General features: G+C 43.3%; 1 protein-coding gene across 1 annotated transcript; it reads right to left on the bottom strand.

Annotated features, from left to right (window-relative positions):
• Positions 1-3,486: 3,486 nt before the first annotated feature.
• On the bottom strand, positions 3,487-18,279 carry LOC120061681 (guanine nucleotide-binding protein G(t) subunit alpha-2-like). The gene is made up of 8 exons (XM_039011574.1): positions 18,168-18,279; positions 13,000-13,042; positions 12,590-12,731; positions 11,965-12,125; positions 9,852-9,980; positions 4,712-4,841; positions 4,037-4,190; positions 3,487-3,674 (listed from the first exon to the last, which is right to left on the bottom strand). Exons 1-8 carry the CDS (start codon positions 18,277-18,279, stop codon positions 3,487-3,489), a joined length of 1,059 nt encoding a protein of 352 aa, XP_038867502.1.
• Positions 18,280-60,948: the final 42,669 nt, after the last annotated feature.

Here is a 60,948-nt window from a genome sequence, read left to right as displayed (position 1 = left end):
GGATAGTGTCGAGATGGGGAGGGAGGGACAGGGATAGTGTTGAGATGGGGAGGGAGGATACAGGGATAGTGTCGAGATGGGGAGGGAGAATACAGGGATGGTGTCAAGGGAGGGACCGGGATAGTGTCGAGATGGGGAGGGAGGGACAGGGATAGTGTCGGGGAAATGTTAGCGATATGATTCTCTTCATCCATCCTCCTCACCCTCAGCCGTCTGAACCATAGAAACTCAATTACTAGAAAGGACAAAGCTCTTCAGACCATGGTATGTCCATTCTAGTAATACATTTCTATGGTCTTACCTGACCGTGTAATATAAGTATAATAAGGCTGTAATAATTAGAACCATAAACTCAGCAAAAAAAGAAACATCCTCTCACTGTCAACTGTGTTTATTTTCGGCAAACTTAACATGTGTAAATATTTGTATGAAAATAAGATTCAACCATTGAGACATAAACTGAACAAGTTCCACAGACATGTGACTAACAGAAATTGAATAATGTGCCCCTGAACAAAAGTGGGGGGGGGTCAAAATCAAAAGTAACAGTCGGTATCTGGTGTGGCCACCAGCTGCATTAAGTACTGCAGTGCATCTCCTCCTCATAGACTGCACCAGATTTGCCAGTTCTTGCTGTGAGATGTTACCCCACTCTTCCACCAAGGCACCTGCAAGTTCCCGGACATTTCTGGGGGGAATTGCCCTAGCCCTCACCCTCCGATCCAACAGGTCCCAGACGTGCTCAATTGGATTGAGATCCGGGCTCTTCGCTGGCCATGGCAGAACACTGACATTCCTGTCTTGCAGGAAATCACACACAGAATGAGCAGTATGGCTGGTGGCATTGTCATGCTGGAGGGTCATGTCAGGATGAGCCTGCAGGAAGGGTACCACATGAGGGAGGAGGATGTCTTCCCTGTAACGCACAGCGTTGAGATTTCCTGCAATGACAACAAGCTCAGTCCGTTGATGCTGTGACACACCGCCCCAGACCATGACGGACCTTCCACCTCCAAATCCATCCCGCTCCAGAGTACAGGCCTCGGTGTAACCCTCCTTCATTCGGCGATAAACGCGAATCTGACCATCACCCCTGGTGAGACAACCGCGACTCGTCAGTGAAGTGCACGTTTTGCCAGTCCTGTCTGGTCCAGCGACGGTGGGTTTGTGCCCATAGGCAACGTTGTTGCCGGTGATGTCTGGTGAGGACCTGCCTTACAACAGGCCTACAAGCTCTCAGTCCAGCCTCTCAGCCTTTTGCGGACAGTCTGAACACTGATGGAGGTATTGTGCGTTCCTGGTGTAACTCGGGCAGTTGTTGTTGCCATCCTGTACCTGTCCCGCAGGTGTGATGTTCGGATGTACCGATCCTGTGCAGGTGTTGTTACACGTGGTCTGCCACTGCGAGGACAATCAGCTGTCCGTCCTGTCTCCCTGTAGCGCTGTCTTAGGCGTCTTACAGTACGGACATTGCAATTTATTGCCCTGGCCACATCTGCAGTCCTCATTCTTCCTTGCAGCATGCCAAAGGCACGTTCACACAGATGAGCAGGGACTCTGGGCATCTTTCTTTTGGTGTTTTTCAGAGTCAGTAGAAAGGCCTCTTTAGTGTCCTAAGTTTTCATAACTGTGACCTTAATTGCCTACCGTCTGTAAGCTGTTAGTGTCTTAACGACCGTTCCACAGGTGCATGTTCATTAATTGTTTATGGTTCATTGAACAAGCTTTGGAAACAGTGTTTAAACCCTTTACAATGAAGATCTGTGAAGTTATTTGAATTTTTACGAATTACCTTTGAAAGACAGGGTCCTGAAAAGGGGAAGTTTCTTTTTTTTTTGCTGAGTTTATGTCATTGAGGTATTATGTCAGACATAATACAACATGTCGTGTTTTAATTTAATTTAATTGCAGATGGTCTGTCCACAGCCGGGCCTTATTACAGTGTGTCAGCAGATGGTCTGTCCACAGCCGGGCCTTATTACAGCGTGTCAGCAGATGGTCTGTCCACAGCCAGGCCTTATTACACCGTGTCAGCAGATGGTCTGTCCACAGCCGGGCCTTATTACACCGTGTCAGCAGATGGTCTGTCCACAGCCGGGCCTTATTACAGCGTGTCAGCAGATGGTCTGTCCACAGCCGGGCCTTATTACAGCGTGTCAGCAGATGGTCTGTCCACAGCCAGGCCTTATTACAGTGCGTCAGCAGATGGTCTGTCCACAGCCAGGCCTTATTACAGTGTGTCAGCAGATGGTCTGTCCACAGCCGGGCCTTATTACAGCGTGTCAGCAGATGGTCTGTCCACAGCCAGGCCTTATTACAGTGCGTCAGCAGATGGTCTGTCCACAGCCAGGCCTTATTACACCGTGTCAGCAGATGGTCTGTCCACAGCCGGGCCTTATTACAGCGTGTCAGCAGATGGTCTGTCCACAGCCGGGCCTTATTACAGCGTGTCAGCAGATGGTCTGTCCACAGCCAGGCCTTATTACAGTGCGTCAGCAGATGGTCTGTCCACAGCCAGGCCTTATTACACCGTGTCAGCAGATGGTCTGTCCACAGCCGGGCCTTATTACAGCGTGTCAGCAGATGGTCTGTCCACAGCCGGGCCTTATTACAGCGTGTCAGCAGATGGTCTGTCCACAGCCAGGCCTTATTACAGCGTGTCAGCAGATGGTCTGTCCACAGCCGGGCCTTATTACAGCGTGTCAGCAGATGGTCTGTCCACAGCCAGGCCTTATTACAGTGCGTCAGCAGATGGTCTGTCCACAGCCAGGCCTTATTACAGTGCGTCAGCAGATGGTCTGTCCACAGCCAGGCCTTATTACAGTGTGTCAGCAGATGGTCTGTCCACAGCCAGGCCTTATTACAGTGTTTCAGCAGATGGTCTGTCCACAGCCGGGCCTTATTACAGTGTGTCAGCAGATGGTCTGTTCACAGCCAGGCCTTATTACAGTGTTTCAGCAGATGGTCTGTCCACAGCCAGGCCTTATTACAGTGTTTCAGTAGATGGTCTGTCCACAGCCAGGCCTTATTACAGCGTGTCAGCAGATGGTCTGTCCACAGCCAGGCCTTATTACAGTGTTTCAGTAGATGGTCTGTCCACAGCCAGGCCTTATTACAGTGTTTCAGTAGATGGTCTGTCCACAGCCAGGCCTTATTACAGCGTGTCAGCAGATGGTCTGTCCACAGCCAGGCCTTATTACATTTTTTTATTAGATGGTCTGTTCACAGCCGGGCCTTATTACAGTGTTTCAGTAGATGGTCTGTCCACAGCCAGGCCTTATTACAGTGTTTTAGTAGATGGTCTGTCCACAGCCGGGCCTTATTACAGCATGTCAGCAGATGGTCTGTTCACAGCCGGGCCTTGTTTCAGTGAGGCCACAGGACTAATGTCGGTCCTACATAGTGATTTCCTGTTCGGCACTGAGGTGTGTGCGTGTGTCAGGCAGTAATACAGGCCGTCATACTGTACCTTCAGTCAGGAGCTGCTCAGAACAGCCCGGTGTCTTTTAGGTTGGTTTTGATGACGTCTGTGATGGTGTTGAAGGCCTGGTTCACGTCCTGTGTGTCTACAGCGCAGGTGATGTGGGTGTAGATGGGTTTCTCCGCCTGCTTCAAGTTCAGAGACTCAAACTGCATCTTCACGTGGTTGCTGGCTTCTTCGTATGTGTTAGGCCCTATAGGGAGATAAGAAGAGAGCTGTAAAAACTGATCAGAGACAAGTTGCTGGCGTCTTCGTATGTGTTTGACAGAGGGAATAAGAGGGAGTTTCTTATTGTGTTTTTTAATTGAGTCAGAAAGATTATATATATCATTTTTTATTTATCCTTTATTTAACTAGGCAAGTCAGTTAAGAACAAATTATTATTTACAATGACAGCCAAACCCGGACGACGCTGGGCCAATTGTGCGCAGCCCTATGGGACGCCGGATGTGATGCAGCCTGGAGTCATTCATCACACACGGTGAATAAACTCAAAACGAAAGGTCAAAAGGTCATGGAAAACAACATGTTTGCCATTTGGGACTCAGGACTCACCATCGTAGTCGGGGAAGCAGACATTGAGGTGGACATTCTTGATCTTCTCTTGGAAGATGTCCTTCTTGTTGAGGAAGAGCACGTGGGTGGTGTCCTCGAAGAACCTGTGGTTGCAGATACTGTTGAACAGGTGGAGAGACTCGTGCATGCGGTTCTGAAAAGAGAAGAGGACAGAAGGATGGGGTCATCGTCATCGCCGGGCTACAAAAGGATCAAGCTCAACCTCCACCAACTAGCTGCGGTCACACTGGCTGGTGAGGTTTACAATATGGTTGAACGTTATCAGCGTCTCCTCCCTCTCATCTGTACCCTCCTTTTTTAGTTTACTTTAACTTTGAAGTGTGTGTGTGTGTGTGTGTGTGTGTGTGTGTGTGTGTGTGTGTGTGTGTGTGTGTGTGTGTGTGTGTGTGTGTGTGTGTGTGTGTGTGTGTGTGAAACTGTGTGTGTGTGAAACTGTGTGTGTGTGAAACTGTGTGTGTGTGAAACTGTGTGTGTGTGAAACTGTGTGTGTGTGAAACTGTGTGTGTGTGAAACTGTGTGTGTGTGAAACTGTGTGTGAGTGAAACTGTGTGTGTGTGTGTGTGAGTGAGTGAGTGAAACTGTGTGTGTGTGAGTGAGTGAGTGAGTGAAACTGTGTGTGTGTGTGAGTGAAACTGTGTGTGTGTGTATAATCACCATTTCCTCGTCCTCCAGCAGCACCAGGTCATACGCGCTGAGGGAACTACAGAACAGGATGCAATGGACGCCCTGGAAACAGTGGATCCACTTCTTCCTCTCTTCCCTTCTGCCGCTCATATCAAACATCCTGTCCGTCAGAGAGACACAACAATCAATCAATTAACCAATCAATCAATTATAAAACCCCTTTTTACAGGAGAGGAGCGGTCAGTAACTCCAGTACAGTATCATGAGCTCCTCCAGTGTGTGCTTTTTACACATAGTTGGTGTATATGGTGAGAGCGTGATACTTGTAATACAAAGATTGATGGTTCAACTCCAGCAGGAATCACATACAAATACTGAAAATACATGCACACTGTACTATACGTTGCTATGGTAAAGACACTACTACGTTGCTACGGTATAGACACTACTACGCTGCTACGGTATAGACATTACTACGTTGCTACGGTAAAGACAGTACTACGTTGCTACAGTATAGACAGTACTACGTTGCTACGGTATAGACACTACTACGTTGCTACGGTATAGACACTACTACATTGCTACGGTATAGACACTGCTATGTTGCTACGGTACAGACACTGCTACGTTGCTACGGTATAGACACTGCTACGTTGCTACGGTATAGACACTGCTACGTTGCTACGGTATAGACACTACTACGTTGCTACGGTATAGACACTGCTACGTTGCTACGGTACAGACACTACTACGTTGCTACGGTAAAGACACTACTATGTTGCTACGGTATAGACACTACTATGTTGCTACGGTATAGACACTACTACGTTGCTACGGTACAGACACTACTACGTTGCTACGGTACAGACACTACTACGTTGCTACGGTACAGACACTACTACGTTGCTACGGTACAGACACTACTACGTTGCTACGGTAAAGACACTACTACGTTGCTACGGTAAAGACACTACCACGTTGCTACGGTAAAGACACTACCACGTTGCTACGGTACAGACACTACCACGTTGCTACGGTATAGACACTGCTACGTTGCTACGGTATAGACACTACTACGTTGCTACGGTATAGACACTACTACGTTGCTACGGTATAGACACTACTACGTTGCCACGGTATAGACACTACTACGTTGCTACGGTACAGACACTACTACGTTGCTACGGTACAGACACTACTACGTTGCTACGGTACAGACACTACTACGTTGCTACGGTAAAGACAGTACTACGTTGCTACGGTAAAGACACTACTACGTTGCTACGGTATAGACACTACTACGTTGCTATGGTAAAGACACTACTACGTTGCTACGGTATAGACACTACTACGTTGCTACGGTATAGACACTACCACGTTGCTACGGTAAAGACACTACCACGTTGCTACGGTACAGACACTACCACGTTGCTACGGTATAGACACTGCTACGTTGCTACGGTATAGACACTACTACGTTGCTACGGTATAGACACTACTACGTTGCTACGGTATAGACACTACTACGTTGCCACGGTATAGACACTACTACGTTGCTACGGTACAGACACTACTACGTTGCTACGGTACAGACACTACTACGTTGCTACGGTACAGACACTACTACGTTGCTACGGTAAAGACAGTACTACGTTGCTACGGTAAAGACACTACTACGTTGCTACGGTATAGACACTACTACGTTGCTACGGTATAGACACTACTACGTTGCTACGGTACAGACACTACCACGTTGCTACGGTAAAGACACTACTATGTTGCTACGGTATAGACACTGCTACGTTGCTACGGTATAGACACTGCTACGTTGCTACGGTATAGACACTACTACGTTGCTACGGTATAGACACTGCTACGTTGCTACGGTACAGACACTACTACGTTGCTACGGTACAGACACTACTACGTTGCTACGGTATAGACACTACTACATTGCTACGTTAAAGACACTACCAAGTTGCTACGGTGAAGACACTACTACGTTGCTACGGTATAGACACTACTACGTTGCTACGGTATAGACACTACTACGTTGCTACGGTATAGACACTGCTACGTTGCTACGGTATAGACACTGCTACGTTGCTACGGTAAAGACACTACTACGTTGCTACGGTAAAGACACTGCTACGCTGCTACGGTATAGACACTGCTACGTTGCTACGGTATAGACACTACTACGTTGCTACGGTATAGACACTACTACGTTGCTACGGTATAGACACTGCTACATTGCTACGGTAAATATGGAAAAGGAGGACTGAGCATGCCCCCATTCTCATCGACGGGGCTGTAGTGGAGTTGGTTGAGAGCTTCAAGTTCCTTGGCGTCCACATCACCAATAAACGAACATAGTCCAAGCACACCAAGACAGTCGTGAAGAGGGCATGACAAAGCCTATTCCCCCTCAGGAGACTGAAAAGAATCGGCATGGGTCCTCAGATCCTCAAAATGTTCTACAGCTGCACCATCGAGCGCATCCTGACGGGTTGCATCACCGCCTGGTATGGCAACTTCTCGGCTTCTGACCGCAAGGTACAACAGAGGGTAGTGAGTACGGCCCAGTACATCACTGCGGCCAAGCTTCCTGCCATCCAGGATCTCTATACCAGGCGGTGTCAGAGGAAGGCCCTAAACATTTTCAAGGACTGCAGCCACCCCAGTCATAGACTGTTCTCTCTGCTACCGCACGGCAAGCGGTACCGGAGCACCAAAGTCTGGGACCAAAACGCTCCTTAACAGCCATAAGCCATAAGACTCCTGAACAGCTAGTCAAAGGGCTACCCAGACCCCACTTTTATGCTGCTACTAATCTCTGTTTATTATCTATGCATAGTCACTTTAACTCTACCTACATGTACATATTACCTCAATTACCTCGAACTAACTGGTGCCCCCGCACATTGACTCTACTGGTACCCCCTGTATATAGCCTCCACCTTGACTCTGTCCTGGTACCCCCTGTATATAGGCTCCACATTGACTCTGTACCGGTACCCCCTGTATATAGCCTCCACATTGACTCTGTACCGGTACCCCCTGTATATAGCCTCCACATTGACTCTATACCGGTACCCCCTGTATATAGCCTCCACATTGACTCTGTACCGGTACCCCCTGTATATAGCCTCCACATTGACTCTGTACCGGTACCCCCTGTATATAGCCTCCACATTGACTCTGTACCGGTACCCCCTGTATATAGCCTCCACTATGTCTCTGTACTGGTACCACCCTGTATATAGCCTCCACATTGGCTCTGTACCGGTACCCCCTGTATATAGCCTCCACACTGACTCTGTACCGGTACCCCCTGTATATAGCCTCCACATTGACTCTGTACCGGTACCTCCTGTATATAGCCTCCACATTGACTCTGTACCGGTACCCCCTGTATATAGCCTCCACATTGACTCTGTACCGGTACCCCCTGTATATAGCCTCCACATTGGCTCTGTACCGGTACCCCCTGTATATAGCCTCCACTATGTCTCTGTACTGGTACCCCCCTGTATATAGCCTCCACATTGGCTCTGTACCGGTACCCCCTGTATATAGCCCCTGTATATAGCCTCCACATTGGCTCTGTACCGGTACCCCCTGTATATAGCCCCTGTATATAGCCTCGCTATTGTTATTTTACTGCTGCTGTTTAATTATTTGTTACTTTTATTTTACATTTTTTACATCACACTTATTTTTCTTAACTTCTTAAGCATTGTTGGTTAAGGGCTTGTAAGTAAGTATTTCACTGTAAGGTCTACACCTGATGTATTCTGCACATGTGACAAATAACATTAGATTTGATTTAACACTGCTACTTTGCTACAGTAAAGCCATTACTTCAGCAGCCATGTCCCAACAGTCCTGTGACCAGGCAGCCAAGAATCACTCTCTCATTAAGATGTAGCCCTGCCTTAAGTTGGGCTGTGTTTACAGAGACAGACCAATTCTGATATTTTGCCCGGTTATTGGCAAAAGAACTGATCTGATTGGTCAAAAGACCAAGTAGTGAAAAATAATATCAGAATTGGGCTGTCTGTGTAAACACAGCCTTAGACTTGTAAGCCCAAATGCTGCTTTCAGATCACAAGGATTTTCTCTTGGTCTAATGCAGGGCTTTCAACCATGTTCCTGGAGAGCTACCGTCCTGTATTTTTTTCATTCCAATCCCAATCTAGTCCACCTGATTCTAATAATTAACTGGTTGATACACAGAATCAGGTTAGTTACAACTGGGGCTGGAGTGAAAACCTACAGGAGGGTATCTCTCCAGGAACAGGGTTGGAGTTAAAACCTACAGGAGGGTTTCTCTCCAGGAACAGGGTTGAAGTTAAAACCTACAGGAGGGTCTCTCTCCAGGAACAGGGCTGGAGTGAAAACCTACAGGAGGGTATCTCTCCAGGAACAGGGTTGGAGTGAAAACCTACAGGAGGGTATCTCTCCAGGAACAGGGTTGGAGTGAAAACCTACAGGAGGGTAGTTCTCCAGGAACAGGGTTGGAGTGAAAACCTACAGGAGGGTATCTCTCCAGGAACAGGGTTGGAGTGAAAACCTACAGGAGGGTATCTCTCCAGGAACAGGGTTGGAGTTAAAACCTACAGGAGGGTTTCTCTCCAGGAACAGGGTTGGAGTTAAAACCTACAGGAGGGTCTCTCTCCAGGAACAGGGTTGGAGTTAAAACCTACAGGAGGGTTTCTCTCCAGGAACAGAGTTGGAGTTAAAACCTACAGGAGGGTATCTCTCCAGGAACAGGGTTGGAGTTAAAACCTACAGGAGGGTAGTTCTCCAGGAACAGGGCTGGAGTGAAAACCTACAGGAGGGTATCTCTCCAGGAACAGGGTTGGAGTACCCTGGTCTAATGGTTAAGATGTTGGGTAAGAAGTCGCTGGTTCAATCGCACCAGTTACACTACCTCGCCTTCATTTGACATCTTTGCAGGTGAACTATAATGTACTGTGACAAAGGAGCCAGGTCGTTCGCTTTCTGTAGCTCACCTGAATTTGACATCTTTACAGGTGAACTATAATGTACTGTGACAAAGGAGCCAGGTTGTTAGCTTCTGTAGCTCACCTGAATTTGACGTCTTTGCAGGTGAACTATAATGTACTGTGACAAAGGAGCCAGGTCGTTAGCTTCTGTAGCTCACCTGAATTTGACATCTTTACAGATGAACCTCTCCTCATTGACCCCGCCGGTCTTGATCCTGCACCGAAGGATGTCCTGGTCGTTAGGGGTGAAGTCAGCATGGGTGATGCGCTCCAGGTCACTGAGGAAGCTGTGTGAGAGGCAGTCAATCAATTAATCAATCAAGATCAGATCACTGAGTTAGCTGTGGGAGAGAGGCAGAGTAAATCAATCAACTAATCAATCAAATGTATTTATAAAGCCTTTTTTAGATCAGCAGTTATCACAGAGTGCTTTACAGTAACTAGACCCCAAAGACAACAGCACTGTGTAGCACCCACAGAGGCCATAGACCAGGGATCCACAACTGGCGGCCCGCAGGCCAAACTTTGGCCCGTGATTGATTTTATTTGGCCCCTTAATTTTTCTGAACACCAAAAAAAACACTGAACAAAAATATAAATGCAACATGTTACATTTTCAAAGATTTTTACTGAGTTACAGTTCATATAAGCAAATCAGTTAATTTAAATATATGAATTAGGCCCTAATCTATTGATTTCACATGACTGGGAATACAGATATGCATCTGTTGGTCACAGATACCTTAAAAAAAAAAGGTAGGGGCGTGGATCAGAAAACCAGTCAGTATCTGGTGTGACCATCATTACCCTTATGCAGCGCAACATCTCCTTCACATAGAGTTGATCAGGCTGTTGATTCTGGCCTGTGGAATGTTGTCCATCTCCTCTTCAATGGCTGTGCGTAGTTGCTGGATATTGGCAGGAACTGGAACACGCTGTTGTACACATGCTCAATGGGTGTTCTGTTTGGTGAGTATGCAGGCCATGGAAGAACTGGGATATTTTTCAGCTTTCATGAATTGTGTACAGATCCTTGAGACGGGGCCATGCATTATCATGCCGAAAAGGTGATGACAGCTGATAAACGGTACAACAATTGGCCTCAGGATCTCATCACGATATCTCATTGTCATCCATAAAATGCAATTGTGTTCGTTGTCCGTGGCTTATGCCTGCCCATACCGTAACCCCACCGCCACCATGGGGCACTCTGTTCACAACGTTGACGTCAGCAAACCGCTGGCCTACACGACGGTACCCCGGGATTCATCCATGAAGAGCACACTTCTCCAGTGTGCCAGTGGCCATTGAAGGTGAGCATTTGCCCACTGAAGTCGGTTACAACGCCGAACTGCAGTCAGGTCAAGATCCTGGTGAGGACAACGAGCACGCAAATGAGCTTCCCTGAGACGATTTCTGAACATTTCTACAGAAATTCTTCCATTGTGCAAACCCACAGTTTCATCAGATGTCCGGGTGGCTCGTCTCAGACGATCCCGCATGGGAAGAAGCCGGATGTGGATGTCCTGGGCTGGCGTGGTCGCACGTGGTCTACGGTTGTGTAGGCCGGTTGGGCGTTCTGCCAAATTCTCTAAAACGGCAATGGAGACGGCTTATGGTAGAGAAATTAACATTCAATACTCTGGTGGACATTCCTGCAGTCAGCATGCCAATTGCACACTCCCCTCAACGTGAGACAGCTGTGGCATTGTGTTGTGTGACAAAACTGCACATTTTAGTGGCCTTTTATTGTCCCCAGTACAAGGTGCACCTGTGTAATGATCATGCTGTTTAATCAGCTTCTTGATATGCCACACCTGTAAAGTGGCTGGATTATCTTGGCAAATGAGAAATGCTCACTAACAGGGATGTAAACAAATCTGAGCACTAAATTAGATAGAAAACCTTTTTGTGCGTATGGACAATTTCTGGGATCTTTTATTTCAGCTCATGAAACATGGAACCAACACTTTACATGTTGCGTTTATATTTTTGTTCAGTATAAAAGACTGTAAAAACACCAGAAAAGTTTTTTAATTTTGGAAATCTGTTCCAAAGTATTCCCATGCATAACAGATGGATATATGTGATCGTATACAAATGTCAGAAAGATTTGAAATGGTCTTTTAGTCAAATATATCTGTTTATGCTTCTTGCTGTCAATTTGCAGTCTACAAATTATTTGTAATTACGTTCCGCCGGCCCCCTGACCATCCGATCAACAACAAAAACGGCTTGTGCTTGAATCTGGTTATTGATCCGTAAACTCACTAGTGAGCGGAGTCGAGGAGATGATAGCCCTCAGCTGCTGACTCGAAACACTCCTGGATGCCAGGGTCCATCCACAGCTTCTTGATGCACTCAGCCAGCTCAGGAGACATGGTTCCCTCCTCAGTAGAGTTGGATAGGTTCTCCAGCTTCGTGCCTTCATCCTGGACACACAGAGAACAACACCCATACATGCATCAGTATAGTATAACGTAGTATAACATAGTATAACATAGTATAACGTAACATAACCAGGCAGAAAAGAAACGCCTGAAGATCCATCTACATTCTGACGAGAATACAAAAACAAACTGTGGGGGGAGGTTCTCTTCTGCACCAGTCAACCAATCAAAGTGAATGTGGAGGAGGAGTTAAGATAAAGTCTCACCGCCTTAACGTCCAAAAAAGAGGAAGTCACGTCACAGGCTTTCATTCCATTTCCCCTGACAACCGGAACTTCCGGTTGTAGTATAAACTCCGCAGTAGTATAAAATGTCTACAGTATAGTATAACATGTCTATACAGTATATTAAAGTATAACATGTCTATATAGTACAGTATATTATTATATGTTGTAGTATAGTTTTACACACATCACACACACAAACACCCAGCCTGCAGTACCCACCTCCGCGGCCGGTGATCCGTACTTGATCCCCAGGATGCTCATGCCTCTGACGATGGACAGAGCTGACTGCAGGACGTTACCAAAGATCACCCCTCTGGACGTCACCTTCTCCTCCTTATTAAAACCACCCAGGTGGAGGATTCTGTGAAGAAGTATTTCGTTAGTATTGAGTAATTCCACTTTAAAAAAATAATAATTGTTTAACGTAGTCTTTGTGCATAGAGTTGTATGGTTTGTGACATCTGAGTCTCAGTATCACTCTGTTAATTAACGTGGAATTTCCCTGTGGCTCAATTATCCAAACTGCCACCTAGTGGTGCTTTTGTGGCAATGCAGCTCACTTCTCTGCTGCCCCATATTAACAGCGAGAGAGAACCTAAAAGCGTACTTAATTTGTAACTTAAACTTACTTCATTTGTTTTACAATGGTGCTTTTCCCTGACTCCTCAGCACCTGAAAGAAAACAAAAATACACAATTTATTACTACCGTTAAATAAAGGTCAACAATGTCATTTTTAATTACAAGGGTTTCATCAGTGACTGGCTCAAAAAAAACGAGCTGACAAGGTGAAAAACCTGCCGAAGTGCCCTTGAGCAAGGCACTTAATCCTAATTAGCTCCAGGGGTGTTGTACTACTATGACTGACCCCTGTAAAACAACACATTTCACTACACTATCCGGTGTACGTGACAATAAAATATCTTAATAGTCCTGGACCTGGTGGCCAGTGAAACATAGGTTTATTCCCAAATGGCACCCTCTTTCCTATATAGTGCCCTCATTTTGACCAGAGCCCTATAGAACCCTCTTTCCTATATAGTGCCCTCATTTTGACCAGAGCCCTATAGAACCCTCTTTCCTATATAGTGCCCTAATTTTGACCAGAGCCCTATGGAACCTTCTTTCCTATATAGTGCCCTAATTTTGACCAGAGCCCTATGGAACCCTCTTCCCTACATAGTGCCCTCATTTTGACCAGAGCCCTATAGAACCCTCTTCCCTACATAGTGCCCTAATTTTGACCAGAGCCCTATAGAACCTTCTTTCCTATATAGTGCCCTAATTTTGACCAGAGCCCTATGGAACCCTCTTCCCTACATAGTGCCCTCATTTTGACCAGAGCCCTATAGAACCCTCTTCCCTACATAGTGCCCTAATTTTGACCAGAGCCCTATAGAACCCTCTTCCCTACATAGTGCCCTAATTTTGACCAGAGCCCTATGGGACAGATTGAAAATAGAGCAGTTTGATAGAACAGGCTGTGTGGAGATCACGGACATCTCCTTACTGGGACTCAGAACACAACAGGACAAAGGTCTGGATGTCACTTAAAAACCTTAATTTTTAAAAACCTTCATTTTAAACACTATTGTTTGATCCGTGCTTAATAGGATGCCAGAGGCAGCCTGGATCTCTGAGACTTCAGGAAAAAAAGACCTTGATGTCACCTAAAATCTTTATTTTAAACCTTTAAAACTAAAATACTATGGGTGCCGACCCCAACATGTAACCAGACCAGACCAGAACCAGATCAGATGGACCCTTATTCCCTACATAGTACGCTACTTTTGACCAGAGTCCTATGGAACCCTCTTTCCTACATAATGCTCTACTTTTGACCAGAGTCCTATGGAACCCTCTTTCCTACATAGTGCACTACTTTTGACCAGAGTCCTATGGAACCCTCTTCCCTACATAGTGCTCTACTTTTGACCAGAGTCCTATGGAACCCTCTTTCCTACATAATGCTCTACTTTTGACCAGAGTCCTATGGAACCCTCTTTCCTACATAATGCTCTACTTTTGACCAGAGTCCTATGGAACCCTCTTCCCTACATAATGCTCTACTTTTGACCAGAGTCCTATGGAACCCTCTTCCCTACATAGTGCACTACTTTTGACCAGAGTCCTATGGAACCCTCTTCCCTTCATAGTGCACTACTGCTTAAATAGGGTTCCGTTTGGGACGCGACCTGGTTCTCTCAGGCAGATTAGGACAAAGGCCTTGGTGTCACTTATTTAAACCCCTTTATTTAAACACCATATTGAAAAGAAGCCCCCGGCTTTATTGTGTTTTTAGCCTCGCTAACTGTTCATGTTTGTAATGCTGTGTCCAGCTGGATCAACCTACTACTTTCAAAGATTAAGAGAAAGTTAGACGCACAAATATCATACCCCCCAAAAATGCTAACCTCCCCTTATTTAAATGGTAGTCATGGTATCTGTAGTCATGGTATCTGTAGTCATGGTGTCATCCACATTAATGTAGAAGTGTTTAGAAACATATTCTATTCTTATTTACAATAAAAGTGACTCCAAAATGACACAATACATTATTTACCATTAATTTCTGTTGGGCACAAAATAATCTGAAACACAACAGAAACCAAGAGCGAACGCATCCAACAGCTTTGTAGAGTCACAAGCTTGATGTAGTCATTACTGTGCTATCAATATGGGACCAAATACTTCACTTTTTACCACTTTAATACTCAAGTGAATTTGTCCCAATAGTTTTGCTCCCCTAAAATGGGAGGACTATGTACATAAAGTACTGTCATTTCTAAACGGTTCACCTGATATGGATGAAAATACCCTCAAATTAAAGCTGACAGTCTGCACTTCAATGTCATTGTTTGATTTCAAGTATAAAGCCAAAATAAGAAAAATGCTTCACTATTCCAATGATTAGGGAGGGCACTGTATATACTGACTGTTTCTGGATCTGACCTTTGGCCTTGATTGAGACTTTAAGTGGCTACATGCAGAGAGGCTAAGGGAATTACCCTTTTCACACTACTGAACTTCAGCCCAGTCAAACCCTGCTGATCTGAGAACCCTGCTGATCTGAGAACCCATCTGAACCCTGCTGAACCCTGCTGATCTGAGAACCCTGCTGATCTGAGAACCCATCTGAACCCTGCTGATCTGAGAACCCTGCTGAACCCTGCTGATCTGAGAACCCTGCTGATCTGAGAACCCATCTGAACCCTGCTGATCTGAGAACCCTGCTGAACCCTGCTGATCTGAGAACCCTGCTGATCTGAGAACCCTGCTGATCTGAGAACCCATCTGAACCCTGCTGATCTGAGAACCCATCTGAACCTATACATCATAGGTGCTGGAAGAGGAACTAGGTGAAAAGAATACTGTAAGTCAGAGCCAGCACAGTTTGGATTGGGTCGGAATGATGTACTTAAATAAAAATACATTAATGTACTACTTCAGTCATTTTTTGATGTCTCTGTACTTTACTATTTATATTTTATAAAACTTTTACTTTTACTTCACTACATTCCTAAAGAAAATAATGTACTTTTTACTCCATACATTTTCCCTGACACACAAAAGTAGTCTTTGAAATGATTTATACTTTTACTTTTGATACTTAAGTATATTTTAGCAATTACATTTACTTTTGATACTTATATATATATTTACAACCAAATACTTTTAGACTTTTACTCAAGTAGTATTTTACTGGGTGACTTTCACTTATACTTGAGTCATTTTCTATTAAGGTATCTTTACTTTTACTCAAGTATGACAATTGGGTACATTTTCCACCACTGTGTGAAAGTACAGTTTGGATTGGGTCAGCGTGATAGTGTGAAAGGTTAAATGCTGTCTGACGAGAGGACTGGATTCTGAGACTGGACTAAACCAGTTAGAGTAATAAGCTTGGCCTCTCGTCAGCAAAGGGTACATGATTGACTTGGACCTAAAGTAGTGATTCTTTCAGCACCTCACTGTGTCCTGACTTTCCCCTGGACTTCTGGGAGGGAGCAATGTACCTCAAGGAGAAATGTACTTCAATGTACCTCAGGGAGAAATGTACCTCAGGGAGAAATGTACTTCAATGTACCTCAGGGAGAAATGTACTTCAATGTACCTCAGGGAGAAATGTACCTCAGGGAGAAATGTACTTCAATGTACCTCAGGGAGAAATGTACCTCGGGGAGCAATGTACTTCAATGTACCTCAGGGAGCAATGTACTTCAATGTACCTCAGGGAGCAATGTACCTCAATGTACCTCAGGGAGCAATGTACTTCAATGTACCTCAGGGAGCAATGTACTTCAATGTACCTCAGGGAGCAATGTACCTCAATGTACCTCAGGGAGAAATGTACCTCAGGGAGAAATGTACCTCAATGTACCTTAAAGCTCTTAGTCTGTACTTTAACAATGTTCCTTATTTTCTAGGTTCAGTCACATATATCTTAAAACATTCTAAGAGAAAGAACATTATGCCTTGATCGGTGTTTGTTTGCTCTTAACTGTCAATGTTCAGACAAAGTGTTGCTCTTAACCAGGGCTGCCTAACCCTCTTCCTGTAGATCTACAGTCCTGTGGGTTTTCAGTCCAACCCTAATTTAACACACCTGATTCTACTTATTAGCTGCTCAACAAGACCTTATTAACTAGCTGAATCAGATACACTAAATTAGGGAAACCTACAGGACAGTCGATCTCCAGGAAGAGGGTTTTGGCAGCCCTGCTCTTAACTGTCAATGTTCAGACAAAGTGAATAATCAATTCACAGACAAAAACAGGACTTAATTGTCAATATTTGATTGAAATGGGACCATAGAGAAAGTATCATATCATTTGATGGACTATATTAAACAGTAGAAACATTAAATGTGCAAATTACAGTTGTTTTTCAAACAGGTGACATCTGGTCAACTCAATTTAATTTTAAATAGTTTTAGTGCTATCCAGAGACCAAATGTGTTGTGTTAAATATCGTATCATATGCCACAACAAATATCCTGTTTATTATTCCATGGTATTTAGTTTAAATATATCCAGTTTCTCTATGAACAGTTTCTCTATGAACAGTTTGTCTATGAACAGTTTCTCTATGAACAGTTTGTCTATGAACAGTTTGTCTATGAACAGTTTCTCTATGAACAGTTTCTCTATGGACAGTTTCTCTATGAACAGTTTCTCTATGGACAGTTTCTCTATGGACAGTTTCTCTATGGACAGTTTCTCTATGGACAGTTACTCTATGGACAGTTTGTCTATGAACAGTTTGTCTATGAACAGTTTGTCTATGAACAGTTTGTCTATGAACAGTTTGTCTATGAACCGTTTCTCTATGAACCCTTTCTCTATGAACAGTTTCTCTATGGACAGTTTCTCTATGAACTGAACCGTTTCTCTATGAACCGTTTCTCTATGAACAGTTTCTCTATGGACAGTTTCTCTATGAACTGAACCGTTTCTCTATGAACCGTTTCTCTATGAACAGTTTCTCTATGAACTGAACAGTTTCTCTATGAACAGTTTCTCTATGAACAGAACAGTTTCTCTATGAACTGAACAGTTTCTCTATGAACTGAACAGTTTCTCTATGAACTGAACCGTTTCTCTATGAACAGTTTCTCTATGAACAGTTTCTCTATGAACAGGGTAAAAATATAATGTGGGATCCTAACATTTTAGCCATTAGACCAAAAGGACATCGTTCTGGTTTCAAAGTCTCAGATAGGGTTAACTCTTCACAATAACATAATGATTTTAAAATCACCTCCGATACATTCACACCAACGGGTTCAGTTCACTTACCCAGCATCAGTACTTTCACTGCCTTGGACTCGGCCAGCTGCTTCTTCAGCTCCTTGGAGTCTATCCCCTCCTCTCCTTCCATCTCCAGATCCTCAGGCTCGTCCATCGACATCTTGGCGGTTAGTTGTCCCGGAGTGCCTAGTTACACAGAAACAGCCTTTCAGTCACTAAACGATGTGTGATCGACCCAGATAAAGGAACAATCAGTTAGATCGTTAGGTAGTTGTTGGCTAAGTAGGCTACTGTTCAAAGGTTGAGTCAGAGTGTCGCTCCTCTGCAGGCTCAGGTGCTAAATGTCACTCGGGTAGTCTCTGTGGTTTAAAGCTCATGTCATAGAACATGGAACCAGAAGCCAAATCCTATTAACACAGCTAATCAGGCCTGGACTGAAGAGACCAAAACACGACCAATTTGACTCCGCTACGGTTGGTTAGGGATTTGGCTCCTCCTACGGTTGGTTAGGGATTTGGCTCCTCCTACGGTTGGTTAGGGATTTGGCTCCTCCTACGATTGGTTAGGGATTTGGCTCCTCCTACGATTGGTTAGGGATTTGGCTCCTCCTACGGTTGGTTAGGGATTTGGCTCCTACGGTTGGTTAGGGATTTGGCTCCTCCTACGGTTGGTTAGGGATTTGGCTCCTCCTGCGGTTGGTTAGGGATTTGGCTCCTCCTGCGGTTGGTTAGGGATTTGGCTCCTCCTACGGTTGGTTAGGGATTTGGCTCCTCCTACGATTGGTTAGGGATTTGGCTCCTCCTGCGGTTGGTTAGGGATTTGGCTCCTCCTACGGTTGGTTAGGGATTTGGCTCCTCCTACGGTTGGTTAGGGATTTGGCTCCTCCTACGATTGGTTAGGGATTTGGCTCCTCCTACGATTGGTTAGGGATTTGACTCCTCCTACGGTTGGTTAGGGATTTGGCTCCTCCTACGGTTGGTTAGGGATTTGGCTCCTCCTATGGTTGGTTAGGGATTTGGCTCCTCCTACGATTGGTTAGGGATTTGGCTCCTCCTACGATTGGTTAGGGATTTGGCTCCTCCTACGGTTGGTTAGGGATTTGGCTCCTACGGTTGGTTAGGGATTTGGCTCCTCCTACGGTTGGTTAGGGATTTGGCTCCTCCTACGATTGGTTAGGTCGGCACGATTGTGTGAGAAGGTTATGGGTGTGTGCAGGCTTTTGATCCAGCACTGCTTTAGACTACCTCATCACAACCTTAGATCAGGTTTAACCTACCTCATCACGACCTTAGTCCAGGGTTAACCTACCTCATCACGACCTTAGATCAGGTTTAACCTACCTCATCACGACCTTAGTCCAGGGTTAACCTACCTCATCACAACCTTAGACCAGGTTTAACCTACCTCATCACAACCTTAGATCAGGTTTAACCTACCTCATCACGACCTTAGTCCAGGGTTAACCTACCTCATCACAACCGTAGATCAGGTTTAACCTACCTCATCACGACCTTAGTCCAGGGTTAACCTACCTCATCACGACCTTAGACCAGGGTTAACCTACCTCATCAGGACCTTAGACCAGGGTTAACCTACCTCATCACAACCTTAGACCAGGGTTAACCTACCTCATCACAACCTTAGACCAGGTTTAACCTACCTCATCACAACCTTAGACCAGGGTTAACCTACCTCATCACAACCTTAGTCCAGGGTTAACCAACCTCATCACAACCTTAGACCAGGGTTAACCTACCTCATCACAACCTTAGACCAGGGTTAACCTACCTCATCACAACCTTAGACCAGGGTTAACCTACCTCATCACAACCTTAGACCAGGGTTAACCTACCTCATCACAACCTTAGTCCAGGGTTAACCAACCTCATCACAACCTTAGTCCAGGGTTAACCAACCTCATCACGACCTTAGTCCAGGGTTAACCTACCTCATCACAACCTTAGACCAGGGTTAACCTACCTCATCACAACCTTAGACCAGGGTTAACCTACCTCATCACAACCTTAGATCAGGGTTAACCTACCTCATCACAACCTTAGACCAGGATTAACCTACCTCATCAGAACCTTAGACCAGGGTTAACCTACCTTATCACGAGAGTGTGATTCTGACTCACCTCCGCTACACCTTAGACCAGGGTTCAGCTCCCGCCCGTGACAAAGGCAACTACAGGAGTGGAGTTGGTGAACCCTGGCAGAACCCTGGTAGAACCTTGGTCAAACCCTGGCAGAACCCTGGTAGAAACTTGGTAGAACCCTGACTCAGTTCAAGAACCCTGGTAACCTCTCCGGGAGAACACTTGTAACCCCAAAAGCGGAAGGGAACCCAGATCTAAGGCTACATCTCTCCATCTGGACTCACGTGCTTTCCTGAGATAGTCAGCATCAGATGGACGTCACTGAATCTACCCTAACAGAAACGCCAAGTGACAGCTAGCTAATTTACTCCAGAGCCAAATCCCCAAAAGCTTCCATTGTCAGCTAAACATGGCCTCATCATCTAGTCAATCCAATGAATGTCTCTAAGGCGTGGATGGCTGGACTAGGCCAACCACACACACAGGCGCACACGGACATACACACACGCAAGCGCACACGGACATACACACACACGCTTACATGCATACGCGCAGATGCGTGCACACACACACACACACGCATATATATACACACAAGCACAGACACACACACCCACCCCCACCATCATCACTGCTGATCTGTTGAGGAGATTACCCCCACAGAGCCCCTGATCCCCCCCAGAGAGGGACAGGCTTAAACCGGGCAGATGGCCCCTTGCCATCTGTGTGGGTGGACTCTGGGCAAATAGGGGAGCAACTGGGTCACCCTGCTCAGCCATGGAACGGCCCCAAAGCTTTGCATGTCATGAGTTTAATACCAAGCGGGTGGCCCCTGTCTCAGACTCCCCAAGAGTCAATCCCCAAGCGTATTGTACTATTTTCGGGTCCCATTGATTGCCGTGTGTGACTAACTGGTCTCTGAACCCGGGTCATCTGTGCACCACAACACTGCGAGGTTCCCCGATGAGTTAGATTCTAGGCGTTACTCACTAGGACAGCATGGTTGACCACATCACCATGGTTACACATGATCAATTATTTTTTCTCTTGTTTTAGATCAGCTTCAATATTTCAGATAGATTGTAGCTTCTATCAATGTAATTGTCTGCATCATTTCGAATCCCCCATATATGTGTTTTTTAAATGTAGAGTACGAGTCAAAAGTTTGGACACACCTACTCATTCAAGGGTTACTCTTTATTTTACCTATTCTTTACATTGTAGAATAACAGTGAAGACATCAACACTATTTAATAACACATATGGAATCATGTAGTAACCAACAAAGTGTTGAACACAAACAATATATTTTATATTTGAGATTCTACAAAGTAGCAACCCTTTGCCTTGATGACAGCTTTGCACACTCTTGGCATTCTCTCAACCAGCTTCATGAGGAAAGATTTTCCATTGTCCATTGTTGTGACCTAGCTGAAGATCGGATCAAATTTTATGACCAATTTATGCATAAATCCAGGTATTTCCAAAGGGTTCACATACTTTTTCATGCCACAGTATATACCTTGCTGTGGTGTTTCACAAAAGTTCTAAACCTTTCTATTCTCATAGTTTCTACAGATTGTAAATTAAAGATACGCATTTTTGCTAAGAGTATTATTATACTATTGATCGATTTAACTATGAATTTTCAGCCAGCAGTGTTATTTGCAGAGTTAATTATTCAGCCATTCCTGAACTTGCAACCAAAAACAAGCCAAAAACAAACTTCAATACCACGCGTGTAGCTCTGTCTCAGACTGAGATGAAGGAATGAGAGTCCCTCACACGGAATATTGCTGTGCCACAGGGGTTTCATTCACCCAAATACATGTAAATAGACTCCCAGCAGAGCCAATCCTATTGCCCCCCTGCACGTTTTTGAGTCCCGTTAGTTCACGCAACTATTTGTTAGAGCCAGTACCATGTGTGACTGACTGGTATTTGAACCCAACCTCGCCTGCTTAGTCACTGGCTGCTACCTCAAACCAATTTGTTAACTAATTATAGGTTATTATTGTAAGACACGTGTATGTCAGGGGTTTATTGCCTATATTTGAAGCATAGGGCTTTTGAGGTGGGCCATAGACCAGTTCAGGTAAATACGCATTTAAAAAAAAAAAAAATTGGGCTAATAATGGCTGCCTCTAGGAGAAAAAATGTCTCAGCGTATTAGAAATTCCCGGGCCCATTTCTGTTCAGTCCCTCCCTGGTAGAGCTGTCTGTCTCTCTTTGTCTCTTTCTCTCTCATCTCTCTCTCCTCTCCCTCTCTCCATACCTCTATACCTACCAATCCATATAGGGTCATCGTGTCAATTCAAAGGGATCAGGGATACATTATCTTCATTCACTTTGAATTGACACTATGAAACTGTGGTGAGTGATAGTATGGTGGTTTGAGATTCAACAGATGGTATTTAGTAACCAGAGGAGGGTTCTGTAGATAAGTCTCATCCTTTATTTATACCTAGTAGTCAATGAGCTTAGCCACAGAGTTGGATAGAGGGAGCACATGGCCCAAAGCCTGTTTCAGCATGGTCAGCACCGCCTGAGGGCTTTTTCACCAAAGATGGTTTAGTATTGAAGATGCCTAAAACGCTGCAGGTCGATGTAGACGATGTCATGGTGACTTTAGTTAGCTAAGTTCATGTGCAGAAACATAATTGGGTCTAAAAAGGTTTTTGTCACGCCCGAACTGCGCATTCCGTCAAATCAAAAGGCACTTCTACGTTATAAAGTTGTGAGATGTAAAAACATGTCAGTCACTTTCACGAGGTCGGAGTAACTACTTAAGACATTGGTTCGAATCTAGGTTGTGCCTTTTTAGAAATCGAGAAAATTAACAACTTAGGAAGAATTGTTCACTTCTCCCATTGACTTGCCAAACCCCGGTCTGTCTCTTTTGGTATTAGCCTGCTAGCCAAATCTAATTTTATTGGTCGCATACACGTTTAGCAGATGTTATTGCGGGGGTGTAGCGAAATGCTTCCTTACATTAAAATGGTGGAATCCCTCAATGGCATGTAGGGCCAGTTACAGGGTTTATCTAGTCTGTCTCTATGGTATTAGCCTGCTAGCATGTAGGGCCAGTTACAGGGTTTATCTAGTCTGTCTCTATGGTATTAGCCTGCTATCATGTAGGGCCAGTTACAGGGTTTATCTAGTCTGTAGCTATGGTATTAGCCTGCTAGCATGTAGGGCCAGTTAGATGGTTTATCTAATCTGTCTCTATGGTATTAGCCTGCTAGCATGTAGGGCCAGTTAGATGGTTTATCTAGTCTGTCTCTATGGTATTAGCCTGCTAGCATGTAGGGCCAGTTATAGGGTTTATCTAGTCTGTCTCTATGGTATTAGCCTGCTAGCATGTAGGGCCAGTTAGATGGTTTATCTAGTCTATCTCTATGGTCTTAGCCTGCTAGCATGTAGGGCCAGTTAGATGGTTTATCTAGTCTATCTCTATGGTATTAGCCTGCTAGCATGTAGGGCCAGTTACAGGGTTTATCTCTCTATGGTATTTATTAGCCTGCTAGCATGTAGGGCCAGTTAGATGGTTTATCTAGTCTGTCTCTATGGTATTAGCCTGCTAGCATATAGGGCCAGTTAGATGGTTTATCTAGTCTGTCTCTATGGTATTAGCATGTAGGGCCAGTTACAGGGTTTATCTCTCTATGGTATTTATTAGCCTGCTAGCATGTAGGGCCAGTTAGATGGTTTATCTAGTCTGTCTCTATGGTATTAGCCTGCTACCATATAGGGCCAGTTAGATGGTTTATCTAGTCTGTCTCTATGGTATTAGCATGTAGGGCCAGTTACAGGGTTTATCTCTCTATGGTATTTATTAGCCTGCTAGCATGTAGGGCCAGTTAGATGGTTTATCTAGTCTGTCTCTATGGTATTAGCCTGCTAGCATGTAGGGCCAATTAGATGGTTTATCTAGTCTATCTCTATGGTCTTAGCCTGCTAGCATGTAGGGCCAGTTACAGGGTTTATCTCTCTAAGGTATTTATTAGCCTGCTAGCATGTAGGGCCAGTTAGATGGTTTATCTAGTCTGTCTCTATGGTATTAGCCTGCTAGCATGTAGGGCCAGTTGCAGGGTTTATCTAGTCTATCTCTATGGTCTTAGCCTGCTAGCATGTAGGGCCAGTTAGATGGTTTATCTAGTCTATCTCTATGGTATTAGCCTGCTAGCATGTAGGGCCAGTTAGATTGTTTACTCCAGACCTTAACCAATACAGCTATACCATAGATAAGTGGTTTAGCCTATAAGAGAGCTTATATAGGGATACTCACAGTGATGACGTAGAGTAAGCCACTACTCACAGTAATCCCTAAAATACTAAAGCAACTACGCACGCAACCTTACAAATTGTTTTGAATACCATACTTATCGTTAAGTTTGTACTTCCTCTTGGGTTGGTTTTAAGAAGCAGACAGTGAAACAAATTCTACTTTTGAGGACAACCGGAAGACAGTCTCAGAGACGCATTCATTTGAGGACTGGATAAATGGAAATCAAACTCCATTTGAATAATTAAAAACTATCCAATCACCATAGTGATTTGACACAACTGTTGATACAATGTTTAAAAAGTTGATAAAAAAAAAAAAAAATTTAAACAAAAATGGGAATACACTATTTACATAATATTCAGAACCAATTTCAGTGTTGTTGTTTTAAAACAGACTGGAAGTAAAATAGAATTGATCCCAATCTAGGCTGCCATCAACACCACTTTATGGACACATTGTAAGTGAACAGTAAACAAAATGTAGCTACAGGAAATGGAGGAAAGGTAAGTGATACAAGTAGTTTACCACACAGGGCCATTTATTATTTAATATCTACTGTACAGTATTAGTCTCTCCTGCCATTTTTGTTGTTGTTTGTTTACCTTTATTTTAGTAGCTAGTCAGTTAAGAACCAATTCTTACTTACAATGACGGCCTACACCGGCCAAACTCTAACCAGGACCACGCTTGGCCAATTGTGCGTCGCCCTATGGGACTCCCGATTACGTCTGGTTGTAATACACCCCGGGATTGAACCAGGGTCTGTAGTGATGCCTCTAGCACTGTGATGCAGTGCCTTAGACCGCTGCGCCACTTGGGAGCCCAAATGTTTTAAATGGTACAATGGGATGAATGAACAGATTGGGAGATGATTGGGATGATTGGGGGGAACAGATTGGGATGAACGGGCTTATCTAAGGACAAGGATGACTTTATTCTCCATCAGCTTTAGAAAAGGATTTTCCATCTCGGCGCCAATGCCAGGTGACGTCCTTCAGTGGAAGTGAAAGTGTGTTAACTCTCTATTATTGGCTATTATATATTTTTGACCAATCGTGCCCTTAGCATTGATGTTTTGATCTGCACTAGTCTCTTTTTCTAAGAGCAGTGAAGTACAGACACAGTATACAGAGCAGTACCAGACCAGCCTATAGAAACTAGGGCCTGGACTTGTGTATTTATAAACAGGTTGACGTTTATTGGGATGAATCTTGCCCTGGAGGCAGAACTGAGAGATTTGCGCTGGATGGGCCAGCTTAACGACTGATGATTGGTTGAAAGAAATTGATAATAAGAAGATTGTGAGAGCTGTACTTTTTAGATTTCAGTGCAGCCTTTGATATTATTGACCATGAACCTGATTTTCAACGTCAGCCACATCCTGGATTCAGAGCTATCTATCTAATAGAACACATAGGTTTTTCTTTAATGGAAGCTTCTATAATCGTCAGAAACCAAATCTAGTGAAATTGCTGCAACCCTAACCAAAGAGTTGCAGTCTGTTTTAGAATTGGTGACCAGTAATATCCTTTTCATACACAGAAGAAAAAAAATCCCACAAATTTCCCGTGTCTGCATTTGTATACCAGCTTTTCCATATATCTGAAAGGGGTAGGGGTATAAAAAAAAAACATGGAAAAATAAAAAAAACACTACAAAGGCCTGCATTTTCACAGACTCCGTAACCAAAATACAGGTAACGGACCTGTGTGATTGGTTCTCTGCTTCTCCGCAGGTAAATTCATTAACACTTCCGTTGTTTAACACCTCCCTAATTTGAACTGCAAACAGCATCCATGGTTTAACCACACCCCCAACTCCCTACCTCTCCCAATTGTCCAGTTACCCACTGATATGTATAAAAGGGACCTACCTGCAAGGAAGTGATAAAAAAAAAGGGGCTGTTTGAAAGGGGGTCATGAAAAACATTGCCTTGTATTTTTTACAGGTAACATACCACATCTTCTGTCTGAAATGGGTTTAATAGTCAACTTATATACGCACACACTTACCCCACCAGACATGCCACCAGGGGTCTTTTCACAGCCCCCAGGTCCAGAACAAAATCAAGGAAAGGTACAGCATTATAGAGAGCCCTTATTGCATGGAACTCCCTTCCATCTAATAAAGTGCAAGTGAAGAGCAAACCTTGCTTCAACAAAACAAATAAAGCAACACCTCACGGAACAACGCCTCTATCCCATGTGACTTACTTTTTGTGTGTATGTACTGACATGTACAGTACCAGTCAAAAGTTTGGACACACCTACTCATTCGAGGGTTTTTCTTTATTTTTACTAGCTTCTACATTGTAGAATAATAGTGAAGACATCAAAACTATGAAATAACACATGGAATCATGCATTAATCAAAAAAAAGTGTTAAACAAGATTCTTCAAAGTAGCCATCCTTTGCCTTGATGACAGCTTTGCACACTCTTGGCATTCTCTCAACCAGCTTCACCTGGAATGCTTTTCCAACCGTCTTGTAGGAGTTCCCACATATGCTGAGCACTTGTTGGCTGCTTTTCCTTCACTCTGCGGTCCAACTCATCCCAAACCATCTCAATAAGGTTGAGGTCAGGTCATTGGGGAGGCCAGGTCATCTGATGTAGCACTCCATCACTCTCCACCTTGATCAAATAGCCCTTACACAGTCTGAAGATGTGTTGGGTCATTGTCCTGTTGAAAAACAAATGTTAGTCCCACTAAGTGCAAACCAGATGGGATGGTGTATCGCTGCAGAATGCTGTGATAGCCATGCTGGTTAAGTGTGCCTTGAATTCTAAATAAATCACAGACAGTGTCACCAGCAACGCACCCCCACACCATCACACCTCCTCCTCCATGCTTCATGGTGGGAACCACACATGCAGAGATCATCCGTTCACCTACTCTGCGTCTCAAAATAACACGGCGGTTGGAACCAAAAATCAAAACTTTGGACTCATCAGACCAAAGGACAGATTTCCACCAGTCTAATGTCCATTGCTTATGTTTCTTGGCCCAAGCAAGTCTCTTCTTCTTATTGGTGTCCTTTAGTAGTGGTTTCTTTGCAGCAATTAAGCCATGAAGGCCTGATTCATGCAGTCTCCTCTGAACAGTTGATGTTGAGATGTGTCTGTTACTTGAACTCTGTGAAGCATTTATTTGGGCTGCAATCTGAGGTGCAGTTAACTCTAATGAACTTATCCTCTGCAGCAGAGTTAACTCTGGGTCTTCCTTTCCTGTGGCGGTCCTCATGAGAGCCAGTTTCATCATAGCGCTTGATGGTTTTTGCGACTGCACTTGAAGAAACTTTAAAAGTTCTTGAATTTTTCCACATTGACTGACCTTCATGTCTTAACGTAATGATGGGCTGTTGTTTCTCTTTGCTTATTTGAGCTGTTCTTGCCATAATGTGGACTTGGTCTTTCACCAAATCTTCTGTATACCACCCCTACCTTGTCACAACACAACTGATTGGTTCAAACACATTAAAAAGGGAAGAAATAACACAAATGAACTTGTAACAAGGCAAATCAAATCAAGTTTATTTTATATAGCCCTTCGTACATCAGCTAATATCTCGAAGTGCTGTACAGAAACCCAGCCTAAAACCCCAAATAGCAAGCAATGCAGGTGTAGAAGCACGGCGGCTAGGAAAAACTCCCTAGAAAGGCCAAAACCTAGGAAGAAACCTAGAGAGGAACCAGGCTATGAGGGGTGGCCAGTCCTCTTCTGGCTGTGCCGGGTGGAGATTATAACAGAACATGGCCAAGATGTTCAAATGTTCATAAATGTTCACAAATAATAATCAGGAGTAAATGTCAGTTGGCTTTTCATAGCCGATCATTAAGAGTATCTCTACCGCTCCTGCGGTCTCTAGAGAGTTGAAAACAGCAGGTCTGGGACAGGTAGCACGTCCGGTGGACAGGTCAGGGTTCCATAGCCGCAGGCAGAACAGTTGAAACTGGAACAGCAGCAAGGCCAGGTGGACTGGGGACAGCAAGGAGTCATCATACCCGGTAGTCCTGACGCATGGTCCTAGGGCTCAGGTCCTCCGAGAGAGAGAAAGAAAGAGAGAAGGAGAGAATTAGAGAGAGCATACTTAAATTCACACAGGACACCGGATAAGACAGGAAAAGTACTTCAGATATAACCAACTGACCCTAGCCCCCGACACATAAACTACTGCAGCATAAATACTGGAGGCTGAGACAGGAGGGGTCAGGAGACACTGTGGCCCCATCCGATGAGGCACACCTGTTAATTGAAATGCATTCCAGGTGACTACCTCATGAAGCTGGTTGAGAGAATGCCAAGAGTGTGCAAAGCTGTCATCAAGGCAAAGGGTTGCTACTTTGTAGAATCTCAAATATAGAATATATATTTTGACTTTTGACTGCTACTGTTTGTGGTACTGATAGAAGCACACACACACACACACAGGACATGTTAATGTTTTTAAAAGTATATCAATTGTAAGTATTTTATCTGTAATGTATTTTTCGTTATGTTTCGGACCACAGTAAGACTGGCTGTCCCTATTGGCGTTGGCTATTTGGGATCGTAATAAAAATTACATTCTAAAAATAAAATAAAAGCTGCGATGCCAAAATTGGGTATATTGTTCAAAAAAATATATGCTTTTCGGTCTTAATTTACGATTTGTTGACCTTGTGGCTGTGCCAACTAGCGACAACTCTGTAGAGCTACCTCCAGATTCATGACAGTAAATGCCAACCTGCTATTTATAGACATTTTTCACCGCTGATACCTAGTCATCTCCACAAGAGGGAGCTAACATACGCTCCCTTTTAAAAAAATGTTTTATTTCACCTTTATTTAACCAGGTAGACCAGTTGAGAACAAGTTCTCATTTACAACTGCGACCTGGCCAACTCAGTCCTTGACTGAGTGATGTAGGAGGCATTCTAATAACACTTGACATTACACTTGCCCAATATCCCATAATGCTTAGCAATACCTCACACTTTTAAGTGTATGTTTTTGTATCTATATATACATTTTCTTTTTGAGATATCAATCACATTAACAGATGGTGCTTTGCGCGCACGGTTTACCCTCCTAGACGGCGAAGACATTTTTCTTCCAGTCAACCTATTTTTATAGAAGGTCACATAAAAGGTCAATTAAAGGTCAAATAGGACCCTATTACTTTTGAGCTCTGGTCCTCTGGTCAAAGATAATGCACTACACGTGTGTGTGTGTGTGTGTGTGTGTGTGTGTGTGTGTGTGTGTGTGTGTGTGTGTGTGTGTGTGTGTGTGTGTGTGTGTGTGTGTGTGTGTGTGTGTGTGTGTGTGTGTGTGTGTGTGGCCATCTGTCAATTATAATTTTTCTTTTGTTGGAGATTTCCACCAGCATAATGCCAGAGACTCTACTATCCACTGGTTAAATTGCAGGGTTTATCTTGGTAAGAACACCTCGGTGCTGTTGAGTGGAACAAACTACCACAGCAACTCTAAGACAAACCATAAACTCATTTCAAAACAATGTCAAAAGCTGGCTAATGATTAAACAGTAGAACCATTGTTCATGTCTATATCTCTGTAATGTAACTGTATCTATGTAACTGTAACTATGTAACTGTAACTGTCTCTATGTAACTGTCTCTGTCTCTATGTAACTGTATCTATGTAACTGTAACTGTCTCTATGTAACTGTATTTATGTAACTGTATCTATGTAACTGTAACTGTCTCTATGTAACTATCTATGTAACTGTAACTGTCTCTATGTAACTGTATCTATGTAACTGTATCTATGTAACTGTAACTATGTAACTGTAACTGTCTCTATGTAACTGTCTCTGTCTCTATGTAACTGTATCTATGTAACTGTAACTGTCTCTATGTAACTGTCTCTATGTAACTGTATCTATGTAACTGTAACTGTCTCTATGTAACTGTATCTATGTAACTGTATTTATGTAACTGTATCTATGTAACTGTAACTATGTAACTGTATTTATGTAACTGTCTCTATGTAACTGTATCTATGTAACTGTAACTGTATCTATGTAACTGTCTCTATGTAACTGTATCTATGTAACTGTAACTGTATCTGTATCTGTATCTATGTAACTGTAACTGTCTCTATGTATATGTATCTATGTAACTGTATCTATGTAACTGTATCTATGTAACTGTATCTATGTAACTGTATCTGTGTAACTGTATCTATGTAACTGTATCTATGTAACTGTATCTATGTAACTGTATCTATGTAACTGTATCTATGTAACTGTCTCTATGTAACTGTATCTATGTAACTGTGTCTATGTAACTGTGTATATGTAACTGTATCTATGTAACTGTATCTATGTATCTGTATCTATGTAACTGTAACTGAATCTATGTAACTGTGTCTATGTAACTGTATCTATGTAACTGTAACTGTCTCTATGTAACTGTCTCTATGTAACTGTATCTATGTAACTGTGTATATGTATCTGTATCTATGTAACTGTATCTATGTATCTGTATCTATGTAACTGTAACTGAATCTATGTAACTGTGTCTATGTAACTGTATCTATGTAACTGTAACTGTATCTAGGTAACTGTATCTAGGTAACTGTATCTAGGTAACTGTATCTAGGTAACTGTATCTAGGTAACTGTAACTGTATCTATGTAATGTGTCTGTATCTATGTAATACATTTAAAAAATAAGGACCACAATAGAAATACAGTGCCTTCAGAATGTATTCAGACCCCTTCACTTTTTCATTTGTTTTATGTTACAGCATTATTCCAAAATGAAATGAAATGTTTGTTCCCTCATCACTCTACACACACAATACCCCATAATTACAAAGCAAAAACAGGTTTTGGACATTTTTGCATAAATATTATACAAAACATTTAATTATCAAATTTACATAAGTATTCAGACCCTTTACTCAGTACTCAGTACTTAGTACCTTTGGAAGCGATTATGGCCTTGAGTCTTCTTGGGTATGACGCTACAACCTTGGCACACCTGTATTTGGGGGTTGTCTCCCATTATTCTCTGCAGATCCTCTCAAGGTCTGTCAGTTTGGATCGGGAGCATCTCTGCACAGCTATTTTCAGGTCTCTCCAGAGCTGTTCGATTGGGTTCAAGTCCGGGCTCTGGCTGTCCACTCAATGACATTCAGAAACTTGTCCCAAAGCCACTCCTGCGTTGTCTTGGCTGTGTGCTTAGGGTTGAAGTCCTGTTGGAAGATGAACCGTCACCCCAGTCTGAGGTCCTGAGCACCTTGGAGCAGGTTTTCATCAAGGATCTGTCTGTACTTTGCTCCGTTCATCTTTCCCTCGATCCTGACTAGTCTCCCAGTCCCTGCCGCTGAAAAGCATTCCCAGAGCATGATGCTGCCACCACCATGTTTCATTGTAGGGATGGTGCCTGGTTTCTTTCAGACGTGACGCTTGGCATTCACGCTTGGCATTCTGTCCCACCTTGAAGAGCTTCCGGTGAAATTGCAGAGCGCCAAATTCAAATTAAATTACTATTAATATTTAACTTTCATGAAATCACAAGTGCAATACATCAAAATAAAGCTTAACTTGTTGTTAATCCAGCCGCTGTGTCAGATCTCAAAAAGGCTTTACGGCGAAAGCAAACCATGCGATTATCTGAGGACAGCGCTCAGCACACAAAACATTACAAACAGTTAGCAGCCAAGTAGATTAGTCACAAATGTCAGAAATAGCAATAAAATGAATCACTTGCCTTTGATGATCTTCGTTTGGTTGCACTCACAAGACTCGATGTTACACAAATGTTTGTTTTGTTCAATAAAGTCCCTCTTTATATCCAAAAACCTCAATTTTGTTGGTGCGTTTTGTTCAGTGGCTCAAATGCGGTCACAAGAGGCAGACGGAAATTCCAATTAGTATCCGTAAAGTTTGTAGAAACATGTCAAACGATGTTTATAATCAATCCGCAGGTTGTTTTTAGCCTAAATAATCGATAATATTTTAACCGGACAATAGCGTCGTCAATATAAAAGATTAACAACGAAAGGCGCACTATCGGGATTGCGCACCAAACAGGTTGGGGAATTTCCACTGGCCTCTCATTGAAACTGCTCATTCTCCCTCATTTTTCAGAATAAAGGCCTGAAACAAGTCTAAAGACTGTTCACAGCTAGTGGAAGCCATAGGGAATGGAATCTGGGTCCCATCCCTTTGAATGGTGGATAGGCTTTCAATGGAAAAACACCAATTTCAAAATAATAGCACTTCCTGGATGGATTTTCCTCAGGTTTTTGCCTGCCATTTCAGTTCTGTTATACTCACAGACATTATTTTAACAGTTTTGGAAACTTTAGAGTGTTTTCTATTATATGCATATCCTAGCTTCTGGGCCTGAGTAGCAGGCAGTTTACTTTAGGCATGCTTTTCATCCAAAATTCCAAATGCCTATCCCCAAAAAGTTAATCTGGGTTTCATCAGACCAGAGAATCTTGTTTCTCAAGGTCTGAGAGTCTTTAGGTGCCTTTTGGTAAACTCCAAGTGGGCTGTCATGATCCTTTTACTGAGGAGTGGCTTCTGTCTGGCCACTCTACCATGAAGGCTCTGAGTGCTGCAGACATGGTTTTCCTTCTAGAAGGTTCTCCCATCTCCACAGAGGAACTCTGGAGCTCTGTCAGAGTGACCATCAGGTTCTTGGTCACTTCCCTGACCTAGGCCCTTCTCCCCCGATTGCTCAGTTTGGCCGGGCGGCCAGCTCCAGGAAGAGTCTTTGTGGTTCCAATCTTCTTCCATTTAAGAATGATGGAGGCCACTGTGTTCTTGGGAACCTCAATGCTGCAGAAATGTTTTGGTACCTGAAACTAGACTAGTTTAGTTTAGTGTGGGACCTTATATAGACCGGTGTGTGCCTTTCCTAATCATGTCCAATCAATTGAATTTACCACAGGTGGACTCCGATGAAGTTGTAGAAACATCTCAAGGATGATCAATGGAAACAAGATGCAGCTGAGCTCAATTTCAAGTCTCATAGCAAAGGGTCTGAATACTTATGTAAATAATGTATTTCTGTTTTTTATTTGTAATAAAAATGCAGAAATGTCTAAAACTATTTTTTTTCGCTTTGTCATTATGGGGTGTTGTGATGTCATTATGGGGTGTTGTGATGTCATTATGGGGTGTTGTGATGTCATTATGGGGTGTTGTGATGTCATTTGTGTGTAGGTTGATGAGAGACATTTTTTATTTAATCAATTTTAGAAGAAGGCTGTAACATAGCAAAGTGTGGAAAAAGTCAAGGGGTCTGAATACTTTCCGAATGCACTGTAAATGTTAACAAACACAGTACAGCCTTAAGACTAGTTTAGTTTAGTTTCAGGTATATTGCATTGAAAGTGTCTAATATTGCCTTGATTCGATCACAATTCCCACAGTAAAGGGAAACGTTGATCGTGTTAACTAATGGGAGAAAACTCTAGAAAGTTGAGTGAAGTTCAATCTCGTGCTGGTCTGAGATGGCCCAGTGCAACCTGCAGTTTAGAGGGAACATTGGCGGTACCCCTCCACTCTATGAACAAGGGAGTGGCTACAAAGGTGGCTCAGATTAGGCTTCTTCCACATACTGTATCAATGATCAAATAAATGTATAGTAGCTGCTGTATGGTTCAGAATTGTATGAATGAAAGCGTATATACTGTATACTATAGTGCCTTCAGAAAGTATTCACACCTGTTTTACTTTTCCACATGTTGTTGTGTTACAGCCCGAATTAAACATGGATTACATTGAGATGATGTCACTGGCCTACACACAATACCCCATCATGTCAAAGTGGAAGTATGTTTTTAGATTATGAAAAGAAGTTATGCATTAAAAATGAAAAGCTGAAATGTCTTGATTCAGTAAGTATTCAACCCCTTTGTTATGGCCTAAATAAGTTCAGGAGTAAAAATGTGCTGAACAAGTCAAATATTAAGTTGCAAGGACAATAGTGTTTAACATGTTTTTTTTTAATGACTACCTCATCTCTGTACCTCACACATACAATTATCTGTAAGGCCTCTCAATCGAGTAGTACATTTCAAACACAGATTCAACCACAAGGACCAGGGATATTTTGCCAATGCCTCGCAAAGAAGGGCACCTATTGGGAGACGGGTAAAACATTTATAGAAGCGAACATTGAATATCCCTTTGAGCATTGGTGAAGTTAATAATTACACTTTGGATGGTGTATCAATAGACTCAGTCACTACAGATGTCCTTCCTGACCCAGTTGCCCGGAGAGGAAGGAAACCGCTCAGGGATTTCATCATGAGGCCAATGGTGACTTAAAAACAGTTACAGAGTTTAATGGCTGTGATAAGGGAAAACTGAGGATCGATCAACAACATTGTAGTTACTCCACAATACCAACCTAAATGACAGAGTGGGGGGGGGGGGGAGGAAGCCTGTACAGAATACACATTTTCCAAAGCATCCTGTTTGCAACAAGGCACTTAAGTAAAAATGATAAAAATGTTTCAAAGATATTGCTTACCAAAACGGCATTGAATGTTCCGGAGTGGCGTAGTTACAGTTTTGACTTGAAAATCGGCTTGAAAATGTATGGTAAGACTTAAATGGCTGATCAACAGCCAACTTGACAGAGCTTGGAAAATAAATAATGTGCAAATATTGTACAATCCAGGTGTGAAGGGCTCTTAGAGAGACTTACCCAGAACGCCTCACAGCTGTAATCGCTGCCAAAGGTGATTCTAACGTGTATTGACTTCTGGGGTTGAATACTTATGTAAATGAGCTATTTCTGTATTTCATTTTCAATAAATTTGCTAACATTTCTAAAAACATGTTTTCACTTTGTCATTATGGGGTATTGTATGTAGATGGGTGAGAGAGAAAAAAATGATGTATACATTTTTAATTCAGGCTATAACACAACAAAATGTGTAATAAGTCAAGGGGTATGAATACTTTCTGAAGGCGCTGTAAATGGCTACAGACATTAAACTAAATACATTGATACACCTGCATTGCGTGCTTCTACACCTGCATTGCTTGCTGTTTGGGGTTTTAGGCTGAGTTTCTGTACAGCACTTTGAGACATCAGCTGATGTAAGAAGGGCTATATACATTTGATTTGATTTGATACAGAAAATGTTTATTGTATTTTAAATGAACGATAGGATCTAGTAATACTATCATGGCCAAAACAGAAGGCCACAGACGACACACGTTGTGATTCATTTCACGACATGGCGTACTGAACATGTCCATGTCATAATGGCGTTGCGATACCGTCGGTGGTCAATTTGTTTTAGGTAACAAGCTACATTAATGTCACCGTAACAGTGATGACATGCCATGGATCATCACCGGAATCTTTGCCATCAAACGTGTGAGCCACACCTGATGTATTCGGCGCACGTGACAAATAAACTTTGATTTGATTTATTAGGTCATGGGAGACTCGTTAATAAAGTGTGTTTCGCACTAGTAGGAGATATTTCCTCATTCAATACGATATATTTCCTCTCCAAGCACCTTACATAGGCCTATGCAACAGCTTTCAAATACAGAGTAGAGTATTGGTTTGGACCATAGAGAATGATAGAGGACTCTAGTGTCCAAAAGCTGTTTTAGCTTGAGCAGCACCATTGAGGACCTTCACCATTTTGAAGTAGTCAACTGGGTGGGACTTCCTATGGGTTAAGGAAGGATCACATAATTCCATCCAGGTCATCAGGAGGGATCAGCCAATGAATTATACTCGTGAGCAAACATTCCATAGCTGCAGGTGATAGTAGATCACCAGCCTTGGCTTTGTACCTGTTTAAACAACACCCTCCAGGGGGCAGTATGCACCCTTTCAGTTTGTTTACCAATTCATAGAAGTAGTAAAAGAAGAAAATTGACTACTTCAAAATAGTGATGGCCTCAATGGCACTGCCCATGTGCTCACAAACACCATAATGGGACAGATACAAAGAAGAGTCCTCTATCATGCTCTATGGAGTCCTCTAGCGTTCTCTATGGAGTATTCTAGCGTGCTCTATGGAGCCCTCTAGCATGCTCTATGGAGTCCTCTATAGAGTCCTCTAGCATGCTCTATGGAGTTCTCTATAGAGTCCTCTAGCATGCTCTATGTAGTCCTCTAGCATGCTCTATAGAGTCCTCTAGCATGCTCTATAGAGTCCTCTAGCGTGCTCTATGGAGTCCTCTAGCGTGCTCTATGGAGTCCTCTAGCATGCTCTATGGAGTCCTCTAGCGTGTTCTATGGAGTCCTCTAGCGTGCTCTATGGAGTCCTCTATAGAGTCCTCTAGCGTTCTCTATGGAGTCCTCTAGCATGCTCTATAGAGTCCTCTAGCATGCTCTATGGTGTCCTCTAGCGTGTTCTATGGAGTCCTCTAGCGTGCTCTATGGAGTTCTCTATAGAGTCCTCTAGCGTGCTCTATGGAGTCCTCTATGGAGTCCTCTAGCATGCTCTATAGAGTCCTCTAGCATGCTCTATGGAGTCCTCTAGCGTGTTCTATGGAGTCCTCTAGCGTGCTCTATGGAGTTCTCTATAGAGTCCTCTAGCGTGCTCTATGGAGTCCTCTAGCGTGTTCTATGGAGTCCTCTAGCGTGCTCTATGGAGTCCTCTAGCGTGTTCTATGGAGTCCTCTATCATGCTCTATGGAGTCCTCTAGCGTTCTCTATGGAGCCCTCTAGCATACTCTGTGGAGTCCTCTAGCATGCTCTATAGAGTCCTCTAGCATGCTCTATGGTGTCCTCTAGCGTGTTCTATGGAGTCCTCTAGCGTGCTCTATGGAGTTCTCTATAGAGTCCTCTAGCGTGCTCTATGGAGTCCTCTATGGAGTCCTCTAGCATGCTCTATAGAGTCCTCTAGCATGCTCTATGGAGTCCTCTAGCGTGTTCTATGGAGTCCTCTAGCGTGCTCTATGGAGTTCTCTATAGAGTCCTCTAGCGTGCTCTATGGAGTCCTCTAGCGTGTTCTATGGAGTCCTCTAGCGTGCTCTATGGAGTCCTCTAGCGTGTTCTATGGAGTCCTCTAGCGTGCTCTATGGAGTCCTCTAGCGTGTTCTATGGAGTCCTCTATCATGCTCTATGGAGTCCTCTAGCGTTCTCTATGGAGCCCTCTAGCATACTCTGTGGAGTCCTCTAGCATGCTCTATGGAGGCCTCTAGCATGCTCTATGGAGTCCTCTAGCGTGTTCTATGGAGTCCTCTAGCATGCTCTATGGAGTCCTCTAGCGTGTTCTATGGAGTCCTCTAGCATGCTCTATGGAGTCCTCTAGCATGCTCTATGGAGTCCTCTATGGAGTCCTCTATCGAGTCCTCTAGCATGCTCTATGGAGTCCTCTAGCATGCTCTATGGAGTCCTCTATGGAGTCCTCTATGGAGTCCTCTAGCATACTCTATGGAGTCCTCTAGTGTGCTCTATGGAGTCCTCTAGTGTGCTCTATGGAGTCCTCTAGCATACTCTATGGTTTGGACTTCCTATATTTCCTTATTTTATTATTTCTCAAAATGGAGACAATGGGCCGTCATTGGTCACCACCTTTCAAAGTGCATTGCATTATGTGGATACAAAGTGTCCAGCTTGCGCCTACATGTCAGTAAGGTCACATGAACTTTTGCAGTTAGAGAGGAAGAGGCAAAGCGAGAGGGTTTACTCAACCAATCATTAGGCTGTTTTATTTTTGACCCACGGGAACCTGACCAAAGACCAACTTTGCAGTGATTCATGTCTACATTGAATCAGATATATACAAATGTATGTAATATTTGGGCTCTCTCTCACTAATTGATTGTACAATGTAAACACATATGATTTCTGTCTGCGAGGGTGTGATATGGGGGTTGGAGACGTGTTCATTGTGACATTATAAATAAACAAATTCATAAACAATGGCAACACTGCCATGTTGATCTGTAGCCTGTCTGACGCAACCCACGTGACTCGCAGCGCAGGGAGAACTGTGACCACAAGTGTCTGGAAAGGAGGCCGTTTGTTAACGTAATATAATCGCTCAGAAATTGTGCGACGGGTTTGATTGGTTCTCTCAACAACAACAAAAAAAAAAAAATCCTTGACGGTTGAGACCTCTCATTGTTTGAATTTTAAAAATCCAACCGTTGTAATGGAAGGGGGCAAGCGCACGGGGGCAGCGCACGGGGGCTGTGTGTGTTTGAGTGATAAAGACACAGAGGAGAGCCAACCAGTAGAAACACAGCCCCTTACATCAGAGGAGAGTCAACCAGTAGAAACACAGCCCCTACATCAGAGGAGAGTCAACCAGTAGAAACACAGCCCCTTACATCAGAGGAGAGTCAACCAGTAGAAACACAGCCCCTACATCAGAGGAGAGTCAACCAGTAGAAACACAGCCCCTTACATCAGAGGAGAGTCAACCAGTAGAAACACAGCCCCTTACATCAGAGGAGAGCCAACCAGTAGAAACACAGCCCCTTACATCAGAGGAGAGTCAACCAGTAGAAACACAGCCCCTACATCAGAGGAGAGTCAACCAGTAGAAACACAGCCCCTACATCAGAGGAGAGTCAACCAGTAGAAACACAGCCCCTTACATCAGAGGAGAGTCAACCAGTAGAAACACAGCCCCTTACATCAGAGGAGAGTCAACCAGTAGAAACACAGCCCCTTACATCAGAGGAGAGTCAACCAGTAGAAACACAGCCCCTACATCAGAGGAGAGTCAACCAGTAGAAACACAGCCCCTTACATCAGAGGAGAGTCAACCAGTAGAAACACAGCCCCTACATCAGAGGAGAGTCAACCAGTAGAAACACAGCCCCTACATCAGAGGAGAGTCAACCAGTAGAAACACAGCCCCTACATCAGAGGAGAGTCAACCAGTAGAAACACAGCCCCTACATCAGAGGAGAGTCAACCAGTAGAAACACAGCCCCTTACATCAGAGGAGAATCAACCAGTAGAAACACAGCCCCTACATCAGAGGAGAGTCTACCAGTAGAAACACAGCCCCTTACATCAGAGGAGAGTCAACCAGTAGAAACACAGCCCCTTACATCAGAGGAGAGTCAACCAGTAGAAACACAGCCCCTTACATCAGAGGAGAGTCAACCAGTAGAAACACAGCCCCTTACATCAGAGGAGAGTCAACCAGTAGAAACACAGCCCCTTACATCAGAGGAGCATTGTGTCGACAACATCAAAGAGCCATTCCAGACTCTGAAATCAGGAGGAAGTTAGGTGTTAGCCAGGCTAGTTGGTCTGAGCCTTGCTGTTGAAAAACTAGATTCGTGTTCGACCTTTGATCTATGCAATTGAACAACAGCATAATAGGCCTAGAAATATTTACATTTTTGCTTTTGAAAATCAGAATCCCTGCTGCACTTTGTTTACCAGATTACCAGATTAGCATCAATTAGAAAGAGCTACCAGTGATTTGAACAGATTACCAGATTACCATCAGTTAGAAAGAGCTACCAGTGTTGAACAGATTACCAGATTACCATCAATTAGAAAGAGCTACCAGTGATTTGAACAGATTACCAGATTTCCATCAATTAGAAAGAGCTACCAGTGATTTGAACAGATTACCATCAATTAGAAACAGCTACCAGTGATTTGAACAGATTACCAGATTACCATCAATTAGAAAGAGAGTTTTGGTAACCCATACAAACGAATGGAAGCATAGAGGTAGTTCTCCGTTTTGGTAACCTATACAAACGAATGGAAGCATGGAGGTAGTTCTCCGTTTTAGTAAAAAATCCTTGACGGTTGAGACCTCTCATTGTTTGAATTTTAAAAATCCAACCGTTGTAATGGAAGGGGGCAAGCGCACGGGGGCAGCGCACGGGGGCTGTGTGTGTTTGAGTGATAAAGACACAGAGGAGAGCCAACCAGTAGAAACACAGCCCCTACATCAGAGGAGAGTCAACCAGTAGAAACACAGCCCCTTACATCAGAGGAGAGTCAACCAGTAGAAACACAGCCCCTTACATCAGAGGAGAGTCAACCAGTAGAAACACAGCCCCTACATCAGAGGAGAGTCAACCAGTAGAAACACAGCCCCTTACATCAGAGGAGAGTCAACCAGTAGAAACACAGCCCCTTACATCAGAGGAGAGTCAACCAGTAGAAACACAGCCCCTACATCAGAGGAGAGTCAACCAGTAGAAACACAGCCCCTTACATCAGAGGAGAGTCAACCAGTAGAAACACAGCCCCTTACATCAGAGGAGAGTCAACCAGTAGAAACACAGCCCCTACATCAGAGGAGAGTCAACCAGTAGAAACACAGCCCCTTACATCAGAGGAGAGTCAACCAGTAGAAACACAGCCCCTTACATCAGAGGAGAGTCTACCAGTAGAAACACAGCCCCTTACATCAGAGGAGAGTCAACCAGTAGAAACACAGCCCCTACATCAGAGGAGAGTCAACCAGTAGAAACACAGCCCCTACATCAGAGGAGAGTCAACCAGTAGAAACACAGCCCCTACATCAGAGGAGAGTCAACCAGTAGAAACACAGCCCCTACATCAGAGGAGAGTCAACCAGTAGAAACACAGCCCCTACATCAGAGGAGAGTCAACCAGTAGAAACACAGCCCCTACATCAGAGGAGAGTCAACCAGTAGAAACACAGCCCCTTACATCAGAGGAGAGTCAACCAGTAGAAACACAGCCCCTTACATCAGAGGAGAGTCAACCAGTAGAAACACAGCCCCTTACATCAGAGGAGAGTCAACCAGTAGAAACACAGCCCCTACATCAGAGGAGAGTCAACCAGTAGAAACACAGCCCCTTACATCAGAGGAGAGTCAACCAGTAGAAACACAGCCCCTTACATCAGAGGAGAGTCTACCAGTAGAAACACAGCCCCTTACATCAGAGGAGAGTCAACCAGTAGAAACACAGCCCCTACATCAGAGGAGAGTCAACCAGTAGAAACACAGCCCCTACATCAGAGGAGAGTCAACCAGTAGAAACACAGCCCCTACATCAGAGGAGAGTCAACCAGTAGAAACACAGCCCCTACATCAGAGGAGAGTCAACCAGTAGAAACACAGCCCCTACATCAGAGGAGAGTCAACCAGTAGAAACACAGCCCCTACATCAGAGGAGAGTCAACCAGTAGAAACACAGCCCCTACATCAGAGGAGAGTCTACCAGTAGAAACACAGCCCCTACATCAGAGGAGAGTCTACCAGTAGAAACACAGCCCCTACATCAGAGGAGAGTCAACCAGTAGAAACACAGCCCCTACATCAGAGGAGAGTCAACCAGTAGAAACACAGCCCCTACATCAGAGGAGAGTCAACCAGTAGAAACACAGCCCCTACATCAGAGGAGAGTCAACCAGTAGAAACACAGCCCCTTACATCAGAGGAGAGTCAACCAGTAGAAACACAGCCCCTTACATCAGAGGAGAGTCAACCAGTAGAAACACAGCCCCTTACATCAGAGGAGCATTTTGTCGACAACATCAAAGAGCCATTCCAGACTCTGAAATCAGGAGGAAGTTAGGTGTTAGCCAGGCTAGTTGGTCTGAGCCTTGCTGTTGAAAAACTAGATTCGTGTTCGACCTTTGATCTATGCAATTGAACAACAGCATAATAGGCCTAGAAATATTTACATTTTTGCTTTTGAAAATCAGAATCCCTGCTGCACTTTGTTTACCAGATTACCAGATTAGCATCAATTAGAAAGAGCTACCAGTGATTTGAACAGATTACCAGATTACCATCAGTTAGAAAGAGCTACCAGTGTTGAACAGATTACCAGATTACCATCAATTAGAAAGAGCTACCAGTGATTTGAACAGATTACCAGATTACCATCAATTAGAAAGAGCTACCAGTGATTTGAACAGATTACCATCAATTAGAAAGAGCTACCAGTGATTTGAACAGATTACCATCAATTAGAAAGAGCTACCAGTGATTTGAACAGATTACCATCAATTAGAAAGAGCTACCAGTGATTTGAACAGATTACCATCAATTAGAAAGAGCTACCAGTGATTTGAACAGATTACCATCAATTAGAAAGAGCTACCAGTGATTTGAACAGATTACCATCAATTAGAAAGAGCTACCAGTGATTTGAACAGATTACCAGATTACCATCAATTAGAAAGAGAGTTTTGGTAACCCATACAAACGAATGGAAGCATAGAGGTAGTTCTCCGTTTTGGTAACCTATACAAACGAATGGAAGCATAGAGGTAGTTCTTTGTTTTGGTAACCTATACAAACGAATGGAAGCATAGAGGTAGTTCTCCGTTTTGGTAACCTATACAAACGAATTGAAGCATGGAGGTAGTTCTTCGTTTTGGTAACCTATACAAACGAATGGAAGCATGGAGGTAGTTCTCCATTTTGGTAACCTATACAAACGAATGGAAGCATGGAGGTAGTTCTTCGTTTTGGTAACCTATACAAACGAATGGAAGCATGGAGGTAGTTCTCCATTTTGGTAACCTATACAAACGAATGGAAGCATAGAGGTAGTTCTCCGTTTTGGTAACCTATACAAACGAATGGAAGCATGGAGGTAGTTCTTCGTTTTGGTAACCTATACAAACGAATGGAAGCATGGAGGTAGTTCTCCATTTTGGTAACCTATACAAACGAATGGAAGCATGGAGGTAGTTCTTGGTTTTGGTAACCTATACAAACGAATGGAAGCATGAAGGTAGTTTTGTGTCAACAGAAATAAGGGGTTAAATGTGTCCAAACAAACTAAAAAATGTCCTGAGTTTTCTTATATATACGACAGACATTTCAAAACCTTATTCCTTATTGCTATTATTTTGGAGTGTCTTTTTTGCCATTTTCTGAACGTCTTATTCAATGCATGTTTATGGGCTATAGTAGTAAAGTCCAAATTCAACATTTTATCCCCCGAAAAAAATAAAAATAAAATGTTTATACCTAAAGGGGTCCTAAAATTCTGAATCAAAAAGCTAAATCATCCATGGTATGACCATCTTAAAACAATTCCATATGTTACCTTAGTAGAACCCCCCCCCCCCCCACCTTGTAACTCAAAACTAACCAAAATGTTACTCAAAACTAACCAAAATGTAACTCAAAACTAACCAAAATGTAACTCAAAACTAACCAAAATGTAACTGAAAACTAACCAAATGTAACTCAAACCTAGACGTTGCCAAGTGGGATCTTACTGGGGATAGCTAGTGTAGGCTACATCACAAAGCAGGATGAGGTAGCTACTTAATTTTCCTAAATATTCTGAATATTCTTTAAGTAATACCTCATACTATTATGTTGATGTTTTTTACATTTTCTCTTTTATGTATCAATCACATACCTACACACACACACACACCCTTCTAATTTCCTAGACAGACAGTCTACCTACATAGGAATTTGGGTGCCATTTGGGACCACTTTCTAAGTCTGCCTGAAGGTTCATCAAAATCAAATCAAATCAAATGTTATTGGTCACATACACATGGTTAGCAGATGTTAATGCGAGTGTAGCGAAATGCTTGTGCGTCTAGTTCCGACAGTGCAGTAATAACCAACGAGTAATATAACAATTTCCCAACAACTACCTTATACAGTAATCCCTCGTTTATCGCGGGGGTTACGTTCCGAAAATGACCCGCGATAAGTGAAATCCGCGAAATAGAAAACTTTTTTTTTTTTTACAATTAGCAACTATTACATGTATACAAATACAGTGACTCACGTGTAGGCCGTTTCGTCGACATTATGGGTTTAGGAGATGTTCGAAATTACAAGATAATTTGGCCAACTTAATGTAAATTTGCCAAGCTGTTTTATGTACGTACACATAACTGCACGAGACGACAAAATGATAGCACAATTCGTAGCATGTTTTGATACAAGAAGCGGGAGTGAGTTTTTAGCGAATCAGAATGCAGAGCACAATGCACCAAAAAAAAAAAAAAAATGCATTATGAAAATCCGCGAAATAGCGAATCCGCGATAAGTGAACCGCGAAGTGGCGAGGGATCACTGTACACACAAATTTAAAGGGTTAAATAACAATATGTACATATAAATATATGGATGAGCGATGGCCGAACGGCATAGGCAAGATGCGGTAGATGGTATAGAGTACAGTATATACATATGATATGAGTAATGTAGGATATGTAAACATTATTAAAGTGGCATTGTTTAAAGTGACTAGTGATCCATTTATTAAAGTGGCCAGTGATATGAGTCTCTATGTAGGCAGCAGCCTCTCTGAGTTAGTGGTGGCTGTTTAGCAGTCTGATGGTCTTGAAATAGAAGCTGTTTTTCAGTCTCTCGGTCCCAGCTTTGATGCACCTGTACTGACCTCGCCTTCTGGATGGTAGGGGTGTGAACAGGCAGTGGCTCGGGTGGTTGTTAATCTTTTTGTCTTTCCTGTGAAATCAGGGTGCTGTAGGTGTCTAAGTAAATCAGCTTGGCTGACCTCCCTTTCCCAGAATTCCATGGGAGTCATCCCATTATGCACTAGGCTAGGGCCTTGGCTGTTATTTTTCCGCAGGGCTGCCAGGCTGACGATGTTCAGAATGCCTTTGTTATGTAAAAGCGCTGAGCCCAAACCGCAGCAGGAGAGGAGGGGTACCGCCAATGTTCCCTCTAAACTGCAGGTTGCACTGGGCCATCTCAGACCAGCACGGGATTGAACTTCACTCAACTTTCTAGAGTTTTCTCCCTTTAGTTAACACTATAAACGTTTCCCTTTACTGTGGGAATTGTGATCGAATCAAGGCAATATTGGACACTTTCAATGTAACATACGTGAAACTAAACTAACTATGCAAGACTTAGTATATAAACTAACTATGCAAGACTTAATATATAAACTAACTATGCAAGATATTTTGTTGTAGGCAGAACACATCGTAGTAGGATTCTATTGCATTGAAAGGCACGACTCAGGCCCGTACTCTACACAGACCTGGGTATCATAACCCTTATTAGCCCAGTTATAGATCATTTGTAGTCAACAATGGGAGAGGGATTGCTTCCTACAAAAGCATAAAACGTGTACATTTATTTCTAGAAAACTTGAAAAGCCAGTCAGGTAAAGAGCTTTATTTTGTCTTAAAGGGGCGGTGTTGTATTTTGAGACAGGCTTGAATAAGCTAAGTAGCCAATAGGCAGAGGGTAGATTAATTTGCCTGATTCTCTGTAATAATTGTATGGAAATTATGATGTGTTTTATTTTGTAAAGTGGTTTCTTACTTAAAACAACACAACAACATTTTCAGTCACTTCCTTGTCTGAAGGACACATGGATCAACAGGTTAATGTCAAGTCCTGCATGTTTTTTTCATAAGTCTCATGGAATGTAGACTTACATTGAAACACCACACATTGGCTGCTACTGTAGGCTGAACGATAAAACAGCTATTTCCATGTTAAAATGTTATGGGATGCATTTTCTCCATTGTTTTTGATGGTAGGCCACTCTGGTAGAACTACATTAGGATCAAATAGCCACAGTAGCCTACTTGACCACTGTCTGAAACTGTAACTTATAGCATGTACAGCCTCAGTGTTCACAGTAAACCCATTCCAGAAGTTACACAGAAATGTAACAATTTTCAAGTTTGCGCTCAGCAGACCTGAAATTTGCTTAGTGACGAAAAACATTAGAGGGAACATTGGTTACCTCCCAAATGTATTTCCAATATAGTGCACTACTTTTGACCCGGGCCAATAGGGAGTCCCATAGGGCTCTGGTCAGAAGCAGTGCACTACATAGGGAATAGGGTGCTGTTCGGGAAACAGCCGGGAGCTTTTGGAGGGCTTCCATATGTTCTGTCATCTGTCCTGGCTGGCCACTGAGGTACTTTACTATGATGTCATCTCTCCTGGCTGGCCACTGAGGGACTATGATGTCACCTGGCCACTGAGGTACTATGATGTCATCTGTCCTGGCTGGCCACTGAGGGACTGTACTATGCTGTCATCTGTCCTGGCTGGCCACTGAGGGACTGTACTATGCTGTCATCTGTCCTGGCTGCCACTGAGGGACTGTACTATGATGTCATCTGTCCTGGCTGGCTATTGAGGTACTGTACTATGCTGTCATCTGTCCTGACTGGCCACTGAGGTACTGTACTATGATGTCATCTTTACTGGCTGGCCATTGAGGTACTGTACTATGATGTCATCTTTACTGGCTGGCCACTGAGGTACTGTACTATGATGTCATCTTTACTGGCTGGCTACTGAGGTACTGTACTATGATGTCATCTTTACTGGCTGGCCACTGAGGTACTGTACTATGATGTCATCTTTACTGGCTGGCCACTGAGGTACTGTACTATGATGTCATCTTTACTGGCTGGCCACTGAGGTACTGTACTATGATGTCATCTTTACTGGCTGGCCACTGAGGTACTGTACTATGATGTCATCTTTACTGGCTGGCCACTGAGGTACTGTACTATGATGTCATCTTTACTGGCTGGCCACTGAGGTACTGTACTATGATGTCATCTTTACTGGCTGGCCACTGAGGTACTGTGCTGTGAATGTTGATGTTGATGTGTGCCCTGAACCTGCAATTACATAGTAAAGAAGGTTTATATTCTCATGAGTTTAACAGATAGTTAAGCTTCCCCATACATGGAGTAGAATAATATATTCTAGATAATAGATCTCTGTAATAAAACGTTGGTTTTTTGATAATAAAAAAAACATCATTTTTTGTATTATCTTAATAGTATTATCTTAAGAAATTATATGATAAATAGGACTTGTGGAGTTATGTCACACATGCAGCTAACACAGACATATGGAAATGTCTGCTCTATCCAAAATTACAACCAACTAATTGCAGCATTACCACAAAAAAATGAAAGAGGAAAGTGGAAGGGGAGAAAGTAGAGAACTTGTCTGTCAACATTAAAAGCCATAATGGGTTAAAGAAAACTGGGATAAATAAAGAAGTTTACCAGTTTCATTTAAGGACCAAAAAATTGACAGCCGTACCATATAGATTGCAAAATAGTTGAGAAGAGATTTTTATTATACAAAATTCTTGCAACCAATAGAATGTTATATATATGGGGGATACAACCTTCCCAGCTCTGCAGATTTTTCTGCGAAGAGACAGAATCATTAGATCATTTGTTTTGGTATTGTTCATATGTAGCTTGTTTTTGGTCACAGGTCCAGGAATGGCTGAAGAATTGCAACATTTACCTGGAGCTAACGCTACAGATAGCAGTACAGGGTGATCTGAAAAGTCATAGTCAATCGATCAATAGTATCATAATACTTTTAGCAAAAATGTCATCTTTAATGTACATCTGTAGAAACTATGAGAATAGAAAGCACAGTTGAAAAATATATGGCACATAGAAATCCTAATATGGATGGGAGGGGTTGAATGGAGCTGAAGGGTGGGACTAATAACAACAAATAATAACAAGATAACTAATGTATAACATACTGTGTTTTACTTAACTCAAATCGGATGGCCATCAGAAATAGATGGGAGAGGTTGAGGGTAGAGGAAGGACATCAGTAATAGATGGGAGAGGTTGAGGCTAGAGGAAGGACATCAGTAATAGATGGGAGAGGTTGAGGGTAGAGGAAGGACATCAGTAATAGATGGGAGAGGTTGAGGGTAGAGGAAGGACATCAGTAATAGATGGGAGAGGTTGAGGGTAGAGGAAGGACATCAGTAATAGATGGGAGAGGTTGAGAGTAGAGGAAGGACATCAGAAATAGATGGGAGAGGTTGAGGGTAGAGGAAGGACATCAGTAATAGATGGGAGAGGTTGAGGGTAGAGGAAGGACATCAGTAATAGATGGGAGAGGTTGAGGGTAGAGGAAGGACATCAGTAATAGATGGGAGAGGTTGAGGGTAGACGAAGGACATCAGTAATAGATGGGAGAGGTTGAGGGTAGAGGAAGGACATCAGAAATAGATGGGAGAGGTTGAGGGTAGAGGAAGGACATCAGTAATAGATGGGAGAGGTTGAGGGTAGAGGAAGGACATCAGTAATAGATGGGAGAGGTTGAGGGTAGACGAAGGACATCAGTAATAGATGGGAGAGGTTGAGGGTAGAGGAAGGACATCAGTAATAGATGGGAGAGGTTGAGGGTAGACGAAGGACATCAGAAATAGATGGGAGAGGTTGAGGGTAGAGGAAGGACATCAGTAATAGATGGGAGAGGTTGAGGGTAGAGGAAGGACGTCAGTCATAGATGGGAGAGGTTGAGGGTAGAGGAAGGACATCAGTAATAGATGGGAGAGGTTGAGGCTAGAGGAAGGACATCAGTAATAGATGGGAGAGGTTGAGGGTAGAGGAAGGACATCAGAAATAGATGGGAGAGGTTGAGGGTAGAGGAAGGACATCAGAAATAGATGGGAGAGGTTGAGGGTAGAGGAAGGACATCAGAAATAGATGGGAGAGGTTGAGGGTAGAGGAAGGACATCAGAAATAGATGGGAGAGGTTGAGGGTAGAGGCAGGACATCAGTAATAGATGGGAGAGGTTGAGGGTAGAGGAAGGACATCAGAAATAGATGGGAGAGGTTGAGGGTAGAGGAAGGACAGGAGTAAAAACAAATAAAAATACAACTATTGTAAAATAGATTGTGTCCTTAAAATGTATATAGTATGTATAAGCTGGAAATACAGGCCTAAGCGTTGTTGTCCATTAGTTTACTCCAATCAGGGGAGAGGTTGTGTCACGTGTGCTCTCTCTCCGGCCTCTAGGTCACCAGGCTGCTCGTTAGGGCGCACACCTGTCACCATTGTTATGCGCATGATGACACTCACCTGGACTGCATCACCTCCTTGAATACCTGTCCTTTATGTGTCTCTCCCTTTGGTTTCTTCCCCAGGTGTTATTGTTCCTGTATCTGTGTCATGTTGGTACGGTTGTATTTGTTGGTTTATTTATTAAATGTATTCACTCCCTGAACTTCCTTCACGACTCTCAGCGTACATCAATATATATATATATATACTGTATATTTTAAAAATATATATATTTATAAATATATATGAAGATGTATGTATGTATGTATGTATGTATATATGTATGTATGTATGTATGTATGTATGTATGTATGTATGTATGTATGTACAGTATGTATGTGCGTATATATATATTTGCAAAAAGATCAATTGGGGATTGTAAATGATGCAGACAATTATATTGATGGGAAGCTACAATCTATCTGCAATATTAAAGCTGATCCTCCCACTAAAATAATTACAATCCCTGTTTATGGTAGTCTAGTGGGTCATCCACACTCCACCCTCCCCTGAGAGAGAGATCTTCCAGTCCAGTGGCTTGTAATCACGGTCTGCTCAGCCCCTCTCTACAGGCTGGCCTGCCACCCTGGCTTTCCTTCAAAAAAGAGGCTCACTCTCCTTCTCTCTCTCTCTCTCTCTCTCTCTCTCTCTCTCTCTCTCTCTCTCTCTCTCTCTCTCTCTCTCTCTCTCTCTCTCTCTCTCTCTCAATTTAATTCAATCCAAAGGGCTTTATTGGCATGGGAAACATATGTGTACATTGCTAAAGCAAGTGAAATAGATAATAAACTAAGTGAAATAAATAATATAAAATTAACAGTAAACATTCTCTTTCCTCTGTCTCTCGCCCTCTCTCTCTCTCTCCTATCCTCTCTCGCCCTCTCTCACCCTCTCGCTTTCCTCTCTCTCTTAGTTTCTCTCTCTCTCCTCTCTCTCTCGCCCTCTCTCTTTCCTCTCTCTCTCAGCCTCTCTCTCTCTCTCTCTCTCCTATCCTCTCTCGCTCTCTCTCTCGCTCCTCTCTCTCTCGCCCTCTTTATCTCTCGCCCTCTCTCTCTTTCCTCTCTCTCTCGCCCTCTCTCTCTCTCTCTCTCTCTCTCTCTCTCCTATCGTCTCTCTTTCTCCCTTTGCTTATCTTTCCCCTCTCTATTTTACTATCTCTCCTCCTCATATCCTTATCATGCCTCCAGATCTTTCTTCTAATGTGTCTCCCAAAATGACCTTTAATCAACGACCTTTAATGCAATAACTGTTGATGTTATTGTTTGACTATCAGTCAGAGTAATTCATGTCTACTTCTCATTTTCCCATTGGATTTTTCTTTCTCCACATGATGGTTGCCGGGGCAACAGAACAGAGCAGAGTGTAGCTGGCTGGAGCCGTGTTGTGTGTAACGTTGAGTAGCTCTGTCACGCCCACCGCAGGACTGTCGACACCGCATCCAGGCGTAGAACACACACACACACACAATCAGTGTCACACACACACACACAATTAATTTTACATACACTCACACATTCAGTGTTACACACAAACACACACACACGCGCACACACACACACACACACACACACACACACACACACACACACACACACACACACACACACACACACAATCAGTGTCACACACACACAATCAGTGTTACACATGCAGGGATGGAGTACTGTGGGATGTAGGAGGAGGCAGCCTTACTGCAGCATGAGAGCAGAACAGGAGCACACAGTACAGCAGTCCACACTTGAACATCCCCCCTCTCACACACACACCCCCCGGCTCGCTCCCTCTCTCAGCATCTGTGCTGCTTCCATCTATCTATCTATCTATCTATCTATCTATCTATCTATCTATCTATCTATCTATCTATCTATCTATCTATCTATCTATCTATCTATCTATCTATCTATCTATCTATCTATCTATCTATCTATCTATCTATCTATCTATCTCTCTCTCTGTCTCTCTCTCTGTCTCTCTCTGTCTCTCCCTCTCTCTCTTCTCTCTCTCTCTCTCCTCTTTCTCTCCTCCTCTCTTACTTCGTGGCTCCCTGACTCTCCCTCTGCAGTCTGCTCCAGCTCCACCGTGCTGTGCTGGTCTTTTCTTTCTTGACTGAACCAGCCAGGGAAGATGTCGTCCAACCCGTCCCCAGGAGCAGGGTCTGGACCCGGGACCAAACCCAAATCCCAGTCCCCCTTCAGGAAGAGGGGCAGCCTGCAGTACTCAACCAGCCCATGTAAGGAGAGGGACCAGGGGATGGGGATGGAGGGGTAGTGGGTAGTTTATATACCATGTTTATCTGTTACTGACTGTGTTGTGTATGTATGACTGATGAAGAATGAGAGGATGCAGGTTATTCTCATTAAGATCAAATCTATTTTACAGTTGTCAGTTACTTAATTAACTCACAGAATTATGTTCTATAACTGGGATTATGTGCTGTTTACATCGAAGCGTTCAGTCCATTTAGCAGGTGTAGGGAATATGATGAAGGCAGAGTTTCCGTGACGACGTTTGTCCTCGAATAGTTCGGGGAGCTAGACACCTGTTGATCGAGGGGAAAGGAGGGGAATTTTTTCAACAAAATATTTAGTATCCCAAAAAAAGCACCATGGAGTCCTTGCATTCAGTGATTTCCATTTTTGCTAGATGGTTCTTAAAAAGTTAATATAGAATTGTTGTCGTTTTTGCTTATCGTTAGTTTTCCACAAAACGGTGAGATTCAAGCCAGACTCAATCCATATTCTACGCTTGAATATTTCAGTGGACCCAGAGGCAGTCTCTCTATGATGGAGTGAAATATGCTGTAACCTTGCTGCACCAGTGATTCTGTGATCCTCTTTGATCCCTATAACTGAACGAGAGGATTACCTATGCTGTATTACTATATGCACAGTACGCCATTCACACTGCCATCACCGCTACAGAACAAAGGATCTATCTGACATGTTCTGAGGTCTAGAACCATAGAAATCACAGGAGGTTGGGGGCACCTTAATTGGAGAGGACGGGTTTTGTGGTATGAGTGTAATGGTATCTAATACATCACCTGGTTACCACCCGGTTACCACTTGGTTTCCACCTAGTGTCCACCTGGTTACCACCCGGTTACCACTTGGTTTCCACCTAGTGTCCACCTGGTTACCACCCGGTTACCACTTGGTTTCCACCTAGTTTCCACCTGGTTACCACCCGGTTACCACTTGGTTTCCACCTAGTTTCCACCTGGTTACCACCCGGTTACCACTTGGTTTCCACCTAGTGTCCACCTGGTTACCACCCGGTTACCACTTGGTTTCCACCTAGTGTCCACCCGGTTACCACCCGGTTACCACTTGGTTTCCACCTAGTGTCCAGCCGGTTACCACCCGGTTACCACTTGGTTTCCACCTAGTGTCCACCTGGTTACCACCCGGTTACCACTTGGTTTCCACCTAGTTTCCACCTGGTTACCACCCGGTTACCACTTGGTTTCCACCTAGTGTCCACCTGGTTACCACCCGGTTACCACTTGGTTTCCACCTAGTGTCCACCTGGTTACCACCCGGTTACCACTTGGTTTCCACCTAGTTTCCACCTGGTTACCACCCGGTTACCACTTGGTTTCCACCTAGTGTCCACCTGGTTACCACCCGGTTACCACTTGGTTTCCACCTAGTTTCCACCTGGTTACCACCCGGTTACCACTTGGTTTCCACCTAGTTTCCACCTGGTTACCACCCGGTTACCACTTGGTTTCCACCTAGTTTCCACCTGGTTACCACCCGGTTACCACTTGGTTTCCACCTAGTTTCCACCTGGTTACCACCCGGTTACCACTTGGTTTCCACCTAGTGTCCACCTGGTTACCACCCGGTTACCACTTGGTTTCCACCTAGTTTCCACCTGGTTACCACTTGGTTTCCACCTAGTTTCCACCTGGTTACCACCCGGGTACCACTTGGTTTCCACCTAGTTTCCACCTGGTTACCACCCGGGTACCACTTGGTTTCCACCTAGTTTCCACCTGGTTACCACCCGGTTACCACTTGGTTTCCACCTAGTGTCCACCTGGTTACCACCCGGTTACCACTTGGTTTCCACCTAGTGTCCACCTGGTTACCACCCGGTTACCACTTGGTTTCCACCTAGTGTCCACCTGGTTACCACCCGGTTACCACTTGGTTTCCACCTAGTGTCCACCTGGTTACCACCCGGTTACCACTTGGTTTCCACCTAGTGTCCACCTGGTTACCACCCGGTTACCACTTGGTTTCCACCTAGTGTCCACCTGGTTACCACCCGGTTACCACTTGGTTTCCACCTAGTTTCCACCTGGTTACCACCCGGTTACCACTTGGTTTCCACCTAGTTACCACTCGGTTACCACCCGGTTACCACCCGGTTACCACCTAGTTTCCATCTGGTTACCACCCGGTTACCACTTGGTTTCCACCTAGTTTCCACCTGGGTACCACCCGGTTACCACTTGGTTTCCACCTAGTTTCCACCTGGTTACCACCCGGTTACCACTTGGTTTCCACCTAGTTTCCACCTGGTTACCACCCGGTTACCACTTGGTTTCCACCTAGTGTCCACCTGGTCTAGTCTATTCGCTCCATTCCAGTTATTATGAGTTGTCCTCCCCTCAGCAGCCTCCTGTGATAGAAATAGAAGATCTAGAATGGAAAGGTAGAATGATAGAACAGAACGTACCAGTATATAATAGATAGAACATAGAATATTTCTGTGTCTTAGACTATTACTTGGTGAAAGATACAACACCCTTATCTTCCTGCTCAATTCCTGCATATTCTTCCTTCAGTTTCAGTGGGGAAAAACACAGTTCAGTTATTTCTTGAAGAGATTATGCAAATGAGAATAGCACATTCCTGTTGTCGTAGGACTATGTGAATGTTGTGAAACAGAGGAGTCAGGGGGAAGGTAGCTGACAGAGGTTTCATGCACTGATGGCCGTGTTCTACATCTTTGAATTCTGGGTAAAAAAAAACACACAATATTTTCATTATATTCAACATACAAATCAAGAGCTGGTGACTATAAGGTTCTATCTGCAAAAAGGCGATTCTGAGACAATAGGCTTTAAAGTTGGTTTGAATAGTGTCAGCGATATGTATAATTTTTCTTGTATTCTTTTGAACTTAACATGAATTGGGGCATTTAGATGTCTATATAGGTAGAGAACATTGAACAGAACAAGGTTATGTCAATAACTCAACTTTGAAAAAAAAAAATGCAGATAGGACCCTTATGGTCCTAAACTCTCAACATTTTTTTAACTGAGTGGGCCGTGTGCCTCTCCAGTCACACACACACACACACACACACAGACAGACAGACAGACAGACAGACAGACAGACAGACAGACAGACAGACAGACAGACAGACAGACAGACAGACAGACAGACAGACAGACAGACAGACAGACAGACAGACAGACAGACAGACACACAGACACACACACACACACACACACACACACACACACACACACACACACACACACACACAGACACACACACACACACACACACACACACACACACACACACACACACACACACACACACACACACACACACACACACACACACACACACACACACACAGACAGACAGACAGACAATGTGTTATTAACACCTAGCCCAGTAGCCAACAACATATCAGATGTCAAAACACCACTACCGGGTAGATTATTGGAATTTTGTAATCTGTTTACATAACGTGTTATTAAATAAACAAATGTATCATTAAAAAAAAGCTGAGCATTTACGTCTGTGCAGGAAGATTGAATTAATTTGCTTAAAGGGTAGGTAGCATAAACGTAATCACATGTAACATATGGATTTGCATTAGAATACGCATTAAATTACATCTCACTTTTCAATTTTTAGAGTAATTACATAAAACTGATCAGAATTCCAATGAATGCCGATGACATGCCAGAAAAAAACATTTGCCGGCGTGTGACGTAATACGGATGACCCAGCAAGCCAGCCTATAACTGTCAACTTCAAATGTACAGTGGCTTGTGAAAGTATTCGCCCCCCCCCCCCTGGAATTTTTCCTATTTTGTTGCCTTAAAACCTGGAATTAAAATAGATTTTTTTGGGGGGGGTTGTATCATTTGATTTACACAACATGCCAACCACTTTGAAGATGCAACATATTTTTTATTGTGAAACAAACAATTGTCATTTTTGAGTATAAGTAAAGATACCTTAATAGAAAATGACTCAAGTAAAAGTGAGTCACCCAGTAAAATAGTACTTGAGTCTAAAAGTTTCTGGTTTTAGGCCTCCCGAGTGTCGCAGCGGTCTAAGGCACTGCATTGCAGTGCTAGAGGTGTCACTACAAACCCAGGTTCGATCCCGGGCTGTATCACAACCAGCCGTGATCAGGAGTCCAATATGGTCAGGGGAGGGTTTGGCCAGTGGTGCTTTACTTGGCTCATCGCTCTCTAGCAACTCCTTGTGGCGGGCCGGGCGCCTGCAGGCTGACCTCGGTCGTCAGCTGAACAGTGTTCCCTCTGACACATTGGTGCAGCTGACTTCCAGGTTAAGAGTGCGGGTGTTAAGAAGCGCGGCTTGGCGGGTCGTGTTTCGGAGGACGCATGACTCGACCTTCGCCTCTCCCGAGCCTGTTGGGGAGTTGCAGCGACGAGACAAGATCGGAAAACGGGTCAAGTACAAAAAATAAAAAAATAAGTTATTTGAACAACTTTATTGTCCACTCAGTGTGGAAGTTTGGATTGAATGAGGCAACAGGTTGGAACTGGAAGAGCTGTGGTAGTGATCCTGGAATGGATGAACTGTTAGGATGAATCATAACAGTTTAAGCAGAGAAACAGTTGGCTTGGTATTAACACCTCTCCACGCACCATGTGTCCTGGTGGTGAACCTGGTACATTATATTGGATAGACCCAGAGAGAGAATGTTCTAAAAAGAGATGATTCATTTAAAATGTCACCATCTGGTTAATTTAAACAGGAGAGAGAGAGAGAGAGAGAGAGAGAGAGAGAGAGAGAGATGTAGAGAGAGAGATGTAGAGATGTAGAGAGAGAGAGATGTAGAGAGAGAGATGTAGAGATGTAGAGAGAGATGTAGAGAGATGTAGAGATGTAGAGAGAGAGAGATGTAGAGATGTAGAGAGATGTAGAGAGAGAGAGATGTAGAGAGAGAGAGAGATGTAGAGAGAGAGATGTAGAGAGAGAGAGATGTATAGATGTAGAGAGAGATATGTAGAGAGAGAGAGATGTTCAGAGAGAGATGTAGAGAGATGTAGAGAGAGAGAGAGAGAGAGAGAGAGAGAGAGAGAGAGAAAGATGTGTATATGTGTCTGGTCCCAGTAGACTTACTTGACGTATTCCTAGTGGAACAAAGCATAGAAATAGAATCAATTCAGTTTATCAGTCAAATTGCCAGGGTTAAAGGTTCAAAGCCCTTTCTAGTGATTCTATTTCTATGGAGCAAAGGGCCTCATGGTCCCCATAGATTCGTTTTGAAACATAATGTAGGCCTTGTGTTGAGGTCAAGGAGTGTAGACACTCCCCTTTCCACTTGAGGTTGTATCAGAGTAAGGGAATAGTGGTGTAGAGTGGGCCCCACAGAACCTGGGAGCTTACAGCTAACACTGTGGTGGCCATAATGGGAGGGTGAGTATAGTAACCTTAGATTAGGTTTGATCTGAGGATTACCTAATAATTCTTGATAATAATTCTTGATCATTCCCACTATTGGTTTAGGTGTGTTTGTGTATGACAGCTTTTCCCCAATAACTATGGATCAATAACTATGGGATCAATAACTATGGATCAGTAACTATGGATCAATAACTATGGGATTAATAACTATGGATCAATAACTATGGGATCAATAACTATGGGATCAATAACTATGGATCAGTAACTATGGATCAATAACTACGTGATCAATAACTATGGATCAGTAACTATGGATCAGTAACTATGGATCAATAACTATGGATCAGTAACTATGGGATCAATAACTATGGATCAGTAACTATGGATCAATAACTATGGGATCAATAACTATGGATCAGTAACTATGGGATCAATAACTATGGATCAATAACTATGGGATCAATAACTATGAGATCAATAACTATGGGATTAATAACTATGGGATCAATAACTATGAGATCAATAACTATGGGATCAATAACTATGAGATCAATAACTATGGGATCAATAACTATGGAATCAATAACTATGGGATCAATAACTATGAGATCAATAACTATGGGATCAATAACTATGGGATCAATAACTATGGATCAATAACTATGGGATCAATAACTATGGATCAATAACTATGGATCAGTAACTATGGGATCAATAACTATGGGATCAATAACTATGGGATTAATATCTATCGATCAATAATTATGGGATTAATATCTATCGATCAATAACTATGGGATCAATAACTATGGGATCAATAACTATGGGATCAATAACTATGAGATCAATAACTATGGGATCAATAACTATGGATCAGAAACCACTTGTGTTTAGGTGCGCAATATGCATCTGAAGATGCTGTATCTGACTACTGGTGATAGAAATGAACTCATGAAACTCAGCGTTCTCCCTGTCGTGTGGTGTCTGTCAGACTGGGTGGGATGTAATCTCTACATCAAACAGCTTCCAGTGCGTTTCAACAATGATTGACAGCTAGGGCCTGTTATACAACGGGGTCTAATCCTGAATTCTGATTGGTTAAAACCGCATTCCAGCTGGTGTCTATTCCACAAATTACCACCGGCTAAATCTATGAAGTTAAAATGCCTTTTTACTGTGTTCCATCTGATTGCGCAATCCACTGTCTCATCAGGCCAGCCAGGCAATTTATAAACTTGATCTCCACTATAAAAAGCATCTAGACATTATCTCACATTTCTTTTAGACTAACATTTGGTTTTCAACAGCAGAGATTTGTAATAACCTTGCTCTCTGTCTCTGACATTTGCAACATTGTTGCAATATTCAAATCTCCATCTGTCCTATGGTAATGAGCGTGTCGGGAGTCGGGACGAGACAGACAGGCAGACAGCTTTTCTCAGCCAGTCGAAATCATGAATCAGCTGGACAAATTTGTATGGATATATACAAAGACATGTCAATTGGAAAAAGGTAGTTTGCAGTCTTTCCAGCTTCAGTTTGAAGTGATTGTGTTAGCTGTGTTGTTGGCTAGCTCCTCTCAACAACAGTGTCCTGACGAGAGAACACATTTTCTATGCCAGGCGAAATCGCACCTCATTACCTAACTGTTATGGATGCATCCAAATATATGTCACTAGAAAACAGCTTTAACAAATGAAGCTACTGTTGTTATTGTCTGCACTGTTTGATGTGACTGTAAATTAGCCGTAGTTGGCTAGCAAGCAAGGGATAAGAATGTTACCAGCCAGTATGGCAATGGAACATTTTAAAACGAAAGACTGGGTCGCATCCATAGATACAGAACAAAAAGACTGAATGACTGGGCCGCGTCCATAGATACAGAACAAAAAGACTGTATGACTGGGCCGCGTCCATAGATACAGAACACAAAGACTGAATGACTGGGTCGCATCCATAGATACAGAACAAAAAGACTGAACGACTGGGTCGCATCCATAGATACAGAACAAAAAGACTGAATGACTGGGCCGCGTCCATAGATACAGAACACAAAGACTGAATGACTGGGCCGCGTCCATAGATACAGAACACAAAGACTGAACGACTGGGTCGCGTCCATAGATACAGAACAAAAAGACTGAACGACTGGGTCGCGTCCATAGATACAGAACACAAAGACTGAACGACTGGGCCGCGTCCATAGATACAGAACAAAAAGACTGAACGACTGGGCCGCGTCCATAGATACAGAACAAAAAGACTGAACGACTGGGCCGCGTCCATAGATACAGAACACAAAGACTGAACGACTGGGCCGCGTCCATAGATACAGAACAAAAAGACTGTATGACTGGGTCGCATCTCTGGAAACCGAACCGATAGAACGAACGACCAGCCGGCTTGGACAGCAAACCTAGATTTGTGTCGGGACTATATCTTGTGGAAGGATGAAACAGTACGAATACATTTATCAAAATAACATTTTTTTTTTAATGAAAATACGTCAATCATTATTTGAATATGTTGGTAACCCTGTGTCTAAAAGTGCCCTTGAAGCCGGTGTTTTTGGAGGATATATTGGCACAGTTTCGAATTCGTCTAGGGCCTAACAACACCCGTGCCAATACATCCTCCAAACACCGGCTTCTCGGGCATTATCACTTAAATAGCTCCCACCGCCTGGGGATTCAAATGTCTTTATACAGAATAACCCTTAATACCCAGGCACCCCTCTGTTGACACAACAGCTTGATGGATCTCCCTCTCTCTCTCTGTCCAGGCTCACCCTCGAGATTACCTATGTCAATGGCATGTGACTAACCTGTGGACCCATATTTGTACGCTCCCTGCTGCTATCACTCATATAGTAGTTGATAGAGGACTGGGTGTTGAGATATAAGGATCCCCTGACGGGTTCAGTTCCTCCATTTTACTTCAACTCCACCTCATGTCTCAAGACCACCAAGTACCGGATTTATTTATTTTGGGGGGGGGGGGGGGGGGGGGAGAGGAAACCGTTGAAGAGGTACTGTAGAAATATTCAATCGTAACTTCTCACTTTTGTTGTGTTTTGATAGGTTAAAAATGTCTTTATGTGGTTGTGGTTGAGAGAGGGTTTTGTGAATAGGATGAGTATTCTTGCTGGGGGTTTTTTAAATTTCCTTAATAGCAGTTTTGTTTTTGTGTTTGAACACGCTGCATAATGTTATGTACACCGTATATTGGACTCTAACTTGCATAGTCTGTGTAATACAACGTTGTAGACTCTGGGGGGAGTGTGACGGACACAAATGCAGTCAGATCACCCATCACGAGCAGCGTCAGGGGTCAGACCATAAAAGAGCTGTTTAAAACACATGTATGTCTGAGGAATTTTAATTATGAGATTTCTGCTTTTTGAATTTGGCGCCCTGCACTTTCACTGGCTGTTGTCATATCGATCCCGTTAGCGGGATTGCAGCCATATGAAGTTAACAAGCATCCCAGCTGTGAGAGTAATTCTACCACGCTGTTAAATGGTCAAAAGTAGCGCACTATATAGGGAATTAGGGTGCAATTTGGGACACACACCGTGTCTACGGTAAGAGTAGTGTAGAAAGCTCTTAAGGTTGCATTGCTACTGCATCTGCTCAAAAACCCTCGAAGGCCAATTTCATCTCACTGAGTCGTGCTCTCTGTATCGTAACGACGTTATCTTAACACCTAGCAAGCTCGTCGAGAGGTCCAGATCACTTTGAGTAACAGCTAATGTTTAATACATAGACATTGGTAACATTTTACTCGACACTGACAGGTATAAGGCATTATGATGCAGTTAAAAGGCATTATACGATTTGTTCTAAGCTTGTATGCCAATATTAGAATATATTAGTACCATCTTATAATGCCCCTCTAGATGGTTAAAGCGCTGATTAACCTCTGATGATGCTTGAGAGATCTTCCCGGCTTTGTTCTTCTCAACACGGCTGCTATTGAAACTGCATGTTGTGACGCGTGTTTTGCTTCATCTGTTTTAGAAGATAGAATAAATGTCTAACTAAACTTCAGAGGTCCCATCTGATATAATGACAGTGGCCATTGT

Source organism: Salvelinus namaycush, chromosome 16 (assembly GCF_016432855.1).
Source record: "Salvelinus namaycush isolate Seneca chromosome 16, SaNama_1.0, whole genome shotgun sequence".
Classification (NCBI taxonomy): domain Eukaryota; kingdom Metazoa; phylum Chordata; class Actinopteri; order Salmoniformes; family Salmonidae; genus Salvelinus; species Salvelinus namaycush.
Note: the sequence above shows the minus strand (reverse complement) of the source record. Positions and strands in the feature narration are given on the sequence as shown.

What these genes read in the sequence shown, in the direction of transcription:
- LOC120061681 (XM_039011574.1), bottom strand. Translation starts at nt 18,279, where the DNA reads ATGTCGATGGACGAGCCTGAGGATCTGGAGATGGAAGGAGAGGAGGGG. An exon ending in ACCATTGTAAAACAAATGAA is followed by an intron (nt 12,732 to 12,999) that starts GTAAGTTTAAGT and finishes ACTTCTTCACAG; the next exon opens with AATCCTCCACCTGGGTGGTT. An exon ending in TGCTGGAGGACGAGGAAATG is followed by an intron (nt 4,191 to 4,711) that starts GTGATTATACAC and finishes TTCTCTTTTCAG; the next exon opens with AACCGCATGCACGAGTCTCT.